The sequence below is a fragment of the Pseudonaja textilis genome, chromosome 14, assembly GCF_049901715.1.
Source record: "Pseudonaja textilis isolate UNSWEBS1 chromosome 14, rPseTex1.2, whole genome shotgun sequence".
Classification (NCBI taxonomy): domain Eukaryota; kingdom Metazoa; phylum Chordata; class Lepidosauria; order Squamata; family Elapidae; genus Pseudonaja; species Pseudonaja textilis.
Window position 1 is genome coordinate 14525588 of NC_142003.1, and position 71360 is coordinate 14596947.

The 71360-nt window shown below is 44.2% G+C and overlaps 2 protein-coding genes across 2 annotated transcripts; both read left to right on the forward strand.

Annotated features, from left to right (window-relative positions):
- The first annotated feature begins 1355 nt into the window (after positions 1-1355).
- Positions 1356-29134, forward strand: HAPSTR1 (HUWE1 associated protein modifying stress responses). The gene is made up of 4 exons (XM_026704100.2): positions 1356-1775; positions 2536-2616; positions 14423-14698; positions 25251-29134. The coding sequence occupies exons 1-4, from the start codon at positions 1499-1501 to the stop codon at positions 25493-25495; spliced, it is 879 nt and encodes a 292-aa protein (XP_026559885.1). The 5' UTR covers positions 1356-1498; the 3' UTR covers positions 25496-29134.
- A 4245-nt stretch (positions 29135-33379) lies between these two features.
- Positions 33380-48713, forward strand: TEKT4 (tektin 4). Its single transcript, XM_026704629.2, has 6 exons — positions 33380-34008; positions 34564-34634; positions 40503-40646; positions 41783-42005; positions 44764-44918; positions 48348-48713. The coding sequence occupies exons 1-6, from the start codon at positions 33475-33477 to the stop codon at positions 48562-48564; spliced, it is 1344 nt and encodes a 447-aa protein (XP_026560414.1). The 5' UTR covers positions 33380-33474; the 3' UTR covers positions 48565-48713.
- The last annotated feature ends 22647 nt before the right edge of the window (positions 48714-71360 follow it).

Sequence of the window (71360 nt, forward strand, 5' to 3'; positions counted from 1 at the left end):
TTTTCCTTTCCTTTTGTTGAAGTGCCCCCCACAACGGAGTTAGGGGTGCAGTACTGCAATGACATTTCCAAAGGTGCTTTTTTTCAGGAGGCAAGTGGACTTTCTTGTTTATTCTTTTGAAGACGTTTCTTTTCTCATCCAAGAAGCTTCTTCAGCTCTGACTGGATGGTGGGGAGTGGAAGGATTTATATACTCCTTGCAAACAGCTGGTCATTTGCATCCTTTTAGAGAGACGTTGAGGCCACTTGGAGGTTTATCTGTGTCCTCAGGGTCACCTGAGTAGTGTGCAGTTTCATTTCTTATTCCCACATCATTCCAAGGGTGTTCATCCCAAATTACATAGCTAAGTCTGTAGAGATTCTCCGTCCTCCAGGTTGTGGTTGTCCCAAAGGTGTTTTTTCTTCAGGAGACAACTGGACTTCGTTTTTTCTTTTGAAGACTTTTCCCTTCTCATCCAAGAAGCTTCTTCAGCTCTAACAGGATAGTGGGAAATGGAGGGCTTTTTATTCTTGCAGATTCCTTCCCCACTATCCTTCCTGTCAGAGCTGAAGAAACTTCTTGGGTGAGAAGTGAAACATCTTCAAAGAAAAAAAGCAAGAAAGTCCAGGAAAAAAAAACACCTTTGGGGCAACCAGGAGGCAAGTGACTGAGAATCTGTGCAGACTTTTTGCAATGGCATTTGGTACTGAACCAGGTGGGTTGAGAAAGCACCGCAGGGGTTACAGACTACTGAGCCAAAATCCAGGTTTTAGCTTCTTGCAGCTTAGCCTATCCTGCACACTGCATGGTTTCATCTAGGCACCATGGTTAAACTATGGTTTTCTAGAGGAATGTACCCGGCCCATGCACGATGCTAACAAAGCACCAAATCTCTGCATTGGGGCTGTCCTGCTTTTTTTGCAAACGGTGTTTGATTTACAGCCACAAGGTAGAAGCCGACCCGCACCCGGCGACGAACTCAGCACCAGGAACGCGCAGAAGCTGCGCGTGCGCGGAGGCGCAGCGAGGCCGATGTGCGCGCGCATGCCTTTCTCCTTCCTCGACCGCGCCTGCGCGGACGGGTCCTGCTCCCACCCCACCCCTCCACCGCTTCCATCCCCGTCTTCCTCTTTTCCATTTTGCCGGCGTAACCAACCTTGATGACCTCGTCTTCGCCGCCTCCTCCTTTATGACATTGATGGGCGCGTCAGCCGCCCAATGGGCGCGCGGCAAGGCCCCGAAGAGTCGCTCAGCAGCGGCGACGGCGGAGGGAAGGAGGCGGGCTCTGCCGCGGGCGGGGTTGTCGTTTTCTGTCCCCTCCCCCTAGCATGTTCGGGTGAGGCCTTTTGGGGCGCTCGGGGCGGTGTCTCGGGCTCAGTGTGGGCGGCGGCAGCGGCCGGGGATGCGGCGGCGGCAGCGGCTCTTCTTCATGGCGTCGCCGCAGCTGCCGGGCGCGGCTGGACGGAGGTAGCCGGAGCCGCGCTGAGGCGGCCCGGGCGGGCGGGCGAGCGAGCGAGCGATGGAGGATCAGGCGGCGCAGGAGGAAGGCGAGGCCGAGATCCAGGAACTGCACGGCCCCGAGCACTGGTTCAGCCAGTGGGAGCGGCAGTGCCTGGCCGAGGCCGAGCAGGACGACGGCGGCGGCCTAGGCGGCGGCGGGGGCGGCCCCCTGCCGCCCGAACTGCAGGATGACGACGAGGCGGCCGCCGCCGCCACCCCGCAGCCGGAGCCCAAGCAGCAGAAGCTCTGGCACCTCTTCCAGAACTCGGCCACCGCCGTGGCGCAGCTCTACAAGGGTGAGCCGAGGCCCCGCCGCACGTGTGGAAGCCCGGACACGTGTCGACGGCGGGCGGGACACCCCCACGGGAGGGGCGTTCTCCTTCCCCTCACCCGGGTGGGAATCTTTGGGAGTGGTCGTCCGAGGCCCGGCTCGAATCCCCCCGCCAGGCGGGCTCAAGATGGCGGGGAGGCCTCATCGCCGCTGCCCCGTCGCCGCTTCTCTTTCTTCCCCCTCAGCCGGTGAAGGAAGCGGCTCCCCGCCGGGGAGACACAATGGATTCTCCCGTTCTCTCCCCCCCCCCGTCCCTGCGGGAGGGTGGTCTCGCCCGGGCCCTTGGCCCCTCCCACCAACAAAATGGCGGTTGGGGGGCTCGAGTACACAGGATGGGAAGGGCCTTAACGGGGAGGGCCGTCGCCAATCGAGCCAGACGTATTTTTTTTTTTTTTAAGAGGGCGCCCCTTTTCTAAACCCCCTCCATCGGGGGAAATGGAGGATTCCGCACCACACTCTTTTTCCCCTACACCCCCCCCCCCGGGGCGGACTTGGACGCTTCCAGGCGGCTTCCGTCCTGCTGGGCCTCTTCTCCCCCTCTCAACCCCCCTCCCTCTTCCTCCCATTTCCTGCGCTTCCGTCCCGGCGGCGGCGGCGGCGGCGGCGGCGGGTGAACAAAATGGCGAAGCGCAACATGGCTGGGCCTGGAATAAGAAAGGATGGCGGGGGGGCTGTTTAGGCGGTCACGGCGAGGCTCACTTCTCCCCTTTGCTCTCCCCGCGCAGACCGCGTGTGCCAGCAGCCCGGCCTCTCCCTCTGGGTGCCCTTCCAGAACGCGGCCACCGCCGTCACCAACCTCTACAAAGGTGAGCGGGGGTGGGGGGGGAGGGGGGGAGGGGGTGGAGGAAGAGGGGGGGGCGAGGCGTCATGGCGTGGCCCTCGGGGGGGTCTCCTGAGAGCCCAGACCGGAGGGGGGGGCCACCCTGGGGGCTTGCAGGGCTGGAAGAAGGAAGAGCGAGGGGCGCCGGCAGAGCCACCTGTGTTTATTCTTCCCAGCTTCATAGGGTTGGGGTAGGAGACCCTCGGCCCCCTGGGTGTAGGGTTGCCCGGTGGAGCAGGGCAGAGGGAGAAGCGGGCTGGGGGTCTGAGTGGTGGGGCTTTTCAATGAATCGGAATAGACTTTAGAGGTCGTCTAGTCCAGCCCCCTGGTCAGGAAGGAGACCCTCTACCATTTCAAACAAACGGCTGTCCGGTCTCTTCTTAAAAGCCTCCCATGATGGAGTCCCCACAACTTCTCAGGCCAAGTCGGTCCACTGGTTCTCTTCAGTGAGCAACCTTACCCCGTGAGCTCTGGGGGGATTCTGGGAGCCTCAGGAAATGCCTGAAAGAGGCTGCAGGGGGAACTACAATCGGTCTCCTCACCGCCTCTGCCTCTGTCAAGTGACTCTTGCAAGGTGACCCTTCAGTGCCTTCTTGTCAGCCTCTGGCATGGGAATGTCAGGGACAGAGCCGGCTCTTCTCCAGGGCCTGAGAGAGGAGGGGAGTGGTTAGAATTGTTTTCATGCTTAGGACCTTCCTCATCGCAAGACTCAACACTGGAGTTGGTGCCAGTCAACTTCCAAGCTGTGGTCTGTATGGGACTACACTCACCCAAGGCCAGGTGCTGCTGGGGCCACTGGCACTGAAAGAATCTGGTCACTAAAACGTTCCTCCGTCATCATTTATGAGACTTTTTTAGAAATTGAGAGTTGGTGGGGACCGCTTCTGAACTTCATGCTTGATGTACAGAAGAATGAAACTCTTGACTTTGGGTTTTACCAATTAGACTGATAGATCTTTATAGAAATGGCTTGTTCATATTATTATGAAAAAGCAAAAACCTGTGATTTGATGCCTTATTTTACTGTAACAGAGAGAGTCAGAAGTCAATACTTTCCGTTATCTATCCTCACTTCTCTTTTCCTTCCCCCCTGCTTTTCTGTTTGTTTTTTTAAATAATACTTTATAATTCATTAAAAATATGTTAATAGAAATTGCGAGTTGGGAGAAACTCTAACTTTTGTGATAGCAAAGGAACATCATTTTTGTGAGGGAGGAAAACCAGAAGAGATACTGAGCAAGCAATCTAATAATCTCATCAGGAGAGTATTATAGGATAATGGAGTTGGAAGGGACATCTAATTGCCAATGGTACTATAGGAGTCTGTAGATCCAATGATTTAGGGAACTTGCATAGTTGTCTCCATTTATTCTATGGTATCTTTTTTTTTTTAATCTGTGCTGAGTGTTCATTGTAGGGTGTGTGGAGGCAAGTACTTAGGTATTTGGGTGGGTTTTGTGGTTTCTGGATATACATGAGTTTGTGGGCCCTCTTGTGTGCATCCTGAAGACAAAAGAGTAAGGGGTGTTCCATTATCTGCTGTTTGCCCTTAAGATCCCTTGTTTTGTAAGAGGATGTAGGAATAGCATAGGATCCTAATTTCTGGATTAAGAAAGTAGCTTAGAATGAACTATGTTTATAAACCAGGTTCAAGCGGGGATTTCTAATGTGATTTTGTTTAAACGATTTGTCTCAAATTCTGATATTCAAGTGACATTTAAATTGAACAGATCTATGTACAGAGCATACAGTATTAAACATATCTGTGGTTCATATCTGTGGTTGCCATACGTCTTCTATATCATTATGTACTACAAAATAGTTGTAGTGAATTTTTGGAATCCTTAAACTCTAGGTAAGCTTGACATAATCTAGCTTCTCATGGGAAAATGTTATAGTTTTCCAGGGAATAAAATGGTTGCCTTAATTATTTGGCTGTGCGTGGTTTTATATTAGAGATACCTTTGTGGTTATAACACCCTTACTATTTATACTGACTTTTAAATAAGGTTAGATCCCCATGTCTAGTAATCTTGGAGAGAGTGGTAGAAATCTATTTCTAACTCTGGAGTAGAGAGATAGGCAGAGAAAGAAATTTTGTTGGATTTAGATGTTATGTTTTGTTAACTTTCAATTATTTTTTTCTATCCTTTAACTGTTACAATGTTTTTGATAGCCTAGGAAAAGATATTGTGTCAACTTTATAGAATTTCTAATTCTATACTAATTTATAAATATCTGGAAAAGGACTATTTAGTCTTGGGTAGTTCATACTTCTAAAAACTCCACGAGTGCTCAGAAATTCCTTTCAGCTCATGGAGGAAAAGAGAAGACTCCAGAATACATTACTGGCTTGACCTTAAATGTCCTAAAGTACTTCCAGTTACTCATAATAAGTACTCGAGCACTAACTGGCAAATGCTGGCTCAGCTATATCCTGAGTTGCCTTGATAACAAGGTTGGTGACCCAATAAATAAAGGTAACAATATTTTTGTTGGACTTGCCCATTCCTATATCATGTGAATAACTTACTTTAGAAGCAATTGATATAATTAGATGATGCCATCTGAAGTGGCCAAGTGGAATGTAGTCCTGAAAACAGCCACCATTTAGTCATCAAGGGAGGTATTCGCCAGCTCAGCCAATAGTATTAGTCAGCTCTGTTTTTCTAATTGGCACCAGCTGCCATTTTGTTCGCTTGTCGCTTGGCATTGCTGGGTCAAAGCCAGACGGGTTGTCTGAAGCCCGTGCATGTGCCTCTTGCTAGAAATCCAAGCAGTGCATGGAATTAGCTGGGAAAGAATGTGCTGGTAATCTAGTCTTGCAGAAGCACAAGGGACACTCTCTCCTGACTCTGCATTTTATAATCTTGTGAAATTAAAGAAGAGAATCAGAGTCTTCTGCATATCCCGACCTTACCTATATTTATAATACATCTTAGAACTGCAGGAACGACATGTCCAAAATTAGAAAATTCCACTATGCAAGACATGGGGCCATAATTGCTCCATAGATAGCACAGTCCTGATCAAAGTGTAGAGATTATTTTTTCCTTCTCCTGTCTTGGTCTTTGAATCTAGTCTAGTAACATGAGGACTCTCTCCCTCTTCCCTCTGTGTATGTCAGTGAGAGAGAGAGAGATTCAGGGCAGCTAAAAAGGACTTATGGGATGGATTGATACTCCAAACTAAGTGGTAATTGCTTGTTTGAAGATTGGCCTATTATATGAAATGAATCATTTTAGTCCAATTTAAGGACAGTAGTTATGTAGTCTATGACTTAATATATGTGAACCTAGCTGCAGCAACCAGTGGGTATGAAAGATCGCACATGTTCCCTGATCACTTCCTGTTGGTGTCTAATGGCCCTTGAGGGGTCAGAACATTGTCCTTGCAATGAGCTTTTGGTCTTACCTGACCATGTTGTTCAGGTGCTTATATGGCAGCGCTATTTTTTAAGCCAAAAAGGAAAAGGCATTTTTTGTTCTGTCACATTGACTTTTTTATTTGTTAAAAAAAGGCTTGCATGAAAGTACAGAACTGGGACCTTTTAAGAGCAGTCCACTCAGTAGAAGGCTTTAAAAGCTTCCACTCCAACCTCTCCCATCTTTTAATTAAAGAGAGTTGACCTTTACATATATTTTGGGAAGAATAAATATTCCAAAGAGCTTGACTCCCTTTCCAAGAATGAGCATTTCTTTTCTACACGTTTATACTGTTTTTGGTTTCTATATACTTGAATAGGTATACGTAATTTTAACTTAATTTTGAAAATCCACATGACACCATGTGAATGTCCTGATGCTGGTAGATCCCATGTTTCTGTGAACTGAGATGGGTGATCAAATATTGATTGTGCTTGCAATGATGAAATTACTACAGTACATGTGGCAGATAGATATAACCATAGAGTGAAAGATAGATATAACCATAGAGTGTTCCCCCTCCAGTTTTATCCCCGAATAATCCTTTGAGGCTGGTTTAGCTGAAAGCATGACTTGACTCCAAAAGCTTGGATAGCAGAACTTGGGTTTCCCCAGTCCTTGGCTCCTTCCTACAACCAATAAATCACCTTAGGTTTTTTTTGGATGAGGTATGAGGTAGATCTACTTGCAAGGGATCTGGCCTTAGTGGTTTTGTCACAGTACTGTTGGATCTCTGGGTTTACTGTGGACTCATTTAGTCTGTGTATGTTTCAGTGGAACTTCAAACAGCATTTGTGGTGAAAAGTTTGCTTTAAATCTATCAGAACTGGTGTTCTTGAGTAAAGAAAAACACCATTGTAAAGATGAATTAAGAGTAAGAACAATGTCAAATTAACTGCCAGTAAGTTTTTGTGTGTGTGTTTTATGCCAGATGTTTTTGCTCACTGTGGATATACAATACATATTATATAGTAACATAATGAGAGTCATATGAGAATTGTCAACCTTTATGAATACTTAATAATGCTGCCTTGGATAAAAGTATTCAGGAACTGAAGTTTTGGCCTGGAGCTTTTTAAATTAAACAGATTGCTTTCTTAGTCTGGCTTAGCTCCCATGAGGATCAGGATGATTCACTGAGACCTACAGTTAGTTGAGTAACACCCATGGAGAAAAATTCCACCATGGACCATACTAACGACATGACTAGAATCATCACAATAGGAACATGTACGACCAACTGTATTAGTTAATCATAATATATTAGATCATAATGCTTTTTGAACTTGGAATGCATGTAGGGCTTGGCACACTAAGGACCCAAAGCTGAAACTCTGTAATGAGATTGGCAACATTTTTAATTGTGCCCACCAATTTCTGTTTGTCGCAAAATTATGCAAGTTGACCATTTATTAGAAATGCTCTAAGCATAGCATTGGCTGAAGGAGTTGCCATGTAGTTTGTGCATAGGTGGGTCAAAGGAAGATCCTCCCCTTTTTCTTGTTAAAGGCTGCCTGTGGTTCGGTAATGTTCCAAGTATCCAAAGTTTTAATTTTGGTCCAGTTGCCATGCTTTAACCTTTTTAAATGCTTTTGGCCTGGATGATTGAGTCTTCCTGTACAAAATAAAATCTCCCAGTAATGTCTGCTGAAAACAAAGATTTGTTTTCCATTCAGAGCAACATGTGACAATTTGGCTGTTGTAATAGTGTAAGTTTTACTTGTGATTAATGTTGCGGAATGCGGTATCATATTCTCAAGAGTCTATTTTGGAAGGTAGCTTATTCTCCCATCAGCTGAGGCTGCAGTGTGGATGGCATTCTTAAGCACCAAGTGTTGGTGAGTAGTTATGGAAAGTACAGTTTGAACCTGCTGATGATCCTTTTCAAGGCTCTGCTTCGTGCAGTCTGTAGAAGCCACCTCTTCCGTTGAAGAAAAAAAATACTGATGCCCAGCCCAAATATGTTTTGGGTAAGTATTAATAGCAGTTGTGCATTGACAGTGGAATAGGTTGTTTCTGATGAATAAAGCTGGATAGAAATATTAGTTCAGGGAGATTTGGGCCTTGGTTGGATTTGACAGTCAAATTCAGGAATAGAAATGAGGTTGTTTGTTATCGATCTATCTTGCCTATGATGTGGCCAAATACTCTGGAATTAATGTTCCCATGCTCTTGAGAAACAGCTGCCTCACCTAAAGGGGGATTAATTTATTCCACTTTTCCTCCCGAAGCACAAAGAACAATTAATTCTACTGTCTTCTAAATTCATGGCAGTCTAATTTCAGACTCTATTTTCGATCACCTTCACTTCACTGAAACTGCCCTTGAATTAACTGTCCGATCTAAAGTCTTTATTCAGTTTTCCTTTCTACCATCTTAAATCCATTTGATTGCACTCTCCTGTTTAAATTCCGATATGCCATAACTCTTCATCCTGCTGACTTGTTTTCCCTTTCATAATTTCTTGTCTCTCTGTTCTCTCCCTTCCCTCCCGCATCTTAGCAGGGCTCTGCAGTTGATGCTCCACTGGCCATTCTTGGTAACTTCTCAATTTAACAGTTTTATCCATTCCTTCTATGCCCATCAGTGTTACTTGTCATCTAAGTATACTCTTGATTTTTGTCTCACTGTGGTTTATCCATCCAGCCTCTACGTATTTTTCTAGTAGTTCTGTTTTGGAGCCTCAGTATTATCTCAGGCTTAATATCTCTCGAGGTTGAGCTTATCCTATATCTTTCCAAAGGTCCAGCCTCTTAATTTGCATTTCTTGACCATCAGTAACATCTGCCTGTCAATCAAATGCTGCTTTTTATGTTCTCTTTTCCTTCCCAACCTTCCTCCTTCAATTGTCAGATCAGGATTTCTCTATATAACGCCAATTGTGGTCTAGTGGTTAAGGCACCAGTTGGAAACTAGGAGACTGAATTTTTGAGTTCTTCCTTAAGCATGAAAAACATGGCTGGGTGAGTCTAGGCCAGTCCCTCTCTCCCACCTCAACCCGCCTCACAGTGGGGTTGTTGTGGAGAAAAGAGGGGGAAGAAGTAGTTGGCACGAGGGGTCCTTGCTACTCTCGGAACTTGCTTGCCCATTAACCATACAAGGTAACATAAGTATGGGTAGTCATGACACATCTGCAAGAAAACAAGCTCAGAGAGCACCAAGGACCCCCCTCATTTCAACCCTGGGCTACAAACATTCTCCTTTATGGGCACGTTTTGAGTTAACTTGTAAAAAATAAGGCTGGACAAAAGAAAAATACCTAATAAAGAGAATAAAGCAGATCTTCCTGTCCATTCCCTGCTCACTTGGTTGCTATTTCTTCATCCAGAGCTTTGCAAGTGAGGTGCCACTCCCTCAGCCTTGCATGGCATGGGCTTCACATCTGGATTATGCGCAAGCTTGGCCTCGTTCTCAGCACTCTCTCCTTGGCTTGGCTTCTCGCGTTGCTTTGCCGGCATATGTGTTCGCTCCTTTGCGTGAAAATGCCTCCAGGCCGCCTGCCCGCCTGTTTCCTCAAGGGGCAGTCTGTGTTAGAAAGCCCACTCGGGTTCTCATGGCAGAGCGTATTCTAGCTGTGTATGTGCAACGGATGTAATATTGGCGCTCTGCTTTTGTCTCTCGCTCTCCCTCCCCCTTTTCGTTCTCGACGTCTGCTACGGCTAAGTTTTTTGGAGTAGATACCAGTTTTACCAGTATCTGTAGATGTGGAGTTGATAGAAAAATAAGCGTGAGATTTGGTCCCTTGTGAGGTTGTCATATCTGGCTGATGTAAACATGCTTTGCAAAAGCAAGTATCTTTAGAAACTGTATGGCAAAGGTGTGCTGCTGCATTTGTGGGGCAAATGTTTTTTCCTCTCCTATTCCACCTAGCTCTTTATTGCCCTCTTTATTTTACATCAGGACTCGTATTGCCTATACACCCAAACCCCTTGCAAGCCAAAGAGCCAAAAAATTATGTGACTGCTTCTTTTAAATCTGATACTGCCATTGTTATTTGGCAGCTTGAGCCAGTCTGCTCAAGAGAAGGTTGACCGTCCCGTAAGTGGATGGAAGTAGTGAGAGTTGTCCAGCACAGGAAATCTAGGCAGGTTGGACGTTGCTTTGTTTGTTTGTTTATTTATAGGAGTCCCCCTGCAGCAGAGGGTGTCAAATTCACGGCCCACGGCCCACATCCGGCCCGCGGGGGGGGGTTTAGATCTGGCCTGCGAGGCCAACCTGGAAACAGTGAAGGGCTGGTCCACAGTGCCTCTGCCAACGAAAACAAAGCTCCGTTTTTGTTGGCAGAGGGTGTTTCAGGAGGTTTTTTGCAGCTGAAAACAGCTTGGCCACCCCATGTGCCTCTGTCATGACATGTTGAGCTGGCCACACCCAACCCAGCTCCTCGATGTCAAACACAATCCTGATGCGGCCCTCAATAAAATCGAGTTTGACACCCCTGCCCGTTGCTAGTCATTTTTGACTCTAGCGGGCAGTGCTTATTTCCATTTCGAGGCTACCGAGCCGGCGATGTCAGAAAACATTTCCCAGTCTTATGGCCAGCGTGACCTTACGTAGCATTGTTGCCTTCCCACCAAAGTGGTGCCTATTTTTCTACTTGAATGTGCATGCTTTTAAACTGCTAGGTTGGCAGGAACTGGGGCGAGGATGTTGTGTGGTGCTTGGGTCTCGAACCTGGGTTGCCAACTTTCTAGCCAAAAAGCCCAGCGTCTTTAACCACTGGGCCACCATGTCGCTCGTCTGTCTGTCTGTCTTATTCTATCCTATTATCTATCTAATCTATCATCTATCTATCCCACCTTTGTTATTTTTTAATAACTCAAGGGCACAAATACAGTGCTCCTTCGCACACAATTAGTCCTTTCGCCTCCTATTTTTATGAGAGAGAGAAGAGAAGGTTATGTTCTGCTTTTCCAAAAATTTCGAAGTGGTCAACATTAATTTTGTTACATGGCATAAAATAAAAAATCAGTGCAGAAGATTATTGTGTCATTTGCAGAAAAGCAATTAGTAGTCATGTGGCTAAAGTAGGAAATATACAGTTAAGTTCAGCAAACTATCTGGGCGGATTGTGATTTAGCAGGATTGAAAGTGGATATTCTTGAGTTTTTGCCAGAATAGAATAGAATAGAATAGAATAGAATAGAATAGAATAGAATAGAATTCTTTTTTATTGTCCAAGTGTGATTGGACACATAAGGAATTTGTCTTGGTGCAAATGCTCTCAGTATACATAAAAGAAAAGATATACATACATATAAAATCTACAATGGTGAGGCAGGGCATTGGGCAGGGTTTACCCACACAGTCTGTGTGCCAGATCCCTCCAGTACAGGTAGTCCTCGACTTACAACCACAATTGAGCCCAAAATTTATGTTGTTAAGCGAGGCATTTGAATTTTGCCTCATTTTACAACCTATTTTATTTGCCACAATTATTAAGAGAATCACCACTTGATAAATTAATAACACAGTTCAGGGAATCTGGCTTCCCCATTGACTTTGCTTGTCAAAAGGTCGCAAAAGGGAATCACACGGCCCATGGGGCACTGCAACGGTCATAAATATGAGCCAGTTGCCTAGCATCTGAATTTTGATCACATGATCATGGGATTGCTACAAAGGTCGTAAGTGTGAAAAACGGACCTAAGTCCCTTTTTTCAGTGCTCTTGTAACTTTGAACGGTCACTAAATGAACTGTTGTAAGTCGAACTGTACTTTGTTTCCCTAGATCTGCTCATCGGCTGCTCTCCTCTCCCACTGTTGCTTGGAAGTTGTGTGTTTCAGTTTGGACATGATCCACACAAAACTGGCCCTTTGTGGGCTGAACACTTTGTAACCTCTTCAAGCCAACCATAGTGAGCAAATTGCAGATAAGATGCAATTACTGCCATGCATTGAAATGCCTTGGTTTTATATATTTTGGGGGAAATTGTGACAGTCCCCGAATTTCTTACTAGTCACAAGGACCCCCTACAGCCACTGGGTGCTTCCTGCAGTAAATGCTAATAACGTTAGGAGGGGTATCGGGTTCCGCAGAGGCCCCTCTGTGTTGCATAATTCTAGCAGTGGCTTTTTGAGAGTGACTGAAAAGCAAAAAAAGAGAGGCTCATTTCTACCTGCTTTGGTTTGTTATCTCCCAACAGCTGTTACCTACAGGTTGAGTGTTAATGAAGGCTATATCTTGAGCATAGAAAGCGTTAGGGTACCACGTTAATAATGCTTTCTTTAACAGTAACATTATTAAAAATTACAACCTACAATGATAAACGAATACAAATTTAAAAAAAGAAAAAAAGCTATAGAAAAAAAGTAGAAAAAATAGAAAAGAAAAATACATAAAAACAACTTTTCATCACGAATGAAACATTTTAGTAACTGATCTCCACCTCCTAAAATACAGCAAATGATCTTTTCTTCATGTATGTATGTATGTATACACACACACACTATCTCTTACTTATAAACACATCCTGAAATCCATTGGAGTTCTTATCAGCAAAAGTCCATTAAGGGTTACTAAAGGGTTACTAAAGTCACTCTTTTAACCTTGCTCAGATACAGGCAATCCTCGATCTATAACTACAATTGAGCCCAAAATTTCCGTAGTTAAGCAAGACAGTCGTTAAATGAGTTCTTCCCCAGCTTACAACCTACAAGAAAGAATTCAGCCTAAGTGGAGACAATGCCCTCTCAAACAGTGCTGGGATGTCCTGTCATTTCCTCCCTCTCCCACCCTCTACAGATTTACAACATGGTGCAAAAATGGATAAAAACAGATAGTTAGAAAAAGCAACCCCTTGCTTGGCTCTTAAGTAGCACTGTCTTATTTTTTTTAAAAAATGCCCCTTTTTGCTTGATTGCATGGACAGTTTGCTGTTTTTATATGTCTTTTCCCTGCCTTTGTTCAAGAGCTGTTCTACCGAATGGGGAGAAACACGGTAGCCCCAAATTTCTTCGTTTCAAAGAGGTGGCAAAGCCATTTCATCCAGAGGAGGAATCGTTTTGAAAGAAGTGAGCCTTGAGTTCAAATGCAAGTACTGGTAGTCCTTGACTTACAACAGTTTCGTTTAGTGACTATTCAAAGTTACAGCAGCACTGAAGAAAGTGACTTAGGACCGGTTTTCACAGTTACGACCTTTGTACATGTAATCAAATCAAATTTCAGACGTTTGGCAACTGTCTCGTATTTATGACGGTTGCAGTGTCCTGAGATCACGTGATCTTCTTTTGCGACCTTCTGACAAGCAAAGTCAATGGGGAAGCCAGATTCACTTAACAACAGAGTTACTAACTTAATAGCTGCAGTGATTCACTTAACAACTGAAGCAAGAAAGGTCACGATATGGGGCAAAACTCACTTAACAAATATCTTGCTGAACAACAGAAACGTTGGGCTCAATTATGGCCATAAGTCGAGGACCACCTGTAAGATCAGCTGGTATCCGATATTAGCAGATGGCTCTCGGTTGAGTCTAAATTTTAGGTAAGGCTAAGCAAATGGTATTTACTGCGTTTCTATTTACGATTGTTGAAGTTAATAACAAGCTGGCTGCGTCGGATTTGTGTACTTTCCCCCTCCAACGGGGGAAAACAGTGTGGAAATAATTGCAATCAGTTTTCAATATGGGATTGATCTTCCATTAATTCATCCTAGCCATTTGGGGAAGCTCAAAAAGCGTTTCCGGGGTGCCGGTTCACTTTGGCTTTGCTTCTAGAACAGAGGTCCCCAACCGTGGCCACTTTTCAGGCTTGTGGATTTCAGCTCCCAGAAGGACTACCTGTATTATTAACACAGTTTAAAAATTACACAATTTTACATGGACACGTATCTACATGGTGCGTTAGCTCTGACTGATTCACTTGATCATCTCACAGCAATGAGATATGGTTATGCTGAAAAATTGGCCAAAGGTAAATACAGTTAAGATGAATCCATTAAAAGGCGGGTGTTGAATTCATTCATTGGAGGGCAGAGCTGATAACAATCCTAGGCTGCATTAATGGAGGGATAGAATCAAGACCATGTGAAGTATTAGGACCCCTTTACAAAACCTTAGTACGATCACACTTGGAATACACTATCCAGTTTTGGGCACCAGAATATAACTAAGATGTGGAGACTCTGAAAAAAAAAAAGTGCAGAGAAGAGCAACAAAGGTGATTAGAGGGCTGGAGGCTAAAACCTGAACAGTTGCAAGAATTGGGTATGTGTAGTCAAATGAAAAGAAGGACAAAGGCAGAGGTCTCCAAACTTGGCGACTTGAAGACTTGTGGACTTCAACTCCCAGAATTCTCCAGCCAGTTACATTTGAACCTGCTGCCACCTGCAGTCGGACAAACACCTAACACCTATTTCTTTTCTTCCAGAAAGCGTGGATGCCCATCAGCGGAGTTTTGACGTAGGAATCCATATTGGCTACCAGCGTCGTAATAAGGATGTCTTGGCTTGGGTTAAAAAGCGCAGAAGAACTATTCGCAGAGAAGACTTAATCAGCTTCCTGTGTGGAAAAGCTCCTCCTCCACGAAACTCTAGAGCTCCCCCAAGACTGACTGTAGTATCCCCTAACCGAGCGACATCCACGGAAACTAGTTCTTCGGTCGAGACGGACTTGCAGCCCTTTCGGGAAGCCATCGCTCTTCATGGTAATCATGGTTTCTGCCTCTCCCTCCCCCCACATCCTTCCCAATCGTGTGTGCGTGTGCGTGTGTGTGTGTGTGTGTGTGTAAAGAAGGACATCTGCCTCCCTTAAGACTGTTTCATTGCTCTTTTTTTTTATCGCCAGTGATACAAACAGTAAAACATCAAACTGGTTCTCGGTATGTTAGCGACCGAAGTAGGGCTGATGGGTTCTCCTTTCCAGGCCTGGCACTCCTTGCAGATGTGGGCCTCTTGCAGGAATGACTCAGGGTTGTTCCTTCCTCTTACGACCTCAAATGCTCTGAAAAAAAGAAAAAAAAAAGCCCAGATGTTTCTTACCAACATTAATAGGTTAGGGCGAATGGAACACGGTGAAGTCAGAATGAGAAGCAGTTGATGTGTTTTGGAGAAAGGTTGGGTGGTGTAGAAAGCCCAGGAGATGGCCTGGAAGGGAGTTTTCAGGTGCTGCTATGGAAACGAGGCCCAACACATTGCTTAAGACCTGGGAAAGGCGATCGCATTAAGGAAGCCCAGTCTGGCTTCTCCCAGATTCGGAGGGAGGGAGGGAAAAGTAAATGCAAACAGACTTACAGCTAGAGACTTCTTGGGGAGCAGGTTTCTTGAGCTTGTAGGGCTGAACCTTCAGTACCTTGAAAAGATAGCTTATTAAAGTTTGGTGGAACAGTTTAGCTTCTGAGGGTTCTTTGTGTTCAGTTTCAATCTTTTCTTTGGGTTTTTACTAGAGGAAGGGGTTTTTTTTTTGCAGTAGGAGGGAGAGAAATAACTAGTTTGATAAAGTTGTGTTCAGAGGCTGGTCTTGCTGTATGTAGCATGGAATTAGGCATGTTTGTTTGGTAATGTGGTCTATGAGTCTTCATGGCATACATGACTGCAGGCTCTATTCCTGGTTGGCCATTAGTTGTTTGGTTGCTTCAGAAAACCCTTTGGATGGAAGAATTATTCTTTTTCTGATTGAAGGGGGTACTCCGTTTCATTCTTCTAAAGCAGGGGTAAGGAGCTATGGCCCTTTTATGATTTTATGGACTGGCTCAGGAATTCTGGGAGTTGAAGTCGTATAAAAGGGCCGCAGTTCCCTACCTCGGTTCTAAAGAAACAAGATACTTGCTTGGAAAATACTTGTTGCAAAATATTCCGTTGGATATTTGCCTTTCAAAACACACCAATTGGGTAGAGATATCCAGATTGAGAATATAATCTGATGCAGTTGAAAGAGGGCATGCAGCATTTGTGGATGTTTAATCAATGGGCAAAGCCAGACTCGCTTAAGAACCGAGTGAGTCACAACTTCAGACGTGACCTGTTTAACAACGGGGGGCAAAAAAGGGTAAAATTGGGCTTGCCTCGCTTAGAAATGAGAATTCTGGTCTTAGTGTTGACCATAAGACTACCTCTATACAGAATGTAAATATCCTGCTTGAAAGTTGTGCAGAATTGATGGATAATACAGAACATAGAAGTTTAGGGGAAAAAATCTTTGTAGAGTGCCATTTTTCATGCACTCTTAATACTTGGGGACTGTAAATTTAAGAATTTTTGGCCATGGCGATGATGAAGATTGCTGAGGAAGCATGTCAGGTAGCATTTTCTGTCTCAGATCTCTGGAAATGAAATAGAAGCTTTTAAAACATCTCATGCTGTACTGCATGCAAACCTGTAGTAGAGATTTCATTTGATAAGTTGCTGGTTTCATATCCTGCTCAGTGCGCCGATGTTGTTGCAGCAAGAGTAATTTAAATTGCAGTTGGATACCTTGTTAATTGGTTTACATCTGTGGTTAAGCATGTAGCTCGTTGGGATTAGAAAATTATCTCATGTGGAAAAAAGATTGTTTCCCCCTTGTTAGCTCAGTGGGCAAACCTATTCCGGGTGCTAAGATGGCATTTTTGCCCCCAACGGCTTGAATTTTGCTTTGCTTTTGGAAGCTATCAAAATGGCTGATGATCTCCTGGTTCTCTTCAGGTTTCTGCTCCCTCCTTGCCAGGGAAACTGGCAGAGAAAAGGTGTGATTTATGCTTCAGCTCCACAAGGCACGGGCTTGAGTTTCCACATCCCTAGTTGTCAAAGGGCCGGAGCTTGGCTCTGATTCTCAAGACTGGCTGGCTAGGCAGGATAGGCAGTGCTGGTGCTAGGTAGGTGACTGGTTGGGGTGACCCAGAGGAGGCTGGGATCGCTTAGTTTTCAAGTTTTACAAGTTTGCTCGCCTGTCATGGGGCGAGGGAAAAAAAAAGGAACAATAGGTTTACACGTTTGACTTGAATGCTCCTGTGCGTCAGAATAGAGGAGGGTCACTGCCTCTCGAGGGCCAGCCGACCTCTGTTCATCTGTTGCTCTGACATTGGGTGTAGCAACTAGTTGACTTTGATTCAGGTGCTGCCAATAAAGCCTACAGTCCAGCCATGAGCTTTGATTTCTGGATGTGGATATTACCTTCTTGATGCTTTTATTTTCTGGCAAATGCACCCAACTGGAATTTGAAATGGTTTAGGGCAGTGGTGGCTAACCTTTTGGGGCTCCCGTGACGAAAATTGTGCGTGCCAGCACCCAGAAGGCAATGCGCGTGGGGCCCCTTCCACGCCCCCTGCGCATGCGCGAACAACCCCCATGCGCACCGCGTGTCTCCCAGGACCCCCCCACGCATGCGCGCCAGATACCTGACAATCGGAGGCACATGCACAGTGGGGCTCTTCTGGACGACCCATGATGGTGAACCTATGGCATGCGTGCCGGAAGAAGTGGCTGTCCGTGCCACACGGGTCTAGGGTGTCCTTTGGCCTCTGTGAAACCTTCAGATTAGAGAGATGTTAGAATTTTGTCTTTGTATAAGTTCAGTTGTAAGAAGCTTTTCAAATGACTGACATTTATAAATTCGGTGCAAATTTCAGCCTGTTCATGAAGATGTAATGAAATTCACCAGTATCTTCATAAATCAAAGAAAAATGTTTTCATCCTGAACATAGCAACAATTAAATTATTCAGGCAGTGAAGGCTTTTGAATTCTCATCCTAAAAGTCCAATTCTTAATCTCTATGTATCCCATCAGTTTTTTTTACATTAAACTGTAAAGTAGTTTAGTGTCGAATGGAATAGAATAGAATATAGAATAGGATATAGAATAGAATATAGAATAGAACAGAAAAGATGATAAGGAAGATACTAGACTGAAGAAATGGACAGACTAATGCTAAAAATAAAAGATAAAGGAGAGACAATACTATTCAACAAGGAATAGGTTTTATCAATGGTTAGAAACAAAAGGTAGAACTTTGAAGACGAAAGAATCAGGTTAGGTGGACACTGGAAGAGATACTATTTTTAATATTGGAATATAGGAATTGTAAGTATTAGAATGATAGATAAGTTGGCATACTAGAATATGATGGTCAGAAACATTGTACAATACTAGCACTGTTTACATGTATGTAGATATGGTATTCTGTTTTTACTTTTGTTTTATGGTAATTGGAATGCCAGGACAATCACAATGCATTCAACACACACACACACACACACACACACACACACACACACACACACACACAGACAAAATATAAAATGCAAGAAAAAAAAAAGAAAAAAAAATCACATGGGGATTTTTTCTTGAAGATGAAGATACTTACTGGTAGATACGTGTTGTGCCTCATTGCTAAAGTTGGATAGTATTCATGGCCAATAAAAGGAAGAATTTCCCAAAGTGCTTAGCCAATGTTACGGAATTTGCAGCCACGACTCTTTGCAGCCAGAAGTTTGCTTTCATAAGGATTGAGACAAAATCACGAAGCAGAATATGACCGATTGCTTGACATGGTCTCTCTGTGCAGAGTTGGTTTGCCTCACAGTACCAGATTCTAGAGCAGTCCAGCTGTATGGCTTTCCAAAGGACCTAGTAGAAAAACCCGATGGTTCATGTTGTAGTTTATAGTCAGCAAGAGATGCTAAGTCCTAGCAGTCGGCCATCTTAAAGATGGCAGCTGCTTTGGATTTAGCAGGGCGTTTTTGTGGGCCTGAACTTCCTGGCTTGGAAGAGGAGATCGTGGCTTGATTTCCCACAGCAGATATAGGGCCAGGCAACTTTCTGGTAGGCAGAAAAGGGGCTTTTCATATTTTTGGATGGATAAGAAGAGCCTCGGTAGATAGGACAACAATTTCCTAATTTTAAAGGTGAACGGAATATAATTTTATTTTAAAAACCATTCAGTCTATTTTAGGACTTCATCATGTGTTATCCTCTTCAAAGTGATTGTTTCCTGAACTTCTTGCATCCTGGGGTATGAGGTGGCCTATCTGTGAGTGCACTTAGTTATATTTCTTTTAAGTTCGCTGGAACTAAAAAAAATAGGTAGAATTTTGGAAAAGCAGAACTGACAAGGTTACTTCAAACTTAGACCTTCCAGGCTATTGAAGAAAAAAAAGTGTTAATTAAATAGCTAAATTTAAATGATAGAACGATGGTGAGATGTTCCAAATGAATATAATTTGTGTCTGGCAAGTGGAATGTCTTTTTTCTTTAGAAAACATTTCTGTAGCCAGAGGTGTTACGGGAGGCACTGGAGGCTAAAGTTTTTGGCAGGTTTACTTGTGTCAAGAACGTGAAAATAATTTGTGGGGAAGTAAACTTGAAATTGGGGAAAAAATAAGTTTTTTAAAAAATTAACACATTTCTGTGCATATTTGCTGATAAGCGTGTCCTAATTTTTTACAAATAGATTTGTTTTGTAAGTGCCATTTATTACTTAGTAAGCCTTGAAAAGCAAAGGCATTTAATTTGTGTAAAAACAAAGGCATTTAATTTGTGTAAAAGCACAATGTTTTCAATCTTTTGAAGAAACAGGGAAAAGGTCTTTTGGGAGACATTTTAATTATACATTTATTGATTTTAATTTAAAATAATTCAGTTCTTCAAAATGGAGCATGCATTCCTAAGTCTTAAGGAGTATACCATGTCTTCATTTTTCTTAGGAAAAGTAAGCAGGCAAAAAGCTAAATTGTGAAACAGAAGCAACCCCTCAGTACGTAATGAAAGTATAGTTTGGACTCCATCCTCCAATGAGTCAAATAGATATGGGAAAGCACTGGCTTTCAGAAAAAGGGGAGAAAGTGTAGACTACAGAGGTCCACACGAAATACTTTCTAATCAGCCTCATTTTCTAAATCTGAATTAGTTATTTGTTTACTACTTTTGAGTCTTTATAGTAGAAGAAGCCATTGCAAGTTTACTTCATAAAAGAAAGTCTGCTGCAGGAGATGACCTTCCTGATCACGTGAAGGTGTGAACTTCACTCTGCAGTTGAACTCCTGATGGCTAAGTGTGTGTTGAATTAAGAATGGCCTGAAGCTGCTATTGATCGCGCATGAACATGGGTTGCAAGCCAGAAGGGTGGAAACCTTGGTCTCCAGGAACAGTCTTCTGTCACCTTTAACCAAAAAACGTACCAGATGCTCAACCGGTCAAGAGCCTACCAACTCTTTTTTAGTCCCTGTAGCTCTCCAGAAGTAGGGGCAGCTGTGTAGACTTCACATGTCAAATCCTGAAGCATCCTGATCCGGTCACCACATCCGGATTCACTTTTAAGTCTGAAAGACAAATGGGGTCTGTCTGGACCAGGGTTTCTGAACCTTGGCAATTGTAACATCTCTGGACTTCAGCTTCCAGAATTCCCAACATGGATTAGGACATGTTTACAGGTAGTCCTTGCGTTACGATTTCCTGCCAATTTTATTCGTATCCCGAGGATTCATAGGAGTGGATCGTGTAACTTGACCGTAATCACTCCCTGCTTTCGCTCATGCATTTGCTAATCAAATGTACGGGTCGCTAACTGCACATGAGGTCAAGGCGTCGAGGGGTGGTGGTGCTAGTGACGGAACAGGCCACCTACTTAAGACCACTCAAGGACTCTCTGACCCATTGAAATACTTCATGCTCCCTACAATTGCTCCCCCCACATCCTGCCATGCCGGGTACCTTACAAAGATCTGGTAAGCTGTCTTCTCTCCAGCCATGCAAGATCACCCTGAAGCTTCCCGACTCGGCCCACAAAGAGTTTGGAAGCAATGGGATGCTTTTAGGCAGCAAAATCGGCTGCCTAAAAGCATCCCATCGGCTTGCAAGCACTTCAGCAAGCCGCTGTAAAAAGCCGGAGCTTGTGAGGGGTGTGCCGGCCGGCCAAGGTTTTTTTTTGCAGGGTTGCCAAAGCCCACACACAATCTCGCTGCAGGCTTCGGCAACCCTTTGCGAAACGCCTTCGCCAGTACAGACAGAGCTTTTGAGGGAGGTGTCGGAATCTCTTCCGAAAAACCTCCAGTGATGAAGCACCCACAACTCTTGGGAAACAAGCTGTTTCCTCTCCCTGGCAGGAAATTTCTCCTTAGTTCCAGGTTAGAGGTCTTTTTAACAAGCTCTCACCCATCGCTTCTTGGCCTACCCTGCTTTGAAGAGTAAGTCGACCCTCTTCTCTCTGTGACAGACAGCCCCTCAAGTACTGGAAGACAGCTGTCGCGTTATGCCTTGTATTATTCCTCCTGCAGATCCCTTACCATCTTGGTTGCTCTTTGTACTCTTTCTAGGGTCTCTTTATTTTGTATCGTGGGGACAAGAACTGGATGCAGTATTGCAAATACAGCCTCACTAGTGCGGTATAAAGTGGTACTGTTGCTTCTCGTGATCTTGATGTTATCCTTCTGTTCATGCAGCCTAGGATTGCATTGTTTTTTTTGGGGGGGGGAGCTGGCACATACACACTAAGACAGCCCCCCCCCCCCCAGTCTTTTCTGCTCTGTGAACTGGCGGGGCTGGGGGTGGTGGTTTCGTGCACACACCCTCTGCTTGTGCAAATAGCCTGCTTGCCTGCTCTTTGCGCGGCCGGTTCTCAAAGGGTGACAACTTGGGGGTTGTGGACCCTGCACTAGGACACCAAGCGCTCACATTTTGCTACCCTTGGCCCAGATACCACCTTTTCTATACCTGTGCATTGGATTCTTCCTGTCTAGGTGCAGGACCTTAACTTTTCTCACCTTTTCTCACTGGGTAGGGCCCAGTGCTGAAGTCTATGAAGAGCCTTCTGAATCTTGAGTCTATTCTCCAAAGTGCTCCCCCTAAATTGGTGTCATCTACAAAATTGATGAGCTCTCCTTCTACCCCTCAACTAGACCCCTCATTTAGGAAGGTATTAAAGAGTACTGGCCCCAAACCAGAACCCTGAAGTACCCCACTGTATGCTTCCACCCCATGTAGATGCAGGTCCATTAAGGACTTTGAACGTGGTTTGTCAGCCAATTGCGAATCCATCTGGTGGTGGCACTGTCTGTCTCAGGGGTCTCCAACCTTGGCAACTTTTAAGACTTGTGGACTTCAACTCCCAGAATTCCAAGATTGGAGACCCCTGGTCTATCTCCCATTGTTCTTATCTTACCAAGAAGTAAACTCTGGTCTACTTTCAAATTCCTTCCTGAAGTCCAAATATATTATGTCCACAGCATTTCCCTGATCCACTAATTTAGTCACTTTATCAAAGAAAGCAATAAGATTTGTCTGGCATGGTCTGTTAACAAATTAAGTTAGAACGATTGATCAGTGGAACAATTTTGCCTCCTGACATTGTGAATGTTCCAACACTGGAAGTTTTTAAGAAGATGTTGGATAACTATTTGTCTGAAATGGTATAAGCTTTCCTGCCTAAGCAGGGGGTTGGACTAGAAGACCTCCAAAGTCCCTTCCAACTCTGTTATTCTATCCCTTGTTTGATCTTCTTTTCCCGGATTTTCCCAGGTATTGATGTGAAGCTGATTGGATTTCTTGGATCCACTTTTCCTCTCTTTTGTAGTTCTTCCGTCCTCTGGCAGTTCTCCTGTGTATGCCAGGAGCTTCGAAAGATTCTGTTCAGGGGTTCCGAGATCACGCCTGCTATCTCCTTCCTACTCTGGGATGTAATCCTTGTGGTTGTGGTATTTCAACTCTCCTAGAATGGTTAAGTGTTGTGTTACCTATTTCTTGCCTTTTTTGACCCGCTTTCTTGCTCTGTCTCCCACTCTGCTATTTTCGGTAGGTTGGGCTATTATTTCTCATTTGCGTGAAGACAGATGCGAAGAAGAAATTAAGCAGCTCTGCTTTCTCCCCGCTGCCTGTCACCACCTTGCCATCTTCTCCCATTAGCGGACCTATCATATCTTTGACTTTTTCTTGTTCCTTACATATTGGAAGAAACTTTTCTTCTGGTTATTTTTGGCATTTCTTGCATTTCTTAGTTCATTCTAAGTGTTTTCCTGACTCTGTTGTTGCAGATTTGGGCTATGCACTGGAATTCTGCTCTAGTTATGTGCCCCTCTTAGTTGGTTCCAGATGGTATAGGAAACCTGAGTCTGCCAGGAGAATCTGGAAAGGACTCTGCAAGGAGTTGCTTCCTATTAGTTTTGTTCGCCATTGTAAGTGATCTAAAAGTCTATGGAGATTCTCAATCATCCAGGCCATGGTTGCCCCAAAGGTGCTTTTCCACCCCCCAAAAAGGCAACTGGATTTTCTTGGTTTTTTTCTTTGAAAACGTTTTGCTTTTCATCCAAGAAATGAAGAAGCTTCTTGGATGTGAAGCGAAACTTTTTTTAAAAGATCCAGTTGCCTTTTGGGGAAAAAAGCATCTTTGGGACTTGCAAGGGATTGGACGTCTGAAGGGCTTCTGCTGGCTACCTTGGAGAGATTGAGCTTTTAGTTGGATATTCTGAAGCATCTGGTTTTATTTGTGCAGCTTGCTAAACTTTGGGGGTGAGGGGAGAATGGGAGGAAGGGTATTTCCACAGCAAAGCCAACCCTTTCTCTTCTGGGGGACTAGAACCCAGCTGAGGTTGATGCGTAGAGAACCTAAATTCTGTTGTTAACGTATCGCAGATTGTATAACCATATCCAGTTAACCGGATGACAAAACTTTGCTAAGAAGGGTGACAAAACCTGCCTCCTTCCCCTTTTCCACATGTGCACTTAGGATCTGTATGTTTGAGCAAATGTCTCAGCTGAGGAGCTCGTGAAATACCCTTCCGTTCTCAATACCTCATATAGCCAAGAGGTAGAGAAAATGCCCCCCCCCTCCAAATTTTTCTAGACCTGGCTTACTGAATGGGAAAGCCGGGGAGGGAGGGGGGAGGCATTTTAAAAGGATGGTTTTCCCCCGATTTAATCTTTTTGTGGTCATCTGTTTGGAGCACAGGTAGTCCTCGACTTACAAAAGTTCATTTAGTGACCGTTTGAAGTTAACAGGGGCACTGCAAAAATGTGACTTATGGCCATTTTCCACAGTTACGACCTTTGCAGCATCTCTATGACCACAGGATCAAAATTCAGAGGCTTGGCAACTGGCGGTTAGTATTTATGACCGTTGCAGTGTCTCAAAGCCGTGTGATTTCCCCCCTTTTGTGACCTGGTTAGCATAGTCGGGGGGGGGAGATTCACTGAACGACCGTGTTACTAACTTAACGACTGCAGCGAAGGAAGGTGATAAAACGGGGCAAAATTTGCCTAGCAGCTGTTGCTTAGCAACAGAGGTTTTGTGCTCCGTTGTGGTCGTAAGTTGAGGACCCACCTGTATCTTTATGCTAGAGAAAGTTGGCTTGAGGGCAAGGCCTTTCTGAACAGACCCCCAGGGAATCTATGGGGCACTCCCATAACCCTCTCAGTGCCCCCCCCAAATCTTTTGGGCACCAGAGATGGGTTCCGTAGGGAGGGGGTTTTTCCACTGACCGGAGGGGGCATGGTTTTACCTGCTACCTGCATCCTATGGATGGGGTTTCACTTGTTTTTGCGGCCCAGTTTCTGGCATGCCGTGGCCCAGTGCCAGTCCATGGACCAGGTGTTGTGGACCCCTGCTATAATTGAACCTTTCGCTCAGCATCCAAAAGCTCCAAGTAAGCCCAGTGTCGTCTAGTGCCGGGGCCTCCAACCCTGGCCACTTTAAGACTTGTGGACTTCAACTCCCAGAATTCCTCATCCACACGTCTTAAAGCGGCCAAGGTTGTGGAGGCCCCTGCCCTAGTGAAGGGCCCAGATCTATTCGTGTGAAGTTGCCTCCAAAAGGAAGGGCTGCAACTTTGATAAGGGTCCCAAACTGTCAAAACGTCTCAGGATTCCAGCTGTGACCCTGCATCCCTCCCTGCCCCCTGGGTGCCCCCTGGATGGATCACGTGTCATCCATCACATTCTCCAATTCAAGCTGTTTCCTGGGCAAAAGCTTCCGTAGCTTAGCTAGAATCCTTTTAAAGATAAAGTTGGAGTGTGCTTCTAAGTTCATTTTGCTGTGTGCTTCTCCAGTCCTTTCTTTCCTCCCCCCCAACTTGGAAACAAGTGTAGGGGTGTTTTACAAGCTGACAAAAAGGACTCACTGCTGACGTGGTCCAGAGCGGTTTGTGGATTCACCTTAACATAGACCTCGAGGGAAAACGGGCGCTTTCCGTTCTTTCTTTTTTTTTAGTCCCTTTTCAGCACAGCCATCGGGCTTTGTGGATAACCCTGGCTCCTCCCGAGCGTCTAATTCTTTCCTTCCTTTCCCCCCCTTGCAGGTCTCAGTGGCGCCATGGCCAGCATCAGCGTCCGCTCGAGCACCCCGGGCTCCCCCACCCACGTGAGCAGCGGCTCCAACGGCAGTCGAAGGAGAAACGGACTCCATGACGTTGACTTGAACACTTTCATATCTGAAGAAATGGCACTCCACTTGGACAATGGTGGAACTAGAAAGCGTACCTCAGCCCAGTGCGGTGATGGCATTACGGACTCCCCGACCCATAAACGCAACCGTATGATCTAAATGGCAACAATTGTTTTTGCCCTCCCCCCCCCCCCCCCCCCCCCCCCCGACCCTTTGCTCAAAAGCCCACTGGTGCTCCTCCGCCCACTGGGAAAACAAACGTGAGGCTCTCTCTTCACAAGACACACACACACACACACACTCACATACAGAAAAAAGAAATGCCATAAAAGAAAGAATATACCCCGGAGGTTTAGACTCCTTCTCCAACCTCTCTGGCTTCCCTCAAAAGTAGATTCTTTAGCAAGAGGATTTCCAACGTCGTGTAGTAGCTAGCAAGCTCATCGCAGGTTAGATCACACATCCATTCCAAGGCTAAAAGTGACCTTATGTGTACTCTTAAAGGGAAGAAAAGAAATATCAGACATTTTATTTGGTTATAGATTGCTTTTTTGTCCTTTATTTCTTGCCGTGTTTCAATATTTTGCTTCAACAGTATTGCCACTTCAGACAACCGTTTCAACACCATGACTTGGCAAGTAAGACTCACATGCTTCCTTTAGAGAGACAAGGAATGAAAATGTGTGTGTGTGTGTGTGTGTGTGTGTGTGTACACACACACACACACACACACACTCTTAAATATGTTACTATTTTCTTTTTAAAGCCTACTAGACACAGAATTTTCTATTTAAATAAGTGCGCACGTTATAAGCATTGGCTTGTGTCCATTTTTTTAAAAAAACATTACAAAGCAGTTGACGGCTGAGTGATGTAAACAGGTTCCCCTGGCGGTGATGATGCGGCAGAGACTTAAGTCATTACAAAAAGGCTGTTTGTTGGGTGTGTCTGTGTGTGTGTGTGTGTGAGAGAGAGAGAGAGAGAGAGAGTGTGTGTGAAAGCAGCTGCCCCCAGGCCCTCCTCTTCCTCCTGCCCCAGGAATTTCCACCTGGAAGGTTTTGAATGGATTGCTTTTAAGTCACCCAGCCGAGGAATGTGTTTTGTCCCTGAGAGGATGTGTGTGGTTTTTGGTCATGCAGGTACGTATTATACCCTTCCTCATTGTGCTGGGAGAAAACTGGGTGGGTAGGAATTTGTGTTTTTTTTTTAAGGGGGTTTGTCCTTTTGTGTCTTCTTCCCATCATGATGTTGGGGGCGGGGTGGGAAGGCGAGGTTTGAGCTGCTTTTAAAAAGCAGGAACCCCCCGTGTCTCAGGCACAGTTTTCTTTGGCATTTGGGCAAGATGGAGGACCTCTTGTCCCCTGAACAGAAGATCCATTTTGGGCGCCCTCAGGCCTGCGAAACCCCCAGCGTTGGGGTTCAGCTGGGCAAGCCTTCCACCGCCAGCAGAAGGCGACGTTGGGATAGCAAAAGGGAGCCACCATTTTCGAGCCAGATATGTGACACGGCAGAGGGCCAGGACATCAGGGTTGAATGCTCTACCTGGGTGCAAATCCCCCTCTCCTCTTCCCTCCCTCTTCCCTCTTGGCACACGGACCCTCCTTTGTATGTAACTCCAGAGCTCTGTTGCATTTTTATCAAAGGAAAAGGATCGTAATTACTCTCCCACTGGCACTGGGACTTGGGAAGTGGTAGGTTAGCCTTCTGTGTTCTGGTGCCCGCCAGGTGTGTTTGGCCACAGCCCCTCCGTCCCTTTGCCTTCTGGCTGAGGAGGATGGCATCTCTAATCTGCCTTGGCTGCGGAAGGTCAGTTTGCAGGGTTTCCCCTTGAACGTTGCTTGACTGGAAAGCTGAATAAACCTGCAGGATTCTTTATTTAGAAGCCTCTTCATTTTCCTTCCAGTCTTTCCCCCAGTTCTCTCGTCTCTCCCGAAGCTTCCTATTTATCTTAATTTGGGAATGGCGGTGTCAAATCCATGTGGAGGTCCATGTTTGCGTGGGGCTGATTCTGGAGGGGTTCAGTAAGGAGTAAGGGGGGGAAGGGAAACCCGTTGAATGGCACACCCCTTGTTTTTGCCTTTGGAAAAAAATGCAGTGTGAAGGACAGGGTACTCCCAACTTAAAAAGCCACAGATATTCTCTGGGAGAAGCATAAGTATTCTCATTTACTTCGTGTAGCTTTTGATTTTTTTTTTTAAAAAAAGAAAAGAACACTGCTAATTGCATCTTAAAAACAGTTAAAAACGACCTGTCATGAAACCATGAGAATTTAAAATTAATTCCAGCCTCAAGTCTCCGGTTGCGTTATCTTTTAGATGTTCTTTTGAAAGATTTGCCACTGTTGAAGTGCAGCTCATGGATGGCTTCTTGACTTCATGAGACAGCCCAGATGGCAGGGTGTCCTTGTGAGGTGCTTCTGTCTGGTTTAAATGAGCATTTCTCTCTGGAGAATTAAAGCACTTAAATGTTTGTGGGTGCAGGATTAAGACTGGTGCAAAACAATTATATATATATATATATATATATATATATATATATATATATATATATATATATATATATATATATATATATATATATATATTCTACCAAAAAAACAACAACCCACCCACTCCAAAACCACAAAAGTAGTACTTCGAATGAAATTGTAACTGAAAAAAAACAAAAATCAACTATAGTGAGCAGAGCCATCTAATTAATAATACTCAGAAAGAAGGAATTGGCCTGGAATGGAGAAATAGGAAACGAGGACGTGGGCCACTGAGGAACGCACAGACTCTTTGTGATTTAAATCATCGGTCCCACTGGATGAGTATGGAGCTTTGCTGAGGGTTTTTGGTCCGGGGTTTCTCCAGACTAAAATGCTAAGGCAGAGGAGGTTCAAGATTGCTTCCCAGGTAGACTGATAAAAGAACGGAGCCCGTAGCTCTCCGTGTGTGGAATTTATTTCCTATCCCTCCCTCCCTCTTACCAATTAGACTTAGAGTAACTCTTCTGTGCTTTGAAGCTTTGCTTTCAGTCTAGCTCTTCTGAACAAAATTATTTGAGCGTTTAAAAAAAAAACACATTTTGGTGCCATCGTTTTGTTTTGGCAAAGAGAAAAAAAACAAAACAAAAAACCAGGCTTGGATAAGCCAGCTGCCCTTTATAGTCTGTGTGCTTGTAAAGCTTCAACTTTTTACTTTACTGCTTTTTTAAAAAAAACAAACAAACTATTTGCTGTCCAAAACGTTCACTCTCCTGCCAAAATAATCATAACCTCGATTGCATGATGGCCCTCATTAGAGAAGTGGGTTGTGTCACAAGCAAATTTCTTTAAAGCCCTGGCCATGGAATAGACCCAGGGGCCGCACCTCGATAGGTGACTTTGGGAAGACTATTAACTCTCGGAAAACAGGCCTTCTGGGACTTAAAAAAGGTGGAGTAGAGAAATAGTCTGTCGCAGTTCGGCTTTTTTTTTTTTTTTTTAAACCTGACATGATTGGATGCCCTTCTGGTGATACTTGTCTCATTCTGTTTTTCCTTGTAAACCAAACTTAACATGAATGTGGGGCAGATTTTACATATAGTGTATCCTGCATTGAAGCTGAGCTTGGCTTGCATATTACTAAAATTCAATTTTAAATATTAAAAACACTTTTGAGCTATAGTGAAGTAATGCAAAGCTGATTCTTTCCCCCTTCCCCTCCTTTGTTTGAAATGGAATCCCTGCAAATCTTCAATTGTGACCTTGCTCTGCTGGAGAAATAGATACCTTTTTAAAACCGTAATAAAATTAAATAAAATAAATCGACACCCCCTGCTTGTTTACTTTTCTTCATTGTTTGGGCTAGTCAGAGTGGACGGACCTTTCAGATCTGCAGGTAATATTTGGGGGCTGGGGCTGTGAGCTGCGACGGGTGGGCGGGGGGGTCACATCACATGCTGGAACTGGCATTTTATATGTTTTTCCTGGCTTGGTGGGATGATAGCCTTCATTGGGATGGCAGATCTAGTGCCCACTTGATCCTGGGTGAAAATCCAGTTGCTATGGATCTTAAATTTTTTTCAATCTTGGCAGCCTGTCTGGAATAAGGTAGTCCTTGACTTGTGACAGTTCAAAGTTACAATGGCACCGAGAAGTCGCGCATGACCATTTTTCACAACCATTGAATCGTTCCCAGGGTCATGTGATCAAAATTCAGATGCTTGGCATGTGACGCAGGACGAGTTGTGTCCTGGGGTCATGTGATCACTTTTTGAGACCTTCCGACACAAAGTAAATGGAGAAGCCACAAGTCGCAAAATTCATTGAACAAATGTCTCATTTAGCAACAAAGTTTGGGCTCAATTGTCACAAGTCAAGGACTTGCGTATACAATGGGAGCCATGGCCAATGGAGGAACTGAGGCACACCCACTGCTGTTGGAACAGAAGGAGCTACTGTGGGAGGCAGCCTTTGTGTTTCTAGCAACTATGTTGGCATAGCCCAAGAATCCAGCAACCATCCTGGATCAAAGATTTTTTAAAATCGGGTGAACATTACAGTTCCGATTTTCACATCCAGGGTAAATTGCATGATAAGCTAAGTGCAATAAGAACTAGAAGCCTAACTTTCTGGAGTGGAAGCTCAAAATGTCCACCATCTTCAGGGTATTTGGGCAGTCGGCCTTTTTCAAAGAGCAGTCATGCTTCACACAGCAACCCTAACTTTTGGGCAACGTAAAGGTTGCCCCTGAAAGTGGGAAGGCGAGCCATATCAAATGGGCTTGTTACGACAATTGCTAGGATAGAGCCATGGTGGCCTAGTGGTTAGAATGCAGTATTGCGGGCTAATTCTGCCGGCTGCCAACGGTTTGACTCCCACCGGCGCAAGGCTGACTCAGCCATCTTTCCGAGGTTGGTAAAACGATCCAGATGGTTGGGGGCAATATGCCAACTCTATAAACGGCTTAAGACAGGGCTGTAAAGCACTGTGAAGCGGTATATAAGTCTACTATTGCTATTGTGATAGCATCCTTACAAACCTCTAGAAGCTAAGCATGCGAGGGAGCTGGTAGGGGCCTGAATGGCATAATGACTGGGGAATTCTGGAGAGTTGTGGTCCGCATATCTTAAAGTTGCCATGGTTGACAAACACTGCTCCGGAGATACATCTCCTGCATATGGTGTATATTTTACACACACAAACACAAATACAACAGACATATTCACAAGTTAGTAGTTCAGGTTGGTAGTTAGGCCGTTGGTTTGAGCTCCGAGCTTACCAATTTGGTTGCAAACGTTTCATCACCATTCGAGGAGACCTCGTCCGTGCCCTTTGAGTTGTGCTCGTCTGTCAAGGCCTTTAAATCCCTTTTTATGAGGTGCAAATTAGTCTGAATAAGACGAACACAATTCAAAGCGAGCAGAGGATGTCTCCCCGAATGGTGACGAAACGTTTGCAACCAAGTTGACGAGCTCAGCTCAAACCAACAGCCTAAATATTCACAAGACTTTTAGCGCCAGACAAAAAATTGTCCCCGGTAGCTTTTAAGTAGATAGGAGATGGCGACACAAGACATTCAGGAGAGAGTTGAATGCAGGTGGAGAAGCTGACACCTTGCAGGGACCTACAGGTAGTCCTGTACTTAAAACCACAACGGAGTCCCACCTTTCTGTTGCTAAGTGAGTCATTTGTTAAGCGATTTTAAGTGAATCTGGCTTCCGCATTGACTTCGTTTCTCCGAAGGTCGCAAAAGGGGACACTGAAACCGTCATAAATACGAATCAGTTGCTGAGCGTCCAAATTTTGATCGTGTGACCCGTGGGATGCTGCCAAGGTCATGAATGTGAAAAATGGTCACAAGTCAGTAATTGTTTTTCAGTGCCGTAACTTGGGAGCCAAGGACTACCTTGTAGTGTAAAGTTTGATTATAGTGACTTACGGTATTTTAGGGAGATAGCTTTGAAAGATGGCTTACGTATATTCAATTAATAAATACCTACTTTCAATAATAGTCTGTAGAGATTCTCAGTCCTCCAGGTCCTGGTTGTCCCAAAGGTGGTTTTTTTTTTTTTTTTTTTCAGGAGACAACTGGACTTTCCGGTTTTATCTTTTGAAGATGTTTCGCTTCTCATCCAAGAAGCTTCTTCAGCTCTGACTGGATGGTGGGGAAAGGAAGGATTTATATTCCTTTTGCAGACAGCTGGTCATTTGCATACTTTTTAGTGGGTCTTTGAGGCCACCTGGACAGGCCAAAGTCCACATTTTGGTTTGAAAGGGGGTCAAAGAGACCATCTGTGCCAAAACTGTACAGCCCTCCATCAACAGAGGGGGGTGGGATACAACATCATCTACCTCCTGTCTACAACATCGTCTTTTCAGCAGTTCCAAGAAGGCTCCACACCCATTTGCACCACTCAGGTGACTCTGAGGACACAGATAAACCTCCAAGCGGCCTCAACAACCCTCTAAAAGGATGCAAATGACCAGCTGTCTGCAAGGAGTATAAATCCTTCCCCACCACCCAGTCAGACCTGAAGAAGCTTCTTGGATGAGAAGCAAAATGTCTTCAAAAGAAAAACAGCCCAGTTGCCTCCTGAAAAAAAACAACAACCCTTTGTGACCTACTTTCAATAATATTTAATGCTATTTCTTATTTTACTGGCTGTTTATTAGTAAAAAATAGACATCATCCTCAGGTACTCAGATTTCTAGGCTGAGGAAATTCGCTTCCCTATAGCTGTTTTTTTTTAATCTTATAGTTACTGAAGATATTAAGGGAATTGCCAGCAAATGAAATGTCTAAATATCTGCAACGATCATCTTGGACAAAACTGTTAGAAGGTATTATTTGGACTTGGTGCTGGCTTGTCTAAAAACTTAATAGGCAAAGTGTAAAAGCAGAGATAATATCTGTTGTGAACAATGTGAAATCACAGCTGCCGTTTCTTTCAACAGCTCTTGGCCTCCATCCACACAGAGTTCTTCCGTGAAGAACCGAGGATTTCGTCATTATTTGGCATTGTACACGTGTGGGTCCCTGCCTTTTGCAATTCTTTGCGTTATTCCCACCATATCGCATGGTTGCAGTTGACAGATGGACATGTCTTAGTCCCAAGAGTTTTTAATGTTTCGGTCCAGTGGAACGATAATGCCTGAGATCACTATCAATTATGATTTATGCCATAAACTTTCAACTTTCCATTTCAGATCTTGACCCTTTCTGATCTTCTCCAGTTCTGTGTCTTTTATTCTGCTATGCCCAAGTATATGTTCCCACCCATTTTTGCATTACGGCCACAGTACGATAATTTTTGCAGATTTCTTCTTCTTCTTCAGATTGTGCGTGTGCACCACTGTGCCTACCGTCCCTGTCCTTTTGTCCCCATTTATTCGTATCTATTTCCTGTATTCTTACTCATGTTTATACTTCTACCTATTGCCTTGTAAGCGACTGACAAATCAAATAAATAAATAAAAATAAAATGTTCCAGTGAAACATTTTGGATGACTCTGTGATGTTGTTGATCGTCAGTTTGTGCAATTTTCTTGCATGAACTGAGTCTACTGTTTCTTCTGCTTTTTTTCTTCTTTTTTTCACAATCTGAACTCTGAATCATTGGACGATTCCCCCCCCCCCCCAGTTCTGGCCTTATGTGTGTATTGTTATTATTTTAATAACATTACAATTCCCTTTAAATGGCAGTGTGGATGAAGGATGCCCTTGTTATCCTTCTTCAGTTTTCAGTACATTCAGGTCAAGGTTTACATTTGCTTTATCACTCTGCAATTATTTTTATCATCATGACAAAGCAGAGCTTGGTTGCCCTAGTGCCCCAGTTTCTTGTCACACCCCCAGGGGAGGCGTGTGTGTGTGTGTGTGTGTGTATGTTTATGTGCTCCCAGCTCTTTGTCCCTTCTATCGTCACCTTATGTTGTGACTTCCCCTTGTAGCTCATTGGCTTTCAGGCATCGTCCGGGCAACGAGAGAACACCAAACCGAAGAGGCTGGTCCGTTTCCTTACAGCAGAGACCGGCTTGCTCATTGGCCAGGGGCGTTGCCTATAGCAACGGGAAGACGCTGATCGGAGCTGCTTTTGTGGCAGTCGAGCATCCTTGAGGCCTCTGAGGGAGCAGGGGAATTTCCTGGCCTGGCCAAGCTGCCACCGGAGCCATGTCTCAGCCTGCTGTGCTTCTCACCCAGGAGCCTGCTCCGCAGTGTATCCCCGTCTCGGAGCTCCCCATGAAGGTTTACGAGCCGGCTCTGAACACCGGTCCCGATTCTTCCAGCGGTTTGGCCACGGCCGGCTTCCGCACCGCCAAGTTCCTGCCCGAAGAATGGCAGCAGAACAACTACACCCGATACCACGAGGCCTTCGCCGACCGCGACCACTCTGAGCGCTGCCGCCACGAGTCCCAGAACCTGGCCAATTACACGGCCGAATTGGCCCAGCGCACCCAGGAGGACTCCACGGCTAAGGTGGGCCAGAGGCTCCAGGACATCCACTTCTGGAAGTCGGAGCTCCAGAGGGAGATTGAGGACCTGGTGGCTGAGACTGACCAGCTGGCGGCTCAGAAACTGCGGCTGGAGCGAGCCATCGATGCCGTGGAGGTCCCCTACAGCATCGCCATGGACAACCTGCAGTGCCGGGAGCGCCGGCAGCATCCGGACCTGGTGAGGGACCAAGTGGAGGTAGAACTGCTCAAGGTAAGGCACTTCCTTCATAAATGGTCTCATGGCTGTTTGCACGTTCTTGGAGTCAGGGAAGAACTCGAGCTGAGGCTGGAGTGCTATTTATCTCTCTATCATCTCTCTAGCATCCCTCTATCTATCTACCTGTGTTCTAACCACTGAATCACTATGGCAAGAGAGAGACAGAGGTGGGTAGATAGGTAGATAGATAGAGGGATGCTAGATAGATGATAGAGAGAGATAAATAGCGCTCCAGCCTCAGCTGTAAAAAGCTCCAACAATTGGGGAAGTAGGATGTCCTTGATCTAACCTGCACCAACCAGCAGTTTTTGATGTTGGAGCTAGCCCTCCCAGAGGTATGCAACCACGAGGGCTAGGAACTTGTCTACAAAAGTTTTTAAAAAAAGGGTGGAGGGGGACTTTTAAAACAAAATGCTGTGCTGTATTTTGCTTCTGCTTTGAAATCCACAAGAGGCTAAGTGGATGGAAGGTACCCCCATCATTTTAAAGGCTTCCCTTCGTTGCCTTTGCATGCAGTGCTGTACTCATATTTTCCCCGTTTTCATTTAGGAGACCGAGCTCATCCGAAATATCCAAGAGCTCCTGAAAAGGACGGTGAAGCAAGCTGTTAATCAGATGCAGTAAGAACTCTATTCGGCCATGACCAACTTCTAGGTTTTGGTGGATGTGGGGGAGGGGGCGACACGCCTTGAACTGAGTGTCCTCTTTCTCAAATGAAGTGCGTGTAATTCAAGAGAGGTACTAATACCACTCTATAAAGCCTTAGTAAGACCACACCTAAAATACTGCATTCAGCTTTGGTCACCACACTACATCAAAAAAAGATGTTGAGACTCTAGAAAAAGTGCAGAGAAGAGCAACCAGGATGATTAGGAGACTGGAGGCTAAAACATACGATGAACAGTTGCAGGAACTGGGCCTGGCTACCCTAGGGAAGAGAAGGACCAGGGGAGACAGGAGAGCAGTCTTCCAATATTTGAGGGGCTGCCACAGAGAGGAGGGGGGTTAAGCTATTTTCTAAAGCCCCTGAAGGCAGGACAAGAAGCAATGGATGGAAACTAATCAAGGAGAGAAGCAACCTAGAAATAAGGAGGAATTTCCTGACGGTGAGAACAGTTGATCAGTGGAACAACTTGCCTCATAAGTTGTAGTTGCTCGAATGCTGGAAGCTTTAAAGAAGAGACTGAATAACCATTTGTTATTTCCTGCCTAGCTAATCCAGGAAAGATTCAAACTGGAAATAAGGAGAAATTTTCTGACAGTGAGAACAAGCAACCAATGGAACAAATTAAAGTTGCCTTCAGAAATTGTGGGAGCTTCATCACTGAAGGCTTTCAAGAAGAGACTGGACTCCCATCTGTCAGAAATGCTGTAGGGTCTCGTGCTTGGGCAGGGGGTTGGACTAGATGACCCACAAGGTCCCTTTCAACTCTGTTATTCTGTATTATCTGAAAGCAATCATAAAGCTTAAGATAAGAAATCAGAAGTTTCTTTTGCGAGGAAAGAAAACCTGAAGGAAGCTTGACAGATAATCCACAATTTATGACTGGGACCAGAATTTCCATGGCTAATCAAGGTGGCTGTTGAGTGAATCCTTAAATGCTATAGGGTCTCATGCTTGGGCGAGGGGTTGGACTAGATGACCTATAAGGTCCCTTCCAACTCTGTTAAACCTGTTAAACCTTCCCCAACTTTGCCTCCCAGGTTCCCAACCTCTTTGCCCAACTTTGCCCAACCGAACAGGAGAGTGATTTTGTCTGGATGAAGTTCTGGTCCTACCACACATTGCCAAGTTCTTGTTTAAAAAAAATTGATTAAAAATGCAGGTCAACTTACAGTCACAATTATGATTGGAATGACCATTGCTAAGTAAGGCGGTCGTTAATTCTGCAACCTTTTTTTGCAGCAGTCTTTAAGTAAATGATCATGGCCATTAAGTAATCAAGCCCTGGTCATACAATTATTAAGTGAATCCCGGGTCAGCTGGGAAGGTCACCAATGTTGACCATGGGATTCTGGGGTTCTGCAACCGCTGTAAATAAATGCCAGTTGCCATGAGCCCAAACTTTGATCATGTGGTCATAGGTACTGATGGCAATTTTAACAATAGAAATAGCCTTTAGACTTATATACCACTTCCCAGTGGTTTACAGCCTTCTCTAAGTGGTTTACAGAGTCAGCCTCTTACCCCCAACAATCTGGGCCCTCATTTTTACCCTCCTGGGAAGGACGGAAAGCTGAGTCAACCTTGAGTCGGTCATGATCGAACTGTTAGCAGTCGGCAGAATTAGCTTGCAATCCTGCATTCTAACCACCGAATCACTATGGCAAGAGAGAGAGAGACAGAAAGAGAGAGGTAGGTAGGTAGATAGAGGGATGCTAGATAGATGATAGATAAATAGCAATAGCACTTATATACCGCTTCATAGTGCTTTACAGCCCTCTCTAAGCTGTTTACACAACTAGCGTATTGCCCCCAACCATCTGGGTCCTCATTTTACTGACCTTGGAAGGATGGAAGGCTGAGTCAACCTTAAGCTGGTCAGGATTGAACTGCTGGCAGTGAGCAGAGTTAGCCTGCAATATCGCATACTAACCACTGTGCACCATGGAAGGAGGGAGGGAAGGAAGGAAGGAAGGAAGGAAGGAAGGAAGGAAGGAAGGAAGGAAGGAAGGAAGGAAAATAGCAATAGCACTTAGACTTATATACCACTTCACAGTGCTTTAAAGCTCCTCTTAGCTGTTTACAGAGTCAGCCTATTGCCCCCAACCATCTGGGTCCTCATTTTACTGATCTCGGAAAGATGGAAGGCTGAGTCAACCTTGAGTCGGTCAGGATCGAACTCCTGGCAGTGGGCAGAGTTAGCCTGCAATACTGCATTCTAACCACTGTGCCACCATGTCTCTTTTAAGTATGTGGAAGAGACATAAGTCACTTTTTTCAGCATATTCACTATATCAGATAGTTGTTAAATGGTCAGAAATCAAAATTTTACCTGTATAGGATCCATACTTTAGACTGTCAGGGTTGTTATTATAATGTTAGTGTCAAAATGAAACAAACTGACCGGCACAGACTGGAAAATTACTTCAACCATATGCACTAAGTTGTCCCCTTATTTGACAGTTTAATAAGCCAAGTCAATGGGGAAAACAAGAGTCACTCCAACAACCTTGTTACTAACTCGGCAACTTCAGCGACAACAGTGGCAAGAAAAGTTTGCAAAACGGGGCAAAACTCACTTGACAAGCGTCTCACTTAACAACAGAAATTTTGGACTCAATTGTGGTTTTGAGGATTACCTGTAATGCATTAAAATAAAATAAACAAGAACACCAGTGGTTATTTCAATCACCACCTCCAAGAAAGCCAACTCTGAAATATCAAGAGCAGCAATAGGCTAACATGCCAGGAAAAAAAAAGAAAAGAAAGGAAATTGAGGGTTGAGAAAGAACTCACTAATTTTCGTTTTTTTATTCAAGAACAAAGTAGTCTCGAAGGTGCTTTTTTCAGGAGGCAACTTGTTTTTTTTTCTTTTGAAGACATTTTGCTTCTTATCCAAGAAGCTTCTTCAGCTCTGACTGGATGGTGGGGAATGGAAGGATTTATACTCCTTGCAGACAGCTGGTCATTTGCCTCCTTTTAGAGGGTTGTTGAGGCCACTTGGAGGGTTTATCTGTGTCCTCAAGATCACCCGAGAAGTGCTCTTGGTTCCTCTAGTCTGAATTGCCTCTTGAAAAAGTACCACCGGGACAAGAACGCAGAAAAATTCTTGGTCCATATTGTGCAGACATGTTGACAGACCTGTTCAGATAAAAGACACATGTCCCACCTAACTCCAGGTACATAAGAAGCATTCTTATACTGGCAATAATGAACACGAGCTGTTTATCTCCTGGTTCTGAGTGGTGCCTCTGGATTGGAAAGAAACAAGCTGCCAGAAGTGCTCCTGGTTCCTGTAGTCTGCAATTTTCCCTCTGGAAATCCATTCCTACTCCCATACCATTGGAAGGGTGTTCATCCCAAATTGTATTGCTAAAAGTCTGTAGAGATTGTCAGTCTTCCAGGTCATGGTTGTTCCATTAATATTGTAACATTGTTGTTCATTTGGGATGAACACCCTTGGAATGGTGTGGCAGTAGGAATGGATTTCCAGAGGAAAAACTGCAGAATACAGGAACCAGGAGCACCACTCAGGTGACCCTGAGGACACAGAGAAACCTCCAAGTGGCCTCAACGACCCTCTAAAAGGATGCAAATGACCAGCTGTCTGCAAGGAATATAAACCCTTCCATTCTCCAATATCCCGTCACAGCTGAAGGAGCTTCTTGGATGAGAAGCAAAACATCTTCAAAAGAAAAAACCAGAAACTCCAGTTGCCTCCTAAAAAAGCACCTTTGGAACAACCATGACCTGAATCTCTACAAACTTCAAGAAAAAAGTAATGATTTTATTTTGGGTTCATTTCCTGTTCATCCACCAGATGGCGGTATAATATAGGAAACAAGGAGATGGATTCTGCGGTTGAAGTTACAGGATTAAACCTAATTTTCAAAAAATTGTTAGTTGACAAAATGCAGTAAAGATCCTATAGTTTTGTTTTAAAATCTCCCCGATGCTTTATTTTTGTAGTCAAATACAGGAAAGCCAAAAAGGGTATCTAGATCTGAAAGCAAGCTAAATTATTTAGGTTTATGGATAATAAAGAGGCGAGTAAACGTCTTGAATCTCAAACTTATATTTTCTGCTTTGGACTCCATTCTTTTGTGGCTCTGTTCATTTGTAAATTACAGATTTTTTTAAAAAAAGACAATGTGCAACCACCAAAATAAGCTTCTTTCAAGTCCCTGTCAATATTTTCTTGCTTGCACCGCCTGGCAGCTCTTAAATTCTTTGCAAAATTCATCGCTGCTTAATTCTTACGGGTGATTATCATGGAGTGATTTGAGAGAGAAGATTCCTCAAATTATATTCCAATTATTTTCAATTGCACTCTTGAGATGTTCTTAGCATGACATTACATCCCGTCAAGCTTTCTTATTTTCCAGTTTAAATTGCCAGCAGGTGACACATAGAACAAGAAGTATTCTGTCACATTTCCTGTTTGAAACCTGGTGCTTTTGCTAGAAATGCAAAATCTGTTTTTTAAAAAATAAAAAATAAAATAAAATATGGAAAGCTATTCTGAAATTAATGAATGTTAGGTTTGTGAACGTTTCTAGTTTTCAAATAAGTGCTGCATGAAAGCAAAACGAATGTTGAGAAATTGTAATCATTATTCATTAGTATTTTAATATTTTTTAGTTGGTATATCCTTTGATGTAAGTGCAGTAGATAGTAGAAATGCACAAGATTTCCATTTTTCCAGACAACAATCATAAGATCATAGAATAACAGAGTTGGAAGGGACCTTGGAAGTCATCTAGTCCAGGAGTCACCAACCAGTGGGCTGGGGACCACTGGTGGTCCGCAAGAAAATTTTGGTGGTCCGCAGAGAAATGTTACCCCCAAAGCAATTAATCCAGGCTGCGTGGGAACACAAGGCTGCGCTACCCACATGGCCCGTGGGAACACAAGGCTTGCATCGCTTGCATTGTGCACAACACGAGGTAGTGAGGGGAGGGTGGAAGGGTGGAGGGGGGGACTTGCCCCACTCACCCCATGCGCCTGGCCTGGCCACCGGGCTGCTTCTTTCCACTTCTTTCCTCTTCTGCTTTTGGCTGCACACAAGGAAAGCAGCAAAAGTCTTTCTTTCTCTCCCCCAAACTCCACCAGAAATTAGTCTTTGGGATTCTGCAAGGCCTCCTGCTCCAAGAGGCTGCGCCGGCATGACAAGTCTCACAAAGACTCATTTCTGGCAGAGTTTGAGAGAGAGAAAGAAAGACTTCTTCTGCTTCTGCTGCTTTCCTTGCACGAAGCCAAAAGTCTCTCTCTTCCCCCGCCGCCAAGAACGGAGCTGGAGACGGTGTCCTGCAATCCCAAATAAAGAATGATTGATAGATAGGAAACCAGGGCAGCAGAATTTTCCTGCAGACTTTTTGGGGGATTTTCCCGGGGTCTCTGGTCTGAAGGATTTAAAATTATGAGTTTGGTGGTCCCCAAGGTCCAGAATGTTGGCGATCCCTGATCTAGAGACACACACGAGGCTCCCATCCCAGGAAGTCAAAGGAATGGGGGCCCTAGCTTATCTTCTCTGTAACTGCCCAGTTGCCTCTTGGGAGAGAAAAAAAAGGCACCTTTGGGAGTTGGATGACTGAGAATCTCCACAGACATAAAGTAAGAAGATAACCGTTATTGTCAGGGTGTTGTTGTTTTTTGTGAACACACTGGCACACATTAAAAAAGTGAAATTCTGAGGCCTCGAAAGGAAAAAAATATATATGTTTTTGCGCCTTCATGGAAGGCCAGCAAGGGAAGGGGGGGGGTCACCTCATCTCACTTTCAACGAGGGTTGGTCACCAAACTTTGTGGTCCCTCTCCCCGCCAGGTTAAATCGGGACCACAAGCAGGTCTGTGAGATGGATTGGTCTGACAAGGTGGAAACCTACAACATCGATGAGAAGTGTGGGCGGTACAACAACCAGAGCACTAACATTCAATTCCATCCCAGCTCCTCCAAGTTTGAGGACAGGTGAGACGAGGTCCTAGTTGGGGAAGAACCAAGATCACCAATGATTGCATTGTTGGGCGAAACCCGCCGGACCATCTTCCTTTTTCTGCCCTCAAAGCAGATCACTTTTCAATGCATCTGGTCCTCATTTCCCTTTCCTCTCTTCTCTTTTCCAATCCTCAATCCTGCACTTCTGCAAATGTTTGTCTTAAAGGGAGGATCTTTTGTAACTCAGCCTTGAAATGGAAGGTCCTTGTGCTCTCTGAGCTTGCTTTTTTTCCCTCTGGCAGATGTTTCATGACCCTAACTAGGTAACGTCATCAGTGCTAGAAGGGAGAGGGAGTTACAGAGAGGAGGAGGAGGAGGGCGGCAACCGTGGGGTTCGTGGTGCTCTCTGAGCTCGCTTGTTTTCTTGCAAATATTTTCATGACCCAAACTAGGGAACCTCATCAGTGCTAGAAGAGAGGAGGAGGAGGAGGAGGAGGAGGAGGAGGAGAACTGTGGGGTCCTTGGTGCTCTCTGAGCTCGCTTCTTTTCTTGCAAATATTTTCGTTACTGAAACTAGGGAACCTCATCAGTGCTAGAAGAGAGGAGGAGGAGGAGGAGGAGGAGGAAGAGGAGGAGGAGGAGGAGGAGGAGAACTGTGGGGTCCTTGGTGCTCTCTGAGCTCGCTTCTTTTCTTGCAAATATTTTCATTACTGAAACTAGGGAACCTCATCAGTGCTAGAAGAGAGGAGGAGGAGGAGGAGGAGGAGGAGGAGGAGGAGGAGAACTGTGGGGTCCTTGGTGCTCTCTGAGCTGGCTTCTTTTCTTGCAGATGTTTCATGACCCAAACTAGGTAACATTATCCAGGCTAGTCTCAGAGAGCACCAAGGGGTCAAAAATGATTTGATGGCACACAATCATTTAATCAAGAGACAGAGAGAGTGAGAGAGGAGGAAGCTGACCAATGAGCTTTGTGCCAAGTAGGTTGGATCCTGATTCTCCTGGGAGGTCCACCTCTCTGCACACTCTGTCACATTTCTTACATTTCTTTTGAGATGGGCTCCCTACGCATGAAGACTGTCGTGTAAATTTAGGCCACTAGTTAAAGTTCCGGCTGTACGATTTATGTCCTTTCGCCTGGACCCACCTCCCCAACTGTGTCTTCCCTGCAGTGCTTCTACCCCAGAGACGTGGGCCAAGCACAGCCATGACAACATCTACAGGGCTGAGCGAGAAAGGTTGGCCTCCGTCAACCTCCGGGCCCTGGTTGACAACATCCTCCACGACACAGCCGAGGATCTGCACCTCCAGTTTGATGTGGTGAACCAGACCTTTGCCAAGCGCTGTGAGGAGCTGGAAGATGCCAAGCACAAGCTGGAGCACAGTTTACGAAAAGTAGGGGCTTCCCTCCTCTGGTCCTCCCACTGGGGTTTATGACAACTCACCATGGCCAGCTCACCATGGCCAACTCAATAAGGCTCACTTGCCATGGCCAGTTAGCTGCGGGACAAGAGTTACATTCATACCAAAGAAATCATCTTCTTATAATGACCCCGTAATGCTTTGCGGGGTGGAGTCTGGGCGACTGAATGGAGCTGAGTGGTTACTGGCCGGATGCCCTTCCTGTTGCCAGTCAGGAGTTTTGTTCAGCAGTTCAGGGTGCCCAGAGAGAGAAATATCTGCCTCTACCTAGGATCAAACTCACAACCTCCTGTTTGTGAGGTGAGAGATTCCACCTGTGAGTCACTGTACCACTCACTCATACCAAAGAAATGGTGGAAGAGGATCATTAAAGAAAGGATGCAAAAGGAGGGACAGAATGAAATGGGAATAGCAAGAATTAAAATCACTTGTATTTGTTTAAAATAATTAAATAGAATCGTTAAATTGTCCCACAGTGAGTTGGCCATGGCAAGTTGTCCTATTCTCCTTCCACTGTGGGGGAGCTGAGAGCAGTCTTGATGCTTGAAGTCCAAGCTTTTGGGAAAACATGGGAGCAGCTTTTAAAGGACGGAGAAGAGAGTTTGGGTTAGCCCCATAAACATTTTGGGGGGCCAGGGGGAAAGAATTGTTTGTGAGAAGTAGCTATAGAAGATGAAACCAAGGAGGGTGGTCTTGTTGATCTTGATCCTCCTTTGTACAGCAAATTCCGTTGATCTTCAGCTTCGGGCTTTAGAAAGAACCTAGTTTGTTGCAGCCTCACAACAAGTCGCATCTGCTACAAGTTAGGAATGAGACTATTCCAATATTTTTTGGTAAAAGCACAGTTGGTCCCAAGAGGGTGGATGATTTAGCACCAGAAGGATCTTCTTTTAGCGGTTGGATTAGTGCAACTTTTGATATAATCCTACAGTAAATGTGTCCAGAGCTGTCTGGCTTACTGTTAAGAGCAAATTCAAACTTTGGCTAGTAGCTTTAAAAAAAAATACTTGTTTGTTATTATGACATCAAGTTATTTTGCGTGGATTAGATTCTTCTCATCTGGTGCAGAATTTAAACTGCATCAACAGCAGTCTTTTGCTACATCAAAAGTTTGCAGTTTTCCTGGAAATATATCAGCACAGCTTACCTAAAATATTTGCAACATGATTTTGCAAATTGGCAGATGATACCAAGCCGGCAGGAAAAGCCAACACCCCAGAAGACAGGCTCGGGATCCAAAAGGATCTTGGCAGACTTGAACAATGGGCCCTAGCCACCAAAATGAAATTTAATGTGGAGAAAAGTGAGGTTTTACACCAAGAAAAACAAAGGTACAAATGCAGATTAGGTGAGACCAGGCTCAAAAACAGTAACTGTGAGAGCACCTTGGAGTCTTAGTGGATGGTCACTTAACCATGAGCCAGTAGTGTGTGGCAGCAGCAAAAAGTAAAAAAGGTAATACAATCCTTGGTTGTATAAACAGAGCCATACAATCAAAATCATGTGAACAGTATTAGTACTGCTTTATACAGCCTTAGTAAGACCACACCTGAAATACTGTATTCAGTTTTGCTCATCACATTACAAAAACGATGTTGAGACTACAAAGAGTGCAGAGAACAGCAACCAGGATGATTAGGGGAGGCTAAAACATACGATGAATGGTTGCAGGAACTGGGCCTGGCTAGTCTAGGGAAGAGAAGGACCAGGGGAGAGAGGAGAGCAGCCTTCCAATATCCGAGGGGCTCCTACAAAGACAAGGGTGTGTGGCTGTTGTGGTTAGCCAGCAGCAGGTGCAGATGGCTGAGGAGAGTGAAGACTCAGATGAGGGACCAGGACCACCAGGGAGTGGACTGCTGCCTTCAGAGATTGTGGGGGCTGGCAGCAGCGATGAGGAGTTTCCCGAGGAGACTGTGCCAAGTGCACGTGCACGAAGGATTGCTCGGAGGAAAGAACAATTACAGCAGCACAGGCGACTCGGGAGTAAGGTTGCAAGGCAATGGCCCCTCCCTCAAGAGGATAAAAGCCAGGTTTGGAAAAGCGTTTTTTGCAGACAGCAAAGAAGCTCTGAAACTCAACTGGTGGACATCTTAGTTCCTGTTTGGAGAATCTTGCAAATTAGTTCTTATCTCTGGGTTTTTGGCAGCCTTGACAAACAACTTGGCAGGGCTCTTTCTTGTCGGAGCTAATTAGCGGAAAGCAGCCTTCAGAACAGAATTCGTTATTAAACCTTAAAAGGTGGGGGCTGCTGCCTTTGGTTTGTTCTTTGGGAACCCGGTTGGGTCAGAACAGCGTCAAGCGATTTCCCAAAGCACCAGAAGGCAACACAAGAAAGAAGGGATGGAAACTAATCCAGGAGAGAAGCAACCTGGAATTAAGGAGAAACTTCCTTAGAGTGAGAACAATCAACTAGTGAGACAGCTTTGCCTTAGAAATTGTGGGAGCTCCATCACTGGAGGCTTTCAAGAAGAGATTGGACAACCGTTTGTCTGAAATAGTATAGGGTCTCCTGCTTGAGCAAGGGGTTGGACTAGAAGACCTCCAAGGTCCCTTCCAATTCTATTCTGATTGATTGATGGAATATTTTTGGGGGGAAATAATATACCTTGATTCAATTCTTTGCAAATTGTTGTTGGTCCCTACACCATTGGTGATCAGTTACTGTGTGTTTGTTGGTTGGGTTGTGCGTTTGTTTGTTTATGTCACTATCTTTCCTATCCTTTCTGAACAGACCCTGCAGGAGATTGGGCACCAAGAGCACAACATTGAGGCGCTGAAGCAAGCGATCAAGGATAAAGAAACGCCCCTCAAAGTAGCTCAGACAAGGCTGTATGATCGCTCCTTTAGGCCCAACGTGGATCTCTGCAGAGATGCTGCCCAGTTCAGGTAAGTCACTGGGCAGTATATTAACTTAAAGGATGACAATGAGGATGAGGAGGATAATAATGTACACCACTGTTTTTCAACCTGAGTGGTGCGGTGGGCTGGAGGTGGAGCTCTCATCTCACAGCCAGGAGGCTGTGAGTTCGATCCTAGGTAGAGGCAGATATTTTTCTCTCTCTGGGCACAATGAGAATATATCTGCCGAACAAAACTCCGCATTGGTGACAGGAAGGGCATCTGGCCAGTAACCATTCAGCTCCACTCAGTTGCCTAGACTCCACCCCACAAGGGATTATGGGGCCCTTAAATAATGGTGGTGATCACTGTTTTTCAACCTCAGCAACTTTGAGATATATGGATCTCAATTCCCAGCACAGTGGCAGAGGAATTGTGGGAGTTGATGTGCACCCTTTTTAAAGTTCCGGAGGTTAAGAAATTCTGGTGCAAGTGATGGTTGAGCTACTCACCCACTAAACGAAGAATAAAGATTCAATCTTCTGGTCTTGTTGGGTAAGGATTGTGCTTCCACGTGGCATGTGATGTGACCTTGATGTTGATAGAAGGGGTATCTGCAAGGTGTGGTGCAAAAAATCAGGTTGACAGATTACAGCCAAATAAACCTAAACTGGGCAGTGTCTTTTGAGCTATTATTTACATATATGGCATTTACAACAAATAATTAATAATTTTGGTAAAGGTAATTTGGTTTACTTAGCAATTCTGGCATGCTTTCAGTCTCCACTGTCTTGCAATTGTTCTAACATTTTTGAAATAACCTCAATCTGGAGTCTTGGACATACTATAAAAAAGATGTTGAGACTCTAGAAAGAGTGCAGAGAAGACCAACCAAAATGATGAGGGGAACTGGAGGCTAAAACATACTGTGAACAGTTGCAGGAACTGGGCTTGGCTAGTCTAGGGAAGAGAAGGGCCAGGGGTGACAGGATAGCAGCCTTCCAATATTTGAAGGGCTGCCACAGAGAGGAGGGGACCAGGCTGTTTTTCAAGGCACCCGAAGGCCAGACAAGGAATAATGGATGGAAACTGATGGAAAGAGATTCAACCTGGAAATAAGGAGAAACTTTCTGAGAGTGAGAACCATCAACCGATGGAACAGCTTTTGCCTTCGGGAGTTGTGGGAGCTTAATCACTGGAGGCTTTCAAGAAGAGACTGGACTGCCACCTGTCAGAAATGGTGTAGGGTCTCCTGCTTGGCCAGTGGGTTGGATTAGATGACCTACAAGGTCCTTTCCAACTCTGTTAATCTGTTTGTTTAATCTGTCTATGGAGATTCTCTGTCATTCAGGTCCTGGTTGTCCCAGAGGTGCTTTTTCAAAAAGCAACTGGACTTTCTTCGTTTTTCCTTGAAGACATTTTGCTTCTCATCCAAGAAGCTTCCTCAGTTCTGAGAATGATGAAAAGCGAAATGGAAAAACAAAGTCCAGTTGCCTTTTGAAAAAGCATCTTTTGGAGGTACAAAGATTCAATTTGGACCATAAAATCCTATGGAAAAGATAGAAAAATGGCTTTGTGGACAGTCATAAGTGGGAAGAGGCTGTATCGGAAAGACCAGCCACCAATTATTCCAGAGAGGCATAGATTCAGAGGCGTAATGATACTTATTCACCCCAATTAAGCTTTTTAATTAGGTGCAATTTTCTAACCTCTTTTTTCTCTGGATGAAATCAATTGCCTTGAAAGCATCAGGCTTACCATTCCTATAATCAGCCAGAAAAAAACATGTTTCTCTCTCTTTGAAAATTGAAAATGCTTTTTTTTTTTAATCCACCTTTTTCTTTTGTTAAATTTGAGAACTTGGGGTTTTTTGGGGGGGGAAGGAGCATTAGTGTCAATTATAAACCTTTCAAATACAATTGATTTGTGTTTGCTAATGTATTTAGAAGATTTTTACAGCTGCCCATCTCCTCTATAAAGTATTAAAATGATTTCTGTAGAAGAGACTAAAATTTGTCTATTTACAACATGTTACTCTCGTTTCTGATGCCTGGTATGAATGGTTTAAGAAAAAAAATTAAAATTGCAATTAGGTAAAGAATGAGAAAGTATGTAAATATGTATAGGTGTTATGAAGAAGATTGAAATATAAGATGTAATATATTGATTTGTAGCAAGAGTAAGGGAAGAATTATGCAATAATAATGGAATAAGTTATTATATACAGAAAATGTAAGGAAATGTAAAAGATGTCTTGATATTGATAACAATGTACAAAGTTTTATGTTTTTAATCTTTGAAAATTGAATAAAATATCTAAAAAAAATAAACTGGGTTTAAACTATAACTTCTTGTTTGTATCTTGGGATTTATGTTGATTGCTTTTATTTAGTACCCTATTAGGATTTATGTTGACTGCTTATTTCAGGGCTGTCAAACTCATGGCCCGCAGGCTAGATGTGTCACGCACTGGCCACGCCCACACCTGGTTTAGCAAAGGGGGAAAAAGTCACATGATGATGCCATGACAACGCGAGTTTGACACCCCTGGCTTATTTAGTATCCTGTGAACTATCAATAAATGTCAGGGGTGGCTTCAAATTTTTTAGCGGGGGGGTCTCTGCCCTAATGACTGGATGGGTGGGCATGGCTGGGTGGTCATGTGACTGGGTGGGCGTGGCCAACTTGACATCGCTTCTTTGCCCTTATTACCTAAAAAAGGATATATACCAGAAAGTTGTTTATTATTTCGTGCATTTAATACTTAAATAAAAGACTGGGTGAAACCAGGCTTAATAGCAGTGACTGTGAGAGGGATCTTGGAGTCTTAGTGGAGTTTCTGGTGAGTTATGTGATTCTTATTATTTGGGAATTAATTCCCTCAGAGGCTAGTGGCTATGCTATCTGATTTTCTCAATGGCTCTTCCTCGCAAGCGCTGAGTGGATTGTTTATCTAGCTTGCAACACTTTTACAAGGTGTGAAATGCTCTTGGCTGAACGCCCAGAAGTTCAATTAAGCCTATCAAGAGCTTTCCCTTGCTGCTTGTCCTTCTGAGGTTATTGGGGGATCTCTGAGCCCCACAGAATCTTAGCTAGGGGCTCTCCCGAGCCCTGCGAGCTCCCAGCAGCCCACCCCTGCTAAGCATTGTATCTTATGATTTATGATGATCGTATTTTATGATTATGATCATGATTTCTCACTTGATGCTGAGCGTTTATGCACCTGAGATACATTCCTTGTGTTTCCAACCACACTTGGCCAACAAAGAATTCTCTCATTCTCTTATTATTACTGAGACCACTGTGAGACAGATCCATTTGCTCATGGAGTATGGTTTAGCTAGATGTGCAGGAAAATGGTGAAAATTTCCTAGAAAACGTTATCTCCGGGCCAGTTTCACCCCCAGCTTCTCATTCTCTGTGAGGAGGTCTCCATCCACACTACTAATGTGAGCTCCTCTTTTGCCCTCTGTTCAGGCTCATCAGCGAAGTGGAAGAACTGACTGAATCCATTGACTCTCTCAAAAAGAAGCTTCTGGAATCCGAGCAAAGCCTACAGAATCTGGAGGACAGCCGGATGCATCTGGAGAAGGAGATCGCTGTGAAAACCAATAGCCTTTTTATCGACCGGCAGAAATGCATGGCCCATCGTACCAAATACCCAACTATCCTGAAACTAGCAGGCTATCAGTAGGATGTTGTCACTGGAAGCGAAGTGGGCAATCCGTTTTGGTCTCTGAAGGTTCTACTTTCCTAAAAATGTTGTTTGTGGTTTAAGGTACCATTCTTTAGTCTTGTAAACACTTAACCTTTCTGGGATAAATTAAAATATAGAAATGTTGTCGAAGATAATTGGATGCAATTTTTATTTATTTATTTAATGCAGTATTTCTACACCTGGACCACTTTCCAAGGCATGGACTTCAACTCCCAGAATTCCCCAGCTAGCAAAGTTGACTGGGGAATTCTGGGATTTGGAGTCCATGCCTCAGAAACTGGTCCTGGCTGAGAAACATTGATTTAACTGATTCTCGGAGCCACCCCTCTCGCTTTTACATGATTCTAGACAGCTAACAATAAAATAAAGTACATACAATGCACAATATAAAATAAAAACAATAGACACAGCAACTGAATATTGTCTCTCCAACTTTTCACCCAGCCAAGAGATAGGCTCAGTCAATCCCATGACCAAGGCTGCAGGCTTGTTCACATTGTTCCTAAAGTTCCTGAAATGCTCCTAAAATTCTGAAAAACAGATGTGCAAATTGTAAAGATGTAGCTCATATCTCCTATTCATTGTCAGCTGGTCTTAAGTCATTTCAGATTATTATTCTGGTTCCCATAGTTGAGTAGCTGTTTCTATGGAGTTTTAGAGGGTCAAAGCAGGTAATATCTCTGACCCTGTCCATCAGCCAAGAGCTGGGTGAATCTGAGGATTCCTAGTGATCCATCTTGATTAGTGATCGGTTGATAAAGGCTGAAGTGTTCATGGAGGGAGATGATCTAAGATCAGCTTCCTACGCAGGGCAGGAAATAAAAGTTGAAATATAGATGTAACAACTAAGTCACACAAAAATGGGTTGCTCTGTAAGGTCCTGCCTCTCCTTCTCCCTCAAGAAAGTAAAAACTCTTGAAACTGAGTATGTCAAAAGGAAGCTTTTATTGAGCGGAAGTGAAAACAGGACAAAGGCAAAGCAGACTCTAAATCCTCCCCCCAGGAAATACAGGTAGAAATAAGGCATTAGAAATCCCTCCCTCCGGTCTGATGTGGATTCAGCCAATCCACAGGTGTGGAGATGTCATTGCAATGGCTCTCCTGAAAACCAGGTAAGCAGGCACTCCCAGGGTCATCTTCCTCTGGCTTTCAGAGTGAAACAACCCACATGGCCCTCCCCCCTAATACATTCCCCCAAAGGTGAGAAAATCTCAGGGCACTCAGGCACCAGGATAAAGGTTATAAAACAGCAGTTGTCAGAGGAAATAAGAAAGAATCACATTTGAGGTTCCCCTCCTTCTCCCAATTGAATGGCAGTATCACTTTAGGGATCTGACATGCTTGTTAGGCTGTTGGTTTGAGCTCCGAGCTTTGCAGTTTGGTGGCAAAGGTTTAAAAGGGATCTAAAGGCCTGTGTTTTGACAGACGAGCACAACTCAAAGTACACGGACGATGTCTCCTTGAATGGTGATGAAATGTTTGCAATCCAACTGCCAAGCTTGGAGCTCAAACCAACAGCCTAACTGCCAACCTGAGCGAATAATATTCAAGAATTCCATTCCATTCCATTCCATTCCATTCCATCCCATCCCATCCCATCCCATTCCATTCCATTCTATTCTATTCTATTCTATTCTACCTTACCCTACCCTACCCTATCCTACCCTACCCTATTCTGTCAATGGGAAAACCAGATTCCCTAAATAACCGTGTTACTAACTTAAGCACTGCAGTGATTTACTTAACAACTGTGGCAAGAAAGGTCATAAAATGGGGGAAAAACTCACTTAAGAGATGTCTCCATTAGCAACAGAAATGTTGGGTTCAATTGTTGTAAGTTGAGGACTACCTGTAGTTTAGTTTAATTCAGGTTTGCTGATCGTGTGCGAGGCCCATGAGGCCTGGTAGGCAGAAAAGCAGGATGGAAATGCTGCTTTAAGTGCACTCCTTTATTCTCTCCACATTAATATTTAGGCAATTCTTGTTCAGTTTAGACAGTTGCATTAGAGAAATGCAATGCCTTTGGAGGATTTTCCGATTCGGCAAAGCTGACAAAGGTAATCTAGTTTCTAACTTCAATGGCTAGACTTGTATTCATGCGAAAGAAATACTGACGTGAATTATTTCTTCCTGAAATAATGCTACTGTCTTGCCTTAGGGTTCAATAACTATTTTATTAAAGTGTCTAAAGAATGTGGGGGAAGAAATTAAACCTGAAATTGATCATAATTAATTCTTCTCTGCATTCTCTTTTCTAAGTAACTTTAGGGAAATAGAACCAGCCAATTTGTTTTCAGAGCTTCCAAAGTCCTACAGCTAATTTAACACCAGGCTGCTCCTTGTTATGAATATTTAAGATTTATGCTCTTTTTGTTTGTTCAGAAACAATTTTCTTCAACCATCCATCATCCTCACAGATTGTAGAAGAGGGCACAACAATAAACACAGTGTAATCAATAGTGCAAAAACAAAGCAAAACACACCGAATGTGCTAATAAGGGCAGAAATGCAAATTCGTTTTGAACTTCAACAAAAAATATTGTGATCCCAACTGAAATTTCTTCTAGTGGGTGTTTCTGAATGTGGGATGTTGCTTCAGAAAAATGCCTGTACTTGGCAGAATTGCGTCAACCTTCCCCTTCTGTCCTGGCCACTTTTTACAGAAGTACAATTGAGAGTGTTTTAACAAATTGCATCCCTGTTTGACATGGTGGCAACAGCACCTCAGATAGAAAGTCCCTACAGAGAATGGTGAGGACAGCCAAGAAGATTATATGGCTCGCTTCCCGTTATTCAGAACGCAGCTTATGTGCTTAAAGCTCAAAGCATTTGTGATGACTAAGAGTGTACACAAACGTGACAAAATCCAAAGCATAAATAAATGTCCTTTAATGCCTCCAACTTGGTCCCACTGTTCAATAATTCTCAGATGAAGATAAAATTTATTCAAAAATAGTCTTCAAAAGAAAGCAATACAGTCCGAACTTAATGAGCAGATAGAGGTGAAATAAAAAACTAAAACAAACTACAAGGAAGGAATTTCCACAATGGACCAGGATAAGTAATTACCAACTGCAAGGAGATGACAAGGCACAGTCTGTAGGAAGGACGCCAACCAAGATAACTTCAGCCCAAAATAAAACATGCTTTGCTTCTGGCAATGCTGTGTTTTAACCGTCTCTCTTATATACTGTTCTCCCCAGCTGCAACCAATGAGGGGGATCATGGCCACTTCCTCTCTCATAAGCCAAGTCGTTGCCTTCTCCGTTCCTCCCTGCTTGTCCTAGGATGCAAAGGGGATGGGCCTGGTTCTTCCTCTGACTGCCCAGCCGGCCTCTGCCCTTCCCCAGCCTCCTCCACAACCTCCAGAGCCACACCTCCACTCCCTGTCAGCTGTTCCTCCTCTTCCTCAGAGTCAGTCTCTTCCAAGGGCATGTTAGAGACCCCCACACACCCACTTCATAGTCTGTTTCTGTTGCTTCCCTCTGGGAGGAGGTTTCAAAGTATTTCTAGCAGGACTACCAGATTCTGAAACAGCTTTGTTCCTTACGCCATCTGCCTGGTAAACTCACAAGATTCGTTTTTCTTGCCATGTGCATATATACATCCAACCAAGACTGTGTGGTATGTGGGTATGTACATAATTTTGTATTTATTTATTTTGTCATGTTTATGTAGTGTATATTGGAGGGGTGATCCTTTGAGAGCTGTATGCAGTATTTTACTGTATGCCGATTAGCGTACATTCAAAGTGACAATAAAGTTCTATTCCATTCCATTCCATTCCATTCTGGAGGACACGACTTATTTGAGGTCTTAGTCCGCATACATTTAAACATAAATTAGAGAAGCTTGAGTTTGCCTTGAGCTTGACTCAAAGAAGCCTTCATTTTTCCCTGGGTTCACAAAAAACACATTCACCTGTAGTTACCTTGTGCCTTAACCCTTGTCCTGCTTCTTTTCCCACTCAACTTAGAGTCTTTTTCCCAGCCCATTTCTGGATAAGTCATGGCAAACTGAACTCACCCATTGGAGAACCCAAGCAGTATGACTTAGCGCATTGTGTAAACCTAGCCATTGGATTTGTTATCTAGGGTTTATAGCTTAGCATGAATGATGTCTTGCACATTTTATGAACATAGACAATACCAATGTTCCAATATTTGAGGGGCTGCCCCAAGGAGGAGGGGGTCGATCTATTTTCCAAAGCACCAGAAGGCAAGACAAGAAACAATGGATGGAAACCAGAGGTGGTCTTCAGCAGGTTCTGACTAGTTCTGGAGAACCTGTAGCAGAAATTTTGAGTAGTTTGGAGAACCAGCAAAGACCACCTCTGACCGGAGATTTTACAGTATCCTTCCCCTGCCCAGCCCACCAAGCCACGCCTACAGAACTGGTAGTAAAAAAAACTTGGAATCCCACCACTGATGGAAACCAATCAAGGAAAGAAACAACCTAGAATTAAGAAGAAACTTCTTAACAGTGAGGATAATTAACCAGTGGAACAGCTTGTCTCCAGAAGTTCTGGGTGCTTCATCAATGGAGGCTTTTAAGAAGAGACTGGACAGCCACTTATCTGAAATGGCATAGGGGGTTGGGCTAGAACAAGGGTCGCCAACCTTTTGGACCTCAGGGACCACCAAACTCATAATTTTAAATCCCAGGGACCACTAACCGGTTCTGTGGGTGTGGCCTAATTTGTGGCTTGGTGGTCATGTGACTGGCTGGGCATGGCTTGTATGTAAATACTATAAATATTTATATAAATATTGATTTTTTTTATTTAAAAAGAGCAACTTTTTACCCAAAATCAGCCAAAGCAGGCAGATTGAGTTGCTCACAGAATCATTTAGTGATAGATCTATCTGCCATCGGCTAGCTCAGTCTCTCAAATTTGCTTGGTGTGAGTCTGCACTGAATAATAGAACCTTCAGTCCTAAGGGAGGTTCAGCTGTGCTTAAAAGCAGAGCCGAAGATCTAAAGATTAGCTAGAAAGCAAGAAATCCAACCATTTCCTGCTTCCTAGCTAATGTAAATCTCCCAGCAGAGCAGAACAGATGATGGTCGGAAAAAGGAAAAAATAGCAATTTAGCAGGCAAGTTTACCGGGTAAGGAGTGAGTGGACGGGGAGCGTTCCTGTGGGCCTTGTGTTTCTGTGCAGCCTGGATTAATTGCTTTGGGGGGGTGCTCTGGGGGTGAGATTTCTCTGCGACCCACCAAAATTTTCTCATGACCACCAGTGGGTCGCGACCCATCAGTTGGCAACCGCTGGGAAGAAGGTCCCTTCCAACTGTGTTATTCTATTATGTATTAATGGACCCAGTTGGTGCTGATAACCACTAATATTAGCAACAGATCACTTTTACAAGGAAATCCCACATTCCTTGTTTGGGGAAAAGGTCTGATGAAGAGTCAGAGAAGCTGCTCTTTCCCCTGTTTTTTTGCTAATTGACATGAGTAACTTTCTCACACGTACCGCACTTTCACTCGGCTCACTTTCCAGGCTGCCAATGAGCTCAGCAAAACAAAGCACGGTTGGTAAAACTATGCATAAAATATCAGCCTGCCAGATGTTGAAGCAGAATTAATGAAGTGCGGCGTAAGCTGGAATATACACTCTTTTCAATTCATCGGCTAATTAAAAAAAAGCAAGGTACTAACCTCAGAAGACATTAAGCTTCTGCAAAGAAAACACAATTAGCACAACAATAAACCTCCAGACATCTTCGGCTGGTCTATGAACCAGGAGATTTCGAGTACTCCAGAGACTGCAGACTGCTAACATGTGTGAACTAATTTACTGTTTGCATTAGAAGGACGATACTTTAGTTTGATGGCTTTTCTCTTCCCGTGGGTTTAAAAAAAATTGTACATGCTTTTGAAATTTATATCTTCATATATTTCTGCATCATATAGTACACAGGCTTTCTAGCCATCCTGCACTTATTTATGTAATTCATAACATGAACTTTACAACACACCAATCGTTACGTTTTCACATTTTAAAATCCCCAGTTCCCCGGTGCAATTTTTAAAAACAGAAATCCTCTCAATCTTAGCTCTTCTTAAAAGCAAAGGTGGTCTTCAGCAGGTTCTGACCAGTTCTGGAGAACCGGTTGCAGAAATTTTGAGTAGTTCGGAGAACCAGCAAATACCGCCTCTGACTGGCCTGCCAACCCCATCTCTTCTCTGCCTCCCATCAAGTCCCAGCTGATTAGCTGGGTCTCCTTTGGTTGCCCTGCACAGGAGAACGGAGCTGGCAAGCAGGTTAGTGGGCTGGGGAGAGAATGGGGATTTTGCACTATATCCTTCCCCTGCCATGCCTCCCAAGCCACACCCCCAAGCCACACCCACTGGACTGGTACTAAAAAAAATTGAATCCCACCACTGCTTAAAAGGTACCTCTGCTGACCTGGATAACTATCTCAGGTGACCTAAACATGGCATGGGAAGGAACAGTCATCCCAGGTCCAGGAAGTCACGTCATGTCCATGCTCAGATTTTCAATTGCTTTTGTTCAGGGAAGAGAAAAACTTTATTGTCACTTTAAATGTACACTAATCGGCATACGTTAAAATGAAATTTTGTTGCATACAGCTTTCAAAGAGTCATCATCTCCAATGTACACTATATAACCATGACAGAATAAATAAATACAAAATTATGCATATACCCACATGTATGACACAGAGAAACAATACAGTCTAGTTTGGATGTATACACGTAAATGGCGAGAAAAATGAATTTTGCGAGTTTACCACACGGATGGCCTAGGGAACAAACCCATTACAGAATCTGACAGTCCTGCTAGAAATACTTCGAAACCTCCTCCCAGAGGGGAGCAACAGAAACAGACCATAAAGGGAGTGTGTGGGGTCTCTAACAATGGTTTGAGCTCTAAGCACAGAGTGCTTATAAGCAGTACCCTGAATAAGAGGAAGCAAGCTTCCTATAATCTTCTCCGCTGTCCTTACCACTTTCTGTAGAGACTTTCTGTTTAAGGAGCTGCTACCACCAAATCAAACAGAGATGCAGTTTGTTAAAACGCTCTCAATGTAGCTCTTTAAAAAGTGGCCAGGACAGGAGAAAGATAGGGGTGGAGGGTGCGATGGCTCAGCAGTTAAAGACTCTGAATTTGTCAGCTGGAGAGCTGACAGTCCAGGTTCGAGATCTGAGTTTTGCACAACAGAGTGAGCTTCCATTCCTTGTTCCAGTTCCATCCACCTAGCAGTTCAAAAGCATGCAAATGTGAGTAGAATAATAGGTACCATTTTGGTGAGAAGGTAACAGTGTTCTGTGAGCCTTTGGCTATAGCCATGCTGGCCAGATGACCATGGAAAATACATTTTGATAATTCTGGCTCCCATGGCCGAGAAATGGAGATGATTCAAATTTCTTAACAACTGGTTCTGTGGGCGTGGACTAGTTTGTGGGTGTGGTTTGGTCATGTGACTAGCTAGGCATGGCTTGTATGTAAATATTATAAATATTTATGTAAATATTGACTTTTTTTTTTTAAAGAGCAACTTTTATCCAAAATCAAGCAAAGCAGGCAGGCAGATTGAGTTGCTTGCAGAATCACAGATTCACTCAGCAATCTATCTTTCTGCAATCTGCTACCTGAGTCTGCACTGAAAAATAGAAGCTTCAGTCCTAAGATTCAGCTCTGCTTTTAGATTAGCTGGAAAGCAAGAAATCCAATGATTTCCTGCTTTCTAGCTAATCTAAATCTCCTGGCACAGCAGAACAGCTGATGGTCGGGGGAAAAAAAAAAGGAAAAATAGCAACTTATCAAACCCAGGCAAGTTTGATGGTGTACATGCTAGGTAAGGAGTGTGTGTGTGGGGGGGTGTCGGGCAGGGCAGGATGGAGTGGAGCCAGCCAGTGGCATGATTTACTGGTTCTCTGAACTGTGCAGAATTGTAACCACCGGTTGTATAGAACCAGTCCGACCAGGAAGAATTCCACCCCTGAGCAGGAGCCCTTCCCATGCCGCTGTTGTACCCCCAAAATTCAGGGCCCAGCTTCTTCTCCAAGGCTGCTCCTGCTACAGTGTCTGACAGATGGAGGAAAGAGGAGCAACAACCCAGGGGCTCTTCCATACTGCTAGAAGGCCTGCCCTGCCTATGACATTGCTTGCGGCTCTTGGAAATGGTGCAGGATGACGGGTCATTGTCAGTTCTAACTCAATGAACAGAGTAATTCATCAGTCAGGCAAGTCAACTTTCCTACGTAAAATTTATGGGGAGGTGGAGGCTTAGGGGGAGATGGTTTCAGCTGGCCATTTGAGATGCAGAGCTCCGTAAAGGTCTATCGCATTAACAGCCCAGAGAAGGGAGATATAAACAGATGGCCTGGCCCTGCATCGCTTGCCACATTTTTCTTTCCCAATCGTTGGCTACTTCAAGTTGAAAACTCCTTAGAAGTTCTTCTGTGGGGCTCGGTGAAATACCATCATGAGATCATTGCAGGGTCTCAGCAAAGTTCAACCAAACAATATCCCTGATTTGTAGCGTGCCAATGGCCATTTACTTTGGGCCCCCAGCTTCATTTCTTAAGATAATTTAAAATTAAATTGATTAGATCTATCTATCTATCTATCTATCTATCTATCTATCTATCTATCTATCTATCTATCTATCTATCATCTACCTACCTACCTACCTATCCTCTCTATCATCCATCTATCTATCTCCTCTCTCTCATCTATCTAGGTATCTATCTATCTATCTAGCTATCCATCCATCCATCATTCATCTATCCATCATCTCTATCATCTCTCTCTATCCCCCCCTCTCTCTATCTATCTATCATCTACCTACCGACCTACCTACCTACCTACCTATCCTCTCTATCATCCATCTATCTATCTACTCTCTCTCATCTATCTAGATATCTAAGTCTATCTAAGTCTATCTATCTATCTATCTATCCATCCATCCATCCATCCATCCATCTATCATTCATCTATCTATCCATCATCTCTATCATCTCTCTCTATCCCTCTATCTATCCCTCTATCTCTCCATCTCTCCATCTATCATCTATCATCTATCTATCTTCTATCTATCTATCTATCTATCTATCTATCTATCTATCTATCTATCTACCTACCTACCTACCTACCTACCTACCTTCTCTATCATCCATCTATTTCTCCTCTCTCTCATCTATCTAGGTATCTAAGTCTATCTATCTATCTATCTATCTATCTATCTATCTATCTATCTATCCATCCATCCATCCATCCATCCATCCATCTATCATTCATCTATCTATCCATCATCTCTATCATCTCTCTCTATCCCTCTCTCTATCCCTCTATCTCTATCTCTCCATCTATCATCTATCTATCATCTATCTATCTATCTATCTATCTATCTATCTATCTATCTATCATCTACCTACCTACCTACCTACCTACCCTCCTACCCTCTCTATCATCCATCTATCTCTCCTCTCTCTCATCTATCTAGGTATCTAAGTCTATCTATCTATCTATCTATCTATCTATCTATCTATCTATCTATCTATCTATCCATCCATCCATCTATCATTCATCTATCTATCCATCATCTCTATCATCTCTCTCTATCCCTCTATCTATCCCTCTATCTCTCCATCTCTCCATCTATCATCTATCATCTATCTATCTTCTATCTATCTATCTATCTATCTATCTATCTATCTATCTATCTATCTATCATCTACCTACCTACCTACCTACCTTCTCTATCATCCATCTATTTCTCCTCTCTCTCATCTATCTAGGTATTTAAGTCTATCTATCTATCTATCTATCTATCTATCTATCTATCTATCTATCTATCTATCCATCCATCCATCTATCATTCATCTATCTATCCATCATCTCTATCATCTCTCTCTATCCCTCTCTCTATCCCTCTATCTCTCTATCTCTCCATCTATCATCTATCATCTATCTATTATCTATCTATCTATCTATCTATCTATCTATCTATCTATCTATCATCTACCTACCTACCTACCTACCTACCCTCCTACCCTCTCTATCATCCATCTATCTCTCCTCTCTCTCATCTATCTAGGTATCTAAGTCTGTCTATCTATCTATCTATCTATCTATCTATCTATCTATCTATCTATCTATCTATCTATCTATCTTTCATCTATCCATCATCTCTATCATCTCTCTCTCTCTCTCTCTCTATCCCCCCATCCATCATCTATCATCCATCTACCGTGTTTCTCATATAATAAGGCCGGGTCTTTTTTTTTGAGCCCGGAAAAAATGGCTAGGACACCTTTTCAGGGGTGAATTAATTTCTCCCCCGCCCCGCGCACCCTCACCCAGGGCGCCCCATGGGCAGCTATGCCTCGCCACCAGCCACTCCTAATGGCCAATCATGGTGGAGTGTGGAGGGCTCCCTACCCCCACCAAGTGCCTTTGCTGCAGACCCGGGTCAGTGAGCGGGCAGCGAGGATGTCCACTAGCAGCGTTTCGGCTGCTTCTCAGGCCTCCATAGTTTCCATGGTTTCTGCCGGTGCTGGCACCTCTCTTGCCAGCACCGTCTCCAACAACAGCATCTGGGTCGCTCCCGCTTTTCCCCCGTCCCTGTAACAAGAAAAAAAAAAGCATTTTGAGGTACCTGGGAGTGCCGCATGCTGCGTTTTGGTTTAATCCCAAGCGGCTGGGTGGGTGTGAGAAGAGATAAGCGAGCATCTCTGCTGCTGCTATGCTTGGTTCTCCAGCCTCGGGCTCTGCAAGTTTCCAAAAGTCCCGGTGTCCAGCCCGTTCCTGCATTCCAAGCGCGCCCAGACTGAGCTGCCAGCGCTGTCTCTAACAACAGCGGCAGCAGTGGCAGGAACCGTGGAAGTTATGGAGGTGGCTCCCCTACCCGAGAAGTGGCTGAAACACTGACGTCCACGCCGACGCCGCCTGCCTGTTGACCTGGGTCTGTAGCAAAGGCGCTTGGTGGGGGTAGGGAGTGCTCTGCCATGATCAGCTGTTAGGAGCGGCTGATGGTGAGGCATAGCTACCCGCGTGGTGCTCCTAATGGCAAGTTCCCCCTGCCTTCCTCCCCAATTTCGCATGTTTTAAAATAGGTCTAAATTTGGGGGGAAGGGCTTAATTTCATTTTATGCCTAGAAAACATGCTGGGTCTTCCTATGGGGGGGGGCGTATTGTTGGAGAAACACGGTATCTATCCATCATTTCTATCATCTCTATCCCTCTATCCCTCCATCTATATTTCTATCTACATTTATACTCTATCTATCTATCTATCTATCTATCTATCTATCTATCTATCATCTATCATCTATCATCTATCATCTATCTATCTATCTATCTATCTATCTATCTATCTATCTATCTATCATCTATCTATCTATCTATCTATCTATCTATCTATCTATCTATCTATCTATCATCTATCATCTATCTATCTATCTATCTATCTATCTATCTATCTATCTATCCATCTATCCATCTATCTATCATCTATCTATCTATCTATCTATCCATCCATCCACCCACCCATCTATCATCTATCTATCCATCATCTTTATCATCTCTATCCCCCTATCCATCCATCCATCCATCCATCCATCCATCCATCCATCCTTTGATTGGAGTTGATGGTTTTATTCTTTTCTCATCTTCCCACTTTACAGACTAGATAGAACTTGGAGGTTTGCCACCACCATTTCCACTTTCTAGCCACATTCGATCCTGCCATTTAAGGTTCTGTTGGATGCCATGAGGCCAGTCGGAAGGTTTCACTTACACCTAAAATGCTCCCGATATTCTAAATGGGCTCTGGCTTCCCAAATATCAGAGATTCCCACTTTATCTAAAGTTCATGGTTTCTTCATGGTTTGACGAACACGAGTTGCAACTTAGGATATTGCTCAACCTCAATCCTCGGGAGAAAGGCCGCTCTCATTCCTTCCAGTTACCATGACTTTATGTAATTGGCCAGATTAGCAAAGTCCCCATATCTTTAGTGCACTTTGTCTTGAGAAGCCAACGAAGAGCTTCCGTGGGTGTCTTCCTCAGATGCTGCCCTGCCTCTGTCCTGCTAAATGCTAAGAAAATGGACCGGCTTTTATTGCAAATCCCATTAGCGCAGCGAGAGGCAGCATTGGAGGGTAAAAGCTGGAGTGGTAGCTGTGATTTGCTTCTTTTTTTAAAAAACAGCAACAACCTGTCAACCTTTATTAAGGAAGCAATTATATAATTACAGATAACAGCTCTCAAAAGGTTTTAAATACAGTCCAACAGAGGAGTGATTTGTAGCGAAGAGCACAGTGGACACCAAGGCCAATCTTTTTGTTACGTTTTATTTTTGCCTCCTGGTTCTCTCTCTTGAGTTGTGCTAAAAGAACACTGTGCCATCTCCATTACTGGTAACCGCGTCTAGGAGGAATTTGAAAGAAATTCTCAAGCATCCTTGATGCAAAGAGGAGAAAAAAAGAATTAGGGGTGACAGGATAGCAGTGTTCCAGTAGTTGAGGGGTTGCCCCAAAGAAGAGGGGGTCAAATTATTCTCCAAAGCACCGGAGGGCAGGACAAGAAACAATGGTTGGAAACTAACCAAAGAGAGAAGCAACCTGGAATTAAGGAGAAACTTCCTAGCAGGGAGGACAATTAATCAGTGGAACAGCTGGACACCAGAAATCTTGGGTGCGCCATCACTGGAAGTTTTAAAGAAGAGACTAGACAGCCATTTGTCTGAAGTGGCGTAGGGTTTCCTGCCTATCCAGGGGGTTGAACTAGAAGACCTCCAAGGTCCCTTCCAACCCTCTGCTGTCCTGTCGTACCTATGGATGGAAGCATCAGCTGGAAGGTCAAAAAAGTCAAAATGGCAGCTGCAACCCTGTCTCTCATTTACAGGCATCGAGAGTAATGGATGATCCTGTGGGCAATTTGTAGAGATCATGGTTATCTTGGACTTCTCTGTTTGGAGAAGTTTTCCCAAGTCAGTCCTCCTTTGAAGTGCAGGACTACAAGTTCAATGCTTCCCCACCCTGGGGAAGACCTCATTAGGGAGTGGACGGTGGGAGGTGTAGTCCCTGTTACTCTAGATCAGGGCTGTCAAATTCCTGGCTCACAGGGTCAAATGCATCATGCGCTGGCCACACCCATGCCCAGTTTAGCGAAGGGGATGTGAGTTTGATACCCCTGCTCTAGATCAGGGGTGGGCTGCTGGGGATTCGTGGGGGTTCGGGAGAACCCCTAGCTAAGATTCTGTGCAGTTTGGAGAACCCCCAAATCCCACTCCTGGCTGGCCCTGCCCACGCCTCCCCTCCCCTTCCTGGAGTCCCCACATGGCCCGTTTTGGACACAGGTGAGTGCAGGGCGCATATGGAGGCTCGGGGAGGGCAAAAAAATGAGCCTTTGAAGTTCAGGAAGGCTGGAAACGGGCCTGTTTCTGGCTTCCAGAGAGCCTCCAGAGCCCGGGGAGGCCGTTTTTGCCCTCCCAGACACTCGAGGAAAGCCTCCGGAGCCCGGGGTGGGCAAAAACACCCTCCCCCACCACGGTGCAGGAGGCCGACTTGGCCACGCCCACCCAGCAACCAGGTAGAGAACCTTTTGCTAAAATTTTTGAAGCCCACCCCTGCTCTAGATGTGCCTGGTAGTTGCTTAGCAATTTTGCACATTCTTCTGAGAGCTGTCTTTTGCCTCCGGTGACCTTGGTCAGTTGGTTAGATTTAAGGACACGGCAGGTCCATCTGAGAAGAATTTCAATGAAGCAATTTATGGGGAAGTTAATTGCTGAATTATAACACAAACCAAGAAGTCTTCTGCTAAAGGGCAAGCGTGTGAGCAGCAGCTTCTAGCAAAGGTGTCCGGAGGCTCTGCACACCAGCCATAAGATACAGGACGCACTTACGGGCAACAGCACCTGTGCTGAAAATGGGCCCAAAACTCCTGGTGGAGCCGACCAAGGAGAACGTCAACCCTGAAGCTGGCCTGGCGGAGGCCATTTTGAGACTTCAGCGCTGACATCCTGATGAAGAGGGACAGGGAGGGGGAAATAGAGACAGTTGGGGTGTTGTAGCCAAAACAAAATGCTTTCTCTTGGGAACCAAGACATCCTGATGACTTGTATTGGATGCCTTTGACCTGATTTTCCATGGATTTCTCCAGTTCCAGGTTGAGTTTCCAGTCTTCACAAATCCACCTTTTTTTTTTGCACAAGCTGCTTTTTGTCCCTGAAAGATCAGATGTGGGACTTCGGCAATTTCTTTCCTCCTCTCTCACCTGCCTTCTGGGTTTCGGAGTCCAAGTGAGCTTAAAGCAACACTTAGTTGTATCTAGCTCTTGGCCATGAACCTGGAACCTTGTCATGCAAGTTCCTTACTTTGTCTTTCTCCTTTCTAACTCATTTTTCAGTTGTGCACAGCAGTGGTGGGATTCAAACATTTCTACTATTGGTTCTGTGGACGTGGCTTGGTGGATGTGGCAGGGGAAGGTCCCTGCAAAATCCAATTCCCTCCCCACCCCACTGACCTGCTTTCCAGCTCTGTTCTCCTGTGCAGGGCAATCAAAGAAGACCCAGCCAATCAGCTGGAACTTGGGAGGCAGAGAAGAGATGGGGTTGGCGGGGCCAGTCAGAGGTGGCATTTGCTGGTTCTCTGAACTATTCAAAATTTCTGCTACTGGTTCTCCAGAACAGGGCAGAACCGGCTGAATACCAGCTCTGGTGCACCGCATCTAGAAAAAGGACATGTTTTTCTTCCAAACTGTGCATGCACACACATTTGGTGAACATAAGCTAAATGTTAGGACCTCCCTCCAGGAAACCACCATGATGCCTGTCAGTCAAGAGGGGAGCGATCCACCAAGGAGGTAATTAATTACCATCCTATGGTGACTCACTGAACCCACAACTTGTAAACATCCACTGTCTTCCCTCAAAATTGAATGTCTGTGCCATGAGGATTAGACATCTCACTCACCCACAAAAAATTGATGGCTAACCTGCTGGAATGAGAATCTCTGCAGGTGTGCAGTTGTCTTACAGACTTGTAGGAAACAGTGTGTTCTTGGTGCCAAAAGAAAAGAGTTTAACTCCTCTGAGGTTTCACTCTTGTCTCTTCTATCTTCTTCTTCCAAAAACAGGCTTTTCTGGGCTGGCCGATTATATCTCAACCATTTTTGGTTAACAACTTCCCTTGGTGCTGATTGGCTACTGAAGAAGAATTTTGATGGAAGGAAAAAAAAACACCATGAGAATTGGCTTAAAACATTGTGGGTTATTTCAAGCCAGTTTGGAAATGGTATTCTAGACTCTATTTTTTCCTGTTCCTGTTGGTTTTGATCTCATTCATCTTGGCCAAAGATTATTTACCATCATATTTCCTATGCTTTTTTTGTGATGGAGGGCATGTTCCCTCTTTAAGTCTTGGGCAATAAAATTGGCACGAGCTGATAAGGGGAGATTCAACTGTTTTTTTTTTTCCTACGAATATAGCTTACTATAGGTCAGTGTCTCCCAACTTTAAGATTTGTGGACTTGTGGATTTGTAGCATGCTGGCTGGGTCTACAGAATTCTGATGGACACATCTTAAAGTTACCCGATGCCCATGAAAGATGGGCAGAGCGCACATTGAACCATCTTGGCTCTTTGGACCATACTCCTACAGAGATCTCTAGTGAGAACAGAATTCCCAAACGCCCGGAAAGTATCAGGTTGCTTACTTCTGTTTTAAGCAAGGCCTGGCCCCTTTGGAGATTGCTATTAATTGGTGCCATCTTGTTAGGAATAACAAGGTTACCTAACATAGTTTGGGTAAAATAATATATATAAACTATGATTGTAAGTTTAAGTGTATGTCACTTTAAACTGCAAAGCATGTAATTTGGGTGCGGTGTGAAACTGCCATAAGAGGGAACAAGAGTACCTGATTGATTTGCTGACAATTCTCTGACGACTGACTGGTTTGATGAATTGTTGGTTTGTTAACTGCGTGTTTTCCCTACTGCTGAGTTGCTGAAGGAAGAAAGGAGTTTTGACTTCTTCATATCTCTACTGCGAGGAGATATATTACTGGACTGATATTTGTAAGTTTACTGACCTCTCTTTTTCAACACTGGAATTTGCAACTGAATAATCTCCGGACGGACTGAACTAGTGAATGACTATGCTATAACTCTTACTGGAATAAACTATTTAACTAGCACGGTGTATCTGTTTTTACTGAGTGTAAGCTACAAAAACGTTTATCTCACATATTTTGCCTGACTGCCTTGACTGCCGTGTAGATTCTGCAAGGGTGTATCCCTAACACATCTTCATGTTTTTTTTTCCTCCTTTAAAATATGTTGTGTGTTTGCAGACAAACAGCAACATAGATTCGCTTCTGGTCTCCCCAAAGAACAAGGAATCTTCTGAAGTGTTTACGGAACATAAAAAAAGCAGATAAATATTCACAGTTTGTAGAAACACGTTTGCAACCAAACATAACAGTGGGAGAAGCATGTAAATAATGCAGAGGGTTTCTGTGCTTTGCTGGGCTTATTTTTATTTATTTGATGCCTTTTGTCCCATCTTTATCATTTTTCATAAATAATTCAAGGCAGTGAACATACCCAATGCTCCTTCCTTCGCCTATTTTCCCCACAATAACAATCTTGTGTGGTAGGCAGGTTAGGCGGAGACTGACTGGCCCAAGGTCACCCTGCCATATTTTTCATGCCTAAGGCAGGACTAGAATTCACCATCTCCTGGTTTCTTCTTCACCACTAGACCGAACTGGCTCTTATTACTGACTTCAATCAGGGTCTCCCTGCAGCTTAGAACATCAAACATACCGTGTTTCCCTGAAAATAAGACCCTGTCTTATAATTTGCCACTCAAAAAGGCACCAGGTCTTATTTTGGGGCGGGCGGGATGTCATCCACTGACTAACCTCATTTTCACATGTCACCCCCGGCCTCCTTTTCGCTGTCAGAGGCCTTCAGGAACTTCTTCTGTGGCCGACAAGGCTTTCCTGAAAGACTTTGCAGCCAATAACAGAGCTTCGGATCGATCCAGAGCTTTGTTATCAGCTCCAGAGGCCTTCAGGAAAGTCTAGCCAGCCTTGCCCGCTGCAGAAGAAAGGGGCCTGCAAGGCAGGTGTCGGCGTGTGCAAGGCCTGGCTACAACTGTCCAAAGGTAAGTAGTAGGGCAGCTCCACCCCCACATCCCCACCCTACCTTAATTTTTACCTGTCCACTCTGGAGTGGGTGCAATTAGGGCTTATTTTGGGGGGTAGGTCTTATATTGGGTGCACATGTAAAAAAATCAAGCTAGGACTTAATTTCAGGGTAGGTTGTGTTTTGGGGAAACAAGATAGAATAACAGAATTGGAAGGGACCTTGGAGGTCATCTAGTCCAACTTTCTATTCAGGCAGGAGACCCTATACCATTGCAGACAAATGGTTTTCCAGTCTCTTCATAAAAGCCTCCTGTCTGTCTGTCTGTCTGTCTGTCTGTCTGTCTAATGTCCCAAGCCACTGTCATGCTAAGACAATGGATGCGAATATCAACTGATTTGGAATGGATACAGCAAGTCATGCCTGCAAAGGGTTGTGTCTGGTTTAAAAGGTTTTGTTTGCCCATTTACTAATATTTAAATCAGAGTTCCTCCATCTTGGCAATTTTAAGGTGGGTGAGTTCAACTCTCAGAATTCCCTCTTGGAATTCATGGGTGGGCTGTGGAATTCCGGGAGTTGAAGTCTATCTGCCTTAAAGTTGCCAAGGTTGGGAAACACTGATTTTTAAATAGACCCACTGAATGTTCTCTCATGCTGCAGAAATATATGTAGGACAGAACAGGGTATTGGGCTGTTGGCAGGGAAAGTCAAAGAAGTCAAGATGGAAGCCATGGCAATGCAATCCTAAATTGCATTAACAGAGGGATACAATCACGATCAAGTGAGGTACTAATACCACTCTACAAAGCCTTAGTAAGTCCACACCTAGAATAGTGCATCCAGTTTTGGTCACCACGCTATAAAAAAGATGTTGAGACTCTAGAAAGACTGCAGAGAAGAGCAACCAGGAGAATTAGGGGACTGGAGATTAAAACATTTGATGAATGGTTGCAGGAACTGGGCCTGGCTAGTCTAGTGAAGAGAAGGTCCAGGGAGACATGATAGCAGTCTTCCAATATCTGAGGGGCTGCCCCAGAGAGGAAGGGGTCAAGCTATTTTTCAAAGCATCCGAAGGCCAGACAAGGAATAATAGATGGAAGCTGATCAAGGAGAGATTCAGCCTGGAAATAAGGAGAAACTTTCTGACAGTGAGAACAATCAACCCATGGAACAGAAGTTGCCTTCGGAAGTTGTGGGAGCTTCATCACTGGAGGCTTTCAAGAAGAGACTGGACTGCAATTTGTCAGAAATGGTGTAGTGTCTCCTGCTTGGGCAGGGGGTTGGATTAGATCAGGGGTCGCCAACCTTTCCGACCTCCGGGACCAGTAAATTCATAATTTTAAATCCCACAGACCACTAATATGAATTTTTTAAAAAGATAAATAGTATTTAGTGCAATATAAAAATGCAAATAATTTTTCTGCAGACCACCAACCTTTTCTGGTGGACCACCAGTGGTTGGTGACCACTGGACTAGATGACCTACAAGGTCCCTTCCAACTTTGTTAATCTGTAATCTGTAAGAGAGAAGAGCTTTAACTGAATCCTTCTGACTCCGGTTTTCACTTTTTTGACCAGCCATGGGTCAAATAGGCAGGTCAGAAAGAAGCAAATCACTGGGGTTCTCAAAATACTACAATCAGTGGGTGGGATTCAGCCAGTTTGCACCAGTTTGGGAGAACCGGTTGTTAACTTTCTGAGCAGTTTGGTGAACTGGTTGTTGGCTGAAATCATTAGGGCAGAGAACCGGTTGTTAAATTATTTGAATCCCACCACTGACCACAACCCCCACCCCCATCCAGTTAGTGGACACCTTTCCTTTCTAGCTTTAATTCATTGGGTTTAGCCATGGCAACCGGGTTAATCTACATGCCATTAATAAATGCAAATAGATCACTTTCCAGCAGGCTTTTCGTTCTCATGCTCAGTGCACTTGAGGGAAAGTATTTACTGCAAATGTTGTAAAGCAGCTTCTCATCAATTTTATTAATCATTTCAGTTCCTAGCAGGGTTTTCCCCCACCTCCCTACTTGTGCTGCTCCTTAGAAAAATGGGGTTTTCATGTATTAGAGTCCCGCCAGGCAGCTATTAAGCCACAAGTGCGCAACGGTAGCTTTGCAAAAGGTAAATGCCATGATCAGAAAGGCGACTTTTCAAAAAGAAAGGAAAAGGAACTAGAGCAACAGGGGCAGAGGCTGACTTTCTGCTTGATTTAAAGGGGCAATCTGTCGGATGACGGTGGAGCCAGCCTGTGGAAGGGCCAGCCTTTTGAATTTAATCCAAGATCAAAAACATTCAGGTAAACTTTAAAAGTGTCTAATGGAAATTCTCAGTCATCCCTCTTCACAACTAAACAACCTTTTTGGATGAGAAGCGAGACAGCTTCAAGGAAAAAAACAAGTCCAGTTGCCTTTTGAAAAAAGCAACAACTGGGACAACTTTCAAAATATTCTTGTGGCTTAAACTTTCCCTTCCTCATTTGGGGCATCTGAATTCCTCCTGAAGCCTGCTTCCCTTTAAGGTTCTTGATGCTTCTACAGATCGTTAAAAGCAGGGGTGGGTAACTATGGCAACTTTACCACGGGTGGACTTATACTGGCTCAGGAAGTCTGGGAGTTGAAGTCCACCCGTTGTAAAGTTAACCATACTTGCCCATCCTGGATTAAAAGGAAACCCCACCGCAGAGGGGAAGATATGCCGAGATGGAAAAATGAGAATAGGAAATACTCAGATCAGAAGCGTTGGGAAAAATATCATCTGGTTCAGTTCCAAGCTGGGAGATGGGTCCCCAAAGGAAGTACAGTGTGGGCAGTCTCATAGATCACTCCAGGCAGAAATTTAGCTTTTCTCCTATTAAAATTGCTTCAGACAACTTGTGCTTATCTTTGAAGGTCACTGCAAGATATTAATATCTCTTAGTTTCCAGGCTGCAGGTGTGTTTCTGGTGCTCCCCAGCTGAGTGGCTACCTCTACTCCATCAGTAGATAAGTAGTTGTCTGACCTATTTCAAGTCCAAAGGTCTCCGTTGTTCCTCCAATCAAAGCTTTTGAAGCCTATCCAATATGGCCGATCTTTGGTGCCCTCGACATCAGTCGAGATGTTACTCCTTAAGCCTTATTTTGAAAGAGTCAAATTGCAAAATGGCATCCTGTGACCATGATTCCACCTGTCAAAGAGACAGGAAGAAGCTGGATCTGGGGTGGGTTATGCCAGAGGAATCTTGGACAAAGAAAGAAGATCTTTTGTGGTCTGTCTGGCATTTTTACAGATCCTTTGCATCAGCAGGTATAGGAGAGATCAGTTTCCTGAAGAGATTAGCCTAGTGGCTGTTTGGTTCCTCAGTGATAACTTTGGCAGATGCTTTGGCACGAACAACGAAGCCATCCACTCCCTAGCAAAATCAAGTTTTTCCCATTTAAAAACAAGGCAGGGTTTATTAAGGACACACGTTTACACAGGAAGAACTCCAGATTATTATTTTTTTTCAGGGGTGTATGTACGCTTGTGCAAATCTGTTTTGGCTGGCTTCTTTCTGTTTATCGAGTCGTTCTACTTTTATCTTAAGGTAGGGGGAATCTCAGATCTCTGTTTTGCTTGCCATGGTGTAAAAAAAAGATGTTGAGACTCTAGAAAGAGTATAGAAAAGAGAAAACAAAGATGATTAAGGAGCTGAAGGCTAAAACATACGAAGAACGGTTGCAGGACTTGGGTATGTCTAGTAAATTAGTGAAAAGTAATGGATCCTATCTAACAAAATGAAATTCGATGGTGAGAAAAGTAAGGTTTTACATTTAGGCAGGAAAAAACAAATCTACAGGTACAGAATAGGTGAAACCCGGCTTAGTAACAATAGATATGAGATATGAGATCTTGGAGTCCTGCCTGAGCATCGATTGACAACTTTGTCCAATGAGATTAACATTTTTTTCCAGTTTTATGAGGCAGTCTGCAAGTTGCACAAAGGATATTGAAGTGAATTTATTCAGGAAGACTAAGCATAAGCATACACCAGGGACAAAGTTGGAAAATGCTACATATTCATGTGTCCCCAATCCTGTAAAGTAGAGGAATATCTTCTCTTATCACAAGCTAACAAGGTCTTTTGCCTGATAAAAGCTACTTTCCATGTCTCTTCTTCTTCTGAGAGAGTGCAGACATGGTTTGAAAATGAGGCATAATTTCTCTTCTTCTATTCTGCCTGATAAGTAATTTCTGAAATGTAAAAAGTCTGCAGTGGTTTTGCAAACCTTCCAGTGGAAGAGCACGAAACCGAAAGCACCAGCCTGAAGATGGCAAGTGGGACCTCATCGAAATGTCACCAAGATACTCTCAATCTTACACGGGAAAAGACCTGAACATGCCAAGACCTGCATATATATATTTATATCTATCTATTATTTGTATACTATCTCAGGGTAGTGAACATTCCAAATACTCCTTCCTCCTCCTATTTTCCCCACAGCAACAACCTTGTGAAGTGGGTTGGGCTGAGAGAAAGTGACTGGCCCAAGGTCACCTAGCTGGCTTTCATGTCTGAGGTGGAACTAGAATTCACAGTCTCCTAATGATTGGCCCAAAGTCACCTGGCTGGCTTGTGTCATGCCCCTGTTGGAGTGTGAATCCGAGGAGGAAGCCAAACAGCTGACAGGGAGTGGGAGTGTGGCTCCGTTGGCTGTGGAGGAAACTACGGAAGGGCAAAGTCCGGCTGGGCAGAGCAGGGAAGAGGTAGAACAAGGGAGAGGGAGTTCAGAGGAAGATCCAGGCACACTGCCTCTTCTTCCTAGGGCACTCAGGGAGGAACGGAGAAGAGAGCAACGTGGGTCGCGTGGCTTACGGGGGAGGAAAGGGCCCTGATTCCCTTCATTAGCTACACCTGGGAAGAGAGTTTAAAAGAAATGCAGGCTGAGTGAGGCATCTGCTGGGAACAAATGTGAGTTCATCTTGTGTTAACTTTGGTTATCTGCATTCCTTGGCATCCTCCCAACCATGTTGAATTACTGTCGTTCCTTCACATCTGGAATTCCTTCTCTTCTCTTGCCTTGCCAGACTAATTACCCCATTTAACCTGGATTGGAGTTATAGTTACAGTTTTTGTTGACCACGTTTTGGACTTGGATTCTCTGCAGCCAAAGGCTGTTCCTGGGAGAGTTTTTCTCCAGCCCAGAAGGTAACCAGGACAACATTGGGGGTAAAAGTTGGAGCTAATAAAGGGACTCCTACGGATTATCTGACTGTGTTGCCATTGTGCCATGCCCCTTTGGGCCATCATAGCTTTCATGTCTGGGGTGGAACTAGAATTCACAGCCTCCTAATGATTCCTCCTCCCATCCTCAGGGAGCTTCTCTCTAGCTACTCCAATTGCTCTTCTCTGAATCTCTCTTTGAGTCAATGTTCACTAAGAACCCAAATATTGCTGGTGGCTGGCAAGACCCCTTCCAGGTAAACAGCTGTAGACGTTCACAGATTCTGGTGGAAACTTTGCTCAGGATGACGTGCTTCCCCAGCACAGCACAAGGGTTTGGATTCAGCCAAATCTATTTTTCCAGAAGGAGTTTCCAGGAGTTCTTTCCATTGCTTTACACCATCTGGCAAACGGAGCCTGGTTTCTTCTATCACTTCTTCTTCCCTTCTTCACAAAACCAG

Bases quoted from the DNA above. Each gene is read 5' to 3' on its own strand.
- HAPSTR1 (XM_026704100.2), top strand. From the start codon at position 1,499: ATGGAGGATCAGGCGGCGCAGGAGGAAGGCGAGGCCGAGATCCAGGAA. The intron at 1,776-2,535 runs GTGAGCCGAGGC...CTCCCCGCGCAG, and splicing joins CGTGGCGCAGCTCTACAAGG to ACCGCGTGTGCCAGCAGCCC. The intron at 2,617-14,422 runs GTGAGCGGGGGT...CTTTTCTTCCAG, and splicing joins CGTCACCAACCTCTACAAAG to AAAGCGTGGATGCCCATCAG.
- TEKT4 (XM_026704629.2), top strand. From the start codon at position 33,475: ATGTCTCAGCCTGCTGTGCTTCTCACCCAGGAGCCTGCTCCGCAGTGT. The intron at 34,009-34,563 runs GTAAGGCACTTC...GTTTTCATTTAG, and splicing joins TGGAGGTAGAACTGCTCAAG to GAGACCGAGCTCATCCGAAA. The intron at 34,635-40,502 runs GTAAGAACTCTA...TCTCCCCGCCAG, and splicing joins CAAGCTGTTAATCAGATGCA to GTTAAATCGGGACCACAAGC.